Source organism: Coregonus clupeaformis, chromosome 37, assembly GCF_020615455.1.
Source record: "Coregonus clupeaformis isolate EN_2021a chromosome 37, ASM2061545v1, whole genome shotgun sequence".
Classification (NCBI taxonomy): domain Eukaryota; kingdom Metazoa; phylum Chordata; class Actinopteri; order Salmoniformes; family Salmonidae; genus Coregonus; species Coregonus clupeaformis.
The window spans coordinates 4,043,068-4,115,156 of record NC_059228.1 but is presented as its reverse complement, the minus strand read 5'-3'; the positions used below and the strand labels follow the sequence as shown (position 1 = coordinate 4,115,156).

At 43.1% G+C, this 72,089-nt stretch overlaps 2 protein-coding genes across 2 annotated transcripts in view; both read right to left on the bottom strand.

Moving 5' to 3' along the window:
- Nucleotides 1–4,989, bottom strand: part of drgx (dorsal root ganglia homeobox) — a 6,517-nt gene extending 1,528 nt beyond the window's left edge. Inside the window, exons 1-6 of the mRNA XM_041866704.2 lie at nucleotides 4,715–4,989; nucleotides 4,104–4,227; nucleotides 3,166–3,269; nucleotides 2,638–2,739; nucleotides 664–839; nucleotides 120–232 (exon numbers count right to left, since the gene is read on the bottom strand). Of these exons, the coding sequence (XP_041722638.1) occupies nucleotides 120–232; nucleotides 664–839; nucleotides 2,638–2,739; nucleotides 3,166–3,269; nucleotides 4,104–4,161 (553 nt within the window). The 5' untranslated portion in view covers nucleotides 4,162–4,227; nucleotides 4,715–4,989. The remainder of the gene's footprint in view (nucleotides 1–119; nucleotides 233–663; nucleotides 840–2,637; nucleotides 2,740–3,165; nucleotides 3,270–4,103; nucleotides 4,228–4,714) is intronic.
- Nucleotides 4,990–16,593: 11,604 nt separating this feature from the next.
- ercc6 (excision repair cross-complementation group 6) lies at nucleotides 16,594–69,403 on the bottom strand. The gene is made up of 24 exons (XM_045211495.1): nucleotides 68,262–69,403; nucleotides 67,346–67,560; nucleotides 67,031–67,259; nucleotides 66,705–66,825; nucleotides 66,346–66,460; nucleotides 60,343–60,512; nucleotides 60,158–60,265; nucleotides 59,532–59,977; nucleotides 46,127–46,258; nucleotides 45,405–45,563; nucleotides 41,157–41,292; nucleotides 37,882–38,055; nucleotides 37,477–37,653; nucleotides 36,166–36,282; nucleotides 33,171–33,266; nucleotides 30,074–30,292; nucleotides 29,796–29,906; nucleotides 29,265–29,384; nucleotides 28,959–29,053; nucleotides 22,041–22,186; nucleotides 21,265–21,945; nucleotides 20,728–20,896; nucleotides 19,873–19,951; nucleotides 16,594–17,686 (listed from the first exon to the last, which is right to left on the bottom strand). Exons 2-24 carry the CDS (start codon nucleotides 67,548–67,550, stop codon nucleotides 17,249–17,251), a joined length of 4,443 nt encoding a protein of 1,480 aa, XP_045067430.1. The 5' UTR covers nucleotides 67,551–67,560; nucleotides 68,262–69,403; the 3' UTR covers nucleotides 16,594–17,248.
- Between the last annotated feature and the right edge of the window lie 2,686 nt (nucleotides 69,404–72,089).

The following is a 72,089-nucleotide window of genomic DNA, read 5'->3' as shown; positions in this document are numbered from 1 at the left end:
GGTCAGGTTCAGGAAATTGTTTTACAGTAGAGTATGTCTATTATCACCACCACCATCACCATCCTCCTCCTCTCCTCTAACCATTGAGTGTGTTAGTTGTGTTAACTGTGTTAATTTACCCTTCATTGTGGCAACGTGTGACAGAGCCTGGGCATAGGTGGCTGAGTTCAGGAGGGTTCCTGGTAGACAGGAGGGGAAGAACGGACCACCAGGACCCACCGCTCGGTTTATACTGGGGGAAGAGAGAGGAGGGAGGTTAGTTTAAAATGACTCCGAGAGGAGATAAGAGGTTATGGTTATCCTGCAACTGAGGGAAAGTGAAGAGGAGTGAAGAGGAGAGAGGAGGGGAAGATGAGTGGGTTAGCATTTGTGGTGACTCAATCACATGTGGAAGGTCTGAAGTAAACAACAAGCAAATAGTGGCTGGTCTGAGATTTCAGCATTACAGACAGCTGTACACTCAGAATCCTGTGATCTGCTGTTCAGCACCACATAACAGTGGACAGCGACCATGAGGTGCAGCTGTAATGTTACTGGCCACTGGGAAAACCCAATGTAATGGGAGAAGAGGCCTAACTCTGGAGGAGAAGGCTCCCCACAAACTCTATGCTAGACTATACAGCCATCCCTGTCCCACCTATGTCCCTGTCCCTGTTCTCTTACCTCTGCTGCATCTCCAAAGGTTCCTTCTGTTTCCTGCTCTGGTCCACAGGAGACTGGGAGTTCAGACTCCTGGACGGAGGAGTGCCTCCCTCGTTCATCGGCTCCTTCCCTCCGTCAAGGTCTGTACTCCCTCTCTCTGTCTTTCTCCACTTGGCCCTGCGATTCTGGAACCACACCTAAACAGGAGGAGAGGAAGTAAAAAAAAATGCAATGTTGCTCCATGCAATCTCTCTCCCTTGTACAATTGAATGTAGTCCAATGAATACCTGCTTTTGTATGTTGACATGTTACAAACCCAGACCAGCATATTTGTATTTATGCACACAGGAGCAGAAGGTAAGATTCAGTTGGTCAGAAAACGGACAGATTTCATTAACCATGTCTCATCACCGAAATATGGACATGGTCTATTGTGTCTTGCTATTAAATGTATCAAAAGGATGTCATTATTTTGGTTCATGATAATATAAAGATAACATATCACTGTGTGTGTATGTGTGTGTGTATGTGTGTGTGTGTGTGTGTGTGTGTGTGTGTGTGTGTGTGTGTGTGTGTGTGTGTGTGTGTGTGTGTGTGTGTGTGTGTGTCAGACCGAAGCACTCTGCCTGAGTGACTTTGCACTGCCACTTCTCCCAAACTTCACCCACCCATAGTCTCCAGCCTGCCACATACTGCCAACTTCTATATCCTAATTGAATGAAGGTCATTGCCTATAACAACATTTAATTGAGCAATTTTTCATTCTCATATTTTAATGACTTCCCACTGACAGTCAGGGCGCTTTAGAGAGAGAGCTGTGATGAAGTCGTTTATTCCCCTATTTAGTGATTGTTTGACAACATCAGATTCGATTAAGACTGCACTCGTACACGCATTAATCATGATGTGTGTGAATGGAATGGGGTGGAGCGGGTGTGCGAATCAGAACGACTGCATGCGCCCTGCACGCGGGACAGAACAGTCACCATTGTGCAAAAGCCTAGGTACAATGATGTCAACAGCCAAACAAAACGAATCCCATTCAGGCAATGTACAAAAAAAGGATAACCGTTTAGTTTAGTGACAGGACAACAATATGGCGGCTTGTTGTGATTGTGAGGCAGGCTATCTCACCCCTGCACCTTACAGCTAAAGAGTCGTGATCCCGTCCCTCTGAATGGCTGGTAATTGCTACATTAATCTCCATTTGGCACCTGCTTTAAGGAGGAGGAAACCCATTGACACAATACAATAAAGACGGGCCAACAACACTACAACAGAAAGGACATTTATTTTCTAATAATAATGTAAGTTTAATATCCCTGCATGCTGCGGCAGATTCATGTTCAGATTTAATAATAGCAATGCTGTAATCGGATTAGAACGGAATAATTTGTTTACAATCCCTAATTTACAGCTCGGGATTCCATTATCCCGCGCGCCGTCGGCTTTAAGCAATAGTAAGATGACCCAGGGGAAGCAAAGCCTAACTATTATATTTCCTACAATTAGATCTGCGCTCACAACAAAACCCAAAAGCAAATCTGGAATGCAGGAAATTACATACAGGACACACTGAATTGAATTACAACTGACCAAGTTTATAACCACACATATGTGGAGGGCAAAAAATAAATATTAACAATGTAAAGATGTGTGTGTGTGTGTGAGCGCATATTTAATGGTCTTAACATTTTTATCTACTGCCCTCTTTAAAAGCATCCCTTATGCTTTTTTTTTTATGAGCTGCGGAAACGGACGCACATGTATGATGTATATTTTGTACCTTTGTTTTGAGATGCGGACAAATTAGTGAAGAACATTATCACTGTTTAATTATGAATGACCGATTAATCAACCTGATCTAATATTCACCATTATGTTGATGTTATTAAAGAGCATCGGGAGAATGACAGAGTGCCTTAATTTACCCTCTCTGGTCAAACGTGCTCAGAGCCCGCTGCTTCATTCCTGTGTGCGTGCGTGCGTGCTCACCTGGACACGCGCCTCTGTCAGGTTGATCTTCATGGCCAGTTCCTCGCGCGTGAACACATCCGGGTAGTGAGTCTGCGCGAAAACAGCCTCCAAAGCTTCCAACTGAGAATAAGATCAATATTACATTAAGAGTTTTAAAGTTATACGACTTTATTATTCATAACACCACACAAAATTTTATTTTTATGTTGGTGTTGGTTTTTGAACGAAATATACAAAATCTACAAGGTACATGTTTTGGTAAGTACCCTAGCCTACTTTCAGAAGCGATAGGCCTATATATACTGTAGGTCTATGAATAGCCTCACTAGGCAACAAAATGCTATTAACTAGAATAAGTGCAAGTAATAAGGAAGTGATAGGCTAAATTTTATTATTATGTTGGAAATAATAAGCATCATCATAATAATCGTTATCAACAACATTATGGAAATATTAGGCCTACATTTGTTATTGGATTACATTCGTTATAACCAATGTACAGAGTGATATTTCTAAGCAGTCCAGAGTTTTATAATTGATTGCTACCTGTTGTAGAGTAAATGTTGTTCTATTTCTACGTTGTTTTCTCCGCAGAAAGCCGTCATCAAAATCACCTGCTGACGCATGGTTGGCAAACCCGTTGGTGTTCACTGAAAACATAATAATCGAAGAAATGTTTCAATAAAAATACTTGGTGATATAAATACATTGAATACATTTGTTTGTTTTCACTCAAAAACGGACATGGAAACACTTTGCAACATATTTTTACAGCAAAAACATCAAAACTAAGGGATCAAGCAGGAGTTTATTTTTTAGGATGTCAGTAAAAAGGATGGCCCATTGAAACGGACTATAATCTACTTGTATTCCACTTATTGGAGCCATGAAACATTGATGTCCCGGTCTGAGGCATGACACCCAACATCTGTGGCCGCAGACGGGACACCACACCCGCCTCAGCCTCGGGGCTAACCACACACACACACACACACACACACATTTCAAACAGTTCATAAAACAAACAAAAATACGCTATTAAAACAAGCTTCTTCAAAAATAAGTATGATCTTTAAAGACAAACAAAAACTCGCGACAACCGTTTAAAAAATGTATGGAACATGCAGTAATACATATATACAGTATCACAGCTATATCAAGGGAACAGTTTTATAGTACTTTACACGAAATTATGAACACACACAAATGCACACATACTTTATTTACCACAATGAAATAAAGTGGATACAAATATGTTATTCAGATGTTTACAGTTTTCATGAGTCATAACCCTTAAACCACTCTTCTTACAGCCTATTCAGAGGTAGGGTCAGGCTGCACATATTTATACTCGATTGCAAGGATATAGAAGTTATAGGCTGATGTAGCCTACACTTAGTATTTCCAAATCAAAACAACACATTCTAGCCCATCTATGGAGAAGCGGTCCCAAAAGTTGCAGCATTAGGCTATGGTCTACTTACGCGTATTAGTCCGACAGCATTCTCCATCCAGCTGAGGGGGACAGTGAAAGTAAAACATGATGGTTTTCTGGGCTTTGTTTATCTATGGATATGTGTGGACGAAAGCCCGATGTCACGGAGAAATCTGAAAATAAATCAAATAATTTCAGTCGCAAATCAGAGAATAACGAGTCAAGATGTGTCCAAACTGTCTGCATCAATATTTGACATTAGTGGAACGGGCCAAAATCCAACCATTGTAAGCCTAATCAGTGTAATTATTACAATGTTTATATCAATGACAAAATAGGAAAAGACAAAAACTCCCTGCTCTTCCCTCCCAAATAAAAAAACAATAAAAGTAATTTGCGCAACAAACCAAATTACTAGGCTATAAAACACTGGAATAAAACATGAAATAGCATGAAATGTGCTCACACCAAAGTTATTAGCGGAGATTAATCCTCATCAAAATAGTCCACAGGGCAGCACTCACCAAATGAGTTAAAGCGACAAATCAGAAATAATGCCCAGATCTCTTGCAAAAAAAAGTCATAAATGATAGTAAATGATATGAAACACGTAGCCTATCTAAGATAGAACATGGTAGATATTCCGGCTGTCTGTCATACCTGCTGAGTATTTGTCTTGCGCTGGTCCAGGGGCGAGGAGGAGAGGATGCTGAGGGCGCGAAGAGTTTCCTGTATGTTTGAGGTACCGGCAAATCCACTGTCACAGTCACACTCGCTCTCTCTCTGTCCCACTATCTATCTCTACAACCTCTCTTTCTCTTTCTCACTCTCTCTCTTACTCACTCCCCTCTTTCCCCCACAGCATCCCTATCGGAGTTTATCTTCTCTGCCTTTCTCTCTCTGGGAGTGTCCAGATGTCTACAGCGAGTTGAGGCTTTCAGCTCTTGCTGCCTTTAGAATCTCACGCTTAATTGGTTCTAATCGGATTACCGCGGCTTTGTCTTCTCACTGTGAGTGGGACCTCTCTCTCGCTCTCTCTGTGTGTGTCTCCGTATGTGTGTGTGTGTGAGAGAAACATCAACTCTCCCAGGTATCTGAGAATTCAAATATTTTCCCCGGCAGATTATTCTGCTGTTATGTCAGTGGTTAGTCCCTGGCCATAAAAACACACACGCACACACATTCTTTATTTGGTTGCTTCTATATTAAAAATCTAAGATGACTTCTGTTGGGTTTGAGATTGACTGCCAGGCCGTTAATTGCTCTTTAGGTGGGTTACCGGGTCCACTTTACAACGGGCTGCGCATATCATAACATTTACAATGGCCAGAATTTTGATTTTCTTCACAGCAAGGGGTCCCACAATTTTATATCGCTTCCACGGATAAACGATATACCATGGGACCCTTTCAATTAGTTTTAAAGCGAATCTGGGACATCACAGCGCAGACGCTGGAGTCTCCATGGAGAGGCGAAATGAGGCTCCATACTGCACCTGACATTTGAAAGAGGAGGGTGGGATTGGAAGAGGAGGGTGGGATTGGATCAACGCACATAAGGTGGAGAAGCCGGTCTAATGGCAGGTAATTGGGTCTGTAATATCATTACAGTCGGGTAATGGCCAGTTACGGCCCGTGCGCTATTAAGAGCGTCCCCTGTGTGCAGCATTTGTGATATTAAAAGGGGGAATAATAATGATATTTTGGTTATTAAATGCATGTAATTAATTTTTGCACTGCTGAAAATAAAGTTATTACGACTTCCGACTAGAGGCAAGGAGAAAATTGAAATAAAGTATTAAACTCTTAGATTTTTTTTTCTAAGAGTATAGAGAGAAACAATCTGTGTGTGTGTGAGTGCGTGTGTCAGTAAGGACCCTCTTTATCATGTGAAGTCTGTCAGCGTAAAACTGCAGCTTTCTCTGTCACCTCACTTAGGACTCAGACACACCAATAGCGTTTTCTGGTAGGCTATTTAGCACCTCTGAACATAATTTTGGAACTGAGTGCCAACCGATTCTACATGTAGAATCGCGTGAAAAATGTGATCTAGGCCTACAGCAAGCAGGTGGTCCCTAAAACACAACGCCATAGACCATTGGCAGAATGCTAGATCACATTCATTGTGGTGTGCAAGTCTTAAAGGGATACTGCAAGTTCCTGCCCAGACGAACTCCTGGATACCATTTTTCTGTCTCTGCCTGCAGTATGAAGGTACTTCTGGGAGCCAATGCTAACTTGCGTTAGGGCAATGACTGGAAGACTGTTGTTTTCAACTTGTTCTAGAACCCAGGAAAAAAAAAGTAGCCTATCAGAAAATAATTTGCTAACTACATATGAACTTATGCTCATGAATGGAACATATTTAAAATCAGATAATGGTAATTAGCATAATTAACTGACATTCAATAACAACAGACAAACCTGGAGGATTTTGTGATACATTTTTATTTACATGGGGGCCTCACCCTGAAAAAAATCCAACTATGTAGCTCTCACCAGTGTTGCCAACTTAGCGACTGTCGCTATATTTAGCAAGTTTTCAGACCCCTCTAGCGACACATTTTCAAAAAAGCGACTAGCGACAAATCGAGCAACTTTTTCTGGTGTTATTGGAGACTTTTGGAGACTCTGACGTGAAAGCACATATCGCTCTTACTCTTCTCAATGAGCAGCGAGTGCTGCCGTGGGCCCCACCCCCGTCCCAAAGCACTCACAGGCGGTGTGTCCCAGTCCTCGTGCAGCAGTCCCTCCCAGCTGCAGTCAGCGCAGGAGATGTTCACCCCTCCGCGTCCAGACTGGAGATGAATCGCGCATGCGGGAAGCCGCCGCTGGCTGATCCCGCCCTGGCTTACATTCAGGGCGGGATGTAAATGTAGGGTGTTTTTTACTCACTTTTTGTCTCTCCCACGACGTTATTCCTCTCTCCTACAGCATCCATCACAATTACATGCACATCGCCAATTAAGCAAATTAGGTGATGACGTCATTTAGCGACTGGATTCGAACTTGCAACCTTTGGAATCAGAAGCAGATGCCATCCCAGTCAATAATGCCCTAGCAAAACCCGAAACCTACTTGAAGGTAACACTGTTGCACGCTAGTGGCCGGTTTCCCCGTCATTTCCTGACATCCTCAGACATGGATGGACGTGAAACACTGACTTGTGTCACGGGTGACCTGGCTGAAAAACGTTGGCCAACAGTTGATGAGGAAAGGCTGAAGATAAAGAACAGGCTTGTCCAGCTTGCAGTAGCTGAACTGGACCAGATTGAGAGCGAAAAGGAGGAGCGCAACACTAAAAAGGTCACTAGTTGGGCATTGACCGTTTCCACTGACTGGGCTGTGCACGCAGGGGTGACGTTATATTGGGAGACTGATGGAGAGGTGAAGATGAACGAAAACCTGCGCTAGTTCTACGCTGAGGTGAGGACGTTTACAGGTGACGAGTACTCCATCAGCAGCTACGTGGGGCAGCCTTTGGCCTCGTGCCTTCTCACACCGCTGAGATTTGCGGTAATTCCTTGGCAACGCACAGTCTGGAGTGTATTAATGCTTACCTACTGACACAACCCGAAACCCCACACGATTAGGTCTCTCTCTCTCTATAGCCAATAATACACTGAAGAAAAATATAAACGCAACAATTTCAAACATTTTACTGAGTTAGTTCATATAAGGAAATCAGTATCTGGTGTGACCACCATTTGCCTCATGCAGCGCGACACATCTTTGCATAGAGTTGATCAGCTTGTTGATTGTTGATGAATGGCACGACAATGGGACTCAGGATCTCGTCACGGTATCGCTTTGTATTCAAATTGCCATCGATACAATGCAATTGTGTTCGTTGTCCGTAGCTTATGCCTGCCCATACCATAACCCCACCGCCACCATGGGGCACTCAGTTCACAACGTTGACATTGCAAACCGCTCGCCCACACAACGCCATACTCGCTGTCTGCCATCTGCCCGGTACAGTTGAAACCGGGATTCATCCATGAAGAGCACAGTTCTCCAGCGTGCCAGTGGACATCAAAGGTGAGCATTTGCCCCCTGAAGTCGGTTACGACGCCGAACTGCAGTCAGGTCAAGACCCTGGTGAGGACGACAAGCACGCACTTGAGCTTCCCTGAGACGGTTTCTGACAGTTTGGGCAGAAAATCTTCGGTTGTGCAAACCCACAGTTTTATCAGCTGTCCGGGTGGCTGGTCTCAGACGATCGGCAGGTGAAGAAGCCAGATGTGGAGGTCCTGGGCTGGCGTGGTAACACGTGGTCTGCGGTTGTGAGGCCGGTTGGACGTACTGCCAAATTCTCTAAAATGAAGTTTGAGGCAGCTTATGGTAGGGAAATGAACATTCAATTATCTGGCAACAGCTCTGGTGGACATTCCTGCAGTCAGCATGCCAATTGCACGCTCCTTCAAAACTTGACACATCTGTGGCATTGTGTTGTGTAACAAATGTTGTGTTGTGTGCACAGTTTAGAGGGACCTTTTATTGTAACCATCACAAGGTGTACTTGTGTAATTATCATGCTGTTTAATCAGCGTCTTAATATGCCACACCTGTCAGGTGGATGGATTATCTTGGCAAAGGAGAAATGCTCACTAACAGGGATGTAATCAAATTTGTGCACAAAATTTGAGAGAAATGAGCTATTTGTCCGTATTAAACATTTCTGGGATCTTTTATTTCAGCTCATGAAACATGGGACCAACACTTTACATGTTCCATTTATATTTTTGTTCAGTATAGTTGCAGAAGTCTATTTATTGTTTTGGAATTGGGCCATAGGTTTTTGCCGTGCTTAGTTTGGTACACAAGGAAATACATGCTCCAAAATAAAATCCTAAAGTAAAGTAGAATAGTGCATGCTTTTAATTATTTGAGCTCAAAAGGACTAAAGCAGTCAATCTGATTCCATTTTGGACAAATCAATATATTTTCCCCATGTATGCAGACACGAAAAAATCTGTGTGTAATGTTTCTACCGTTGATAGTCAAATGCACTGTTCATAATAACTAAAATGGGTTAATAGTGGTTGGGTAAAATCGTTGCTCAGAGGTTGTAAAAGGCAGGTGCTCACGTGTAGTAGAAAGGGGATGAACTGATTTGAAAGAAAAGCAATTTTGAAAGATAACCTTGAAGCTAAATTATAAATCAATATTTTCTACAGAGTATAAATAAGTGGTTGGCATTATAAAATTCGAAAATAAGGATCTCCATAGAATTAGAGAAACAAAAAAAATACACTATACACTTTAGATTTTATGGAAGATTTATTCCATCATTATGAAATGCAGTCATGTTATTGTGTCTATAAAAGTTGGCATCTACACATTTCTATCTACACAACTGACAGGTATAGCAACCTGGACTCGGATGTAGACCAAACATAGTAAATGTAAATCCGGGACACAGCAATTGGTATGATATGTTACGTTTCGTATGGTATGTATTAATATGTGGTTGTCCATCATCCATTTCATATGGTATGTTACGAATTGCAATTCGTATATGTTACGAATTGCAATTCATATATGTTACGAATTGCAATTCATATATGTTACGAATTGCAATTTGTACAATATGTTACTAATTAGCAAAACATTTAGCAAAATAATATAGCTAGGTGGCTAACGTTAGCTAGGCTAAGGGTTAGGGGTTAAGATTATGAGTTAGTTCAAAGGGTTAAGGTTAGCTAACATGCTAAGTAGTTGCAAAGTAGCTTAAAAGTAGTAAGTAGTTGCAAAGTTGCTAATTAGCTAAAATGCTAAAGTTGTCCGTGATTTTAGAACATGCAACCTTTGGGTTGCTAGATGTTCGTGTTACACGCTCACCCAACTTTAGTTTTTGCCTTAATTAACCTTCTGTTTTATGTAACCATACCAAACATATCATATTAATCTGCTTCTACCGGATTTATTTTACTATGTTACGTCTAATCTATGAGACCATGTTGGGTATAGAGCACAGGCGGCCGGTGGCACCTTAATTGGGGAGGACGGGCTCATACAAATGGCTGGAACCATTCCACTCACTCCATTCCAGCCATTATTATGAGCAGTCCTCCCCTTAGCAGCCTCCTGTGGTATTGAGGTAGATCAGGTTTGATTTAGTCAGCTATTACGATGTCGTAATATTTCTCCACAATCTCCCCTTGGCTTTAGAAAATCAAGTTGTTCAATAGCCTTAAAAAATAGGAAAAATCAAGTCCTTACATCTTCGGTCGATACGAGAGAAGATAGTATAGGAGAGCATTTCAATTGACCCCCCCCCTTGACACTCCAAGAAAAATATGATACTCCAAGAAAATGTATGAATGAACGCATTAACTTTTGTTTCAATATTAATTGTTCCAAGAGCAGCGCAAATATTAATTTAGGAATATTGCAAAATCCAACCTCAACATAGCAATGTATAATACCATAAAGATCCATTGTAATACTAATATACACTGAGTGTACAAAACAGTTGGAACACCTACTCTATCCATGACAGACTGACGAGGTGAATCCAGGTGAAAGCTATGATCCCTTATTGATGTCACCTGTTAAATCCACATAAAATCAATGTAGATGAAGGAAAGGAGACAGGTTAAAGAAGAATTTCAAGCCGAGACTATTGAGACATAGATTGTGTGTGCGCCATTCAGAGGGTGAATGGGCAAGACAAAAGATTGAAGTGCTTTTGAACGGGGTATGTTAGTAGGTGCCAGGCGAACCGGTTTGAGGAGCCCTGTGGAATGCTTTTGACATCTTGTAGAGTCCATGTCCAGACAAATTGATGCTGTTCTGAGGGCAAAAAGGTGTGTAACTCAATAGTAGGAAGGTGTTTTGTATTTTGTACACTCAGTGTCTATTGTAGTTCTCCCTAGAGTCAATCCCTGACTACTATTCTGCAAGCAGCACTAAGGATGATGTCACTTTCCTATGGTAATGAAGAAACCAAAATAAAAGCACGCATTTCAAAACATTGCAAGGTGGATGGATACTCATTCAAAAAATAATACATTTGAATCAATGTCGATTTTTAGTGCTTCAAATGCAAGAAGGAATTTATGGAATATTTGTTAAATATGTTTTTTAAAACATTATTTTAAGACTACTTGAAAAATACAATGTTCAGACTGGTATGTTGACAATATTGGGCTTAGTGAAAAAATGATTATTTGTGCCAATATAAAAGTGGGGTGGGGAGTACTCAGTAGGGTCTGTAGAATCTATATATGGTGTCATTTCATGGGCACTGAATAATACAGTGTTGCCGGCCTTTTACTACGCCCATTCCATAGGCTACAACGCACATCGGCACAGTCTTTTTTCCCTCTATAAGCCAATATGTAATTTATAGGCCTACAGTGTATTGTGTTGGGACTACTGGAATGGGTGGAGTAAAAGTGCTGGCTGGGTATGTAGACATCAGTCCCCCAAGAAATAAAATCATATTTAGATTCTACAGCTCATATTGAGTAATCCCAACCCCACTTTTACAGTGGCATTACATTTTTTCTCTATAAGCCAATATGTAACTCATATGCAGTGTATTGCATTGCAGTGAATGGAGTGGGTGGAGTAAGGAGTCACCAGCACTCTGTATTAAACCCGTTGCCCAGCACAATAGACCAATTTAAGTTTTGTAGACTATCGAGTAATCCAATTACATATATTTGTATATATATATTTTTTGTGTATTTCTTTACATATAGCTTTCAACATACCAGTGTTGGTGTAAACTATCTAAAGAAATGCTGGTATAAATACACTACATGACCAAAAGTATGTGGACACCTGCTCGTCGAACATCTCATTTCAAAATCATGGGCATTAATATGGAGTTGGTCCCGCCTTTGCTGCTATAACAGCCTCCACTCTTCTGGGAAGGCTTTCCACTAGATGTTGGAATATTGCGGCGGGGACTTGCTTCCATTCAGCCACAAGGGCATTTGTGAGGTCGGGCACTGATGTTGGGCGATTAGGCCTGGCTCGCAGTCGGCGTTACAATTCATCCCAAAGGTGTTCAATGGGGTTGAGGTCAGGGCTCTGTGCAGGCCAGTCAAGGTCTTCCACACCGATCTTGACAATCCATTTCTGTATGGACCTCGCTTTGTGCACAGGGGTATTGTCATGCTGAAACTGGACTTCCCCAAACTGTTGCCACAAAGTTAGAAGCACAGAATCGTCTATAATGTCATTGTATGCTGTAGCGTTAAAATGTCCCTTCACTGGAACTAAGGGGCCTAGCCCGAACCATGATAAACAGCCCCAGACCATTATTCCTCCTCCAGCAAACTTTACAGTTGGCACTATGCATTGGGGCAGGTAGCGTTCTCCTGGCATCCGCCAAATCCAGATTCGTCTATCGGACTATAAGATAAAACACATTTCCACTGCTCCAGAGTCAATGGTGGTGAGCTTTACACCACTCCAGCCGACGCTTGGCATTGCGCATGGTAATCTTAGGCTTGTATGCGGCTGCTCGGCCATGGAAACCCATTTCATGAAGCTCCCGACAAACAGTTATTGTGCTGACGCTGCTTCCAGAGGCAGTTTGGAACTCACTAGTGCATGTTGCAACTGAGGACAGACGATTTTTACACGCTACGCCCTTCAGCACTCGGCGGTCCCGTTCTGTGAGCTTGTGTGGCCTACCACTTCACGGCTGAGCCGTTGTTGCGCCTAGACATTTCCACTTCACAACAGCGCTTACAGTTGACCGGGGCAGCTCTAGCAGGGGAGACATTTGACAAACTGATTTGTTGGAACGGTGGCATCCTATGATGGCGCCACGTTGAAAGTCAAAGCTCTTTAGTAAGGCTACTGCCAATGCTTGTCTATGGAGATTGCATGGCGGTGTGCTCAATTTTATACACCTGTCAGGGGTGCCCACATACTTTGTGTCATACAATATTAACCCTCTATAGTCTAAGCCGTGTAAGCTGTTTTATGAAAAATGTAATTTAGTCTTAACTGCTATTAGCCAATACAAATGCATTGAATAACAGATTCACTACATGGAACAACAGATGGTCTAAAAAAAATCAAAATAAAGTTTTTTTCTTTAGTGTCTGTCCTAGATCTGAGAGATACAGTATAAGAAAGATCAGGAAACTATTTATGGGGGGGGTTGTTTTACATGTATTTGACCCCTTATCTTTTACACTAAACTAATCTCCAGATATACAGTACCAGTCAAAAGTTTGGACACACCTACTCATTCAAGGGTTTTTCTTTATTTTTACTATTTTCTACATTGTAGAATAATAGTGAAGACCTCAAAACTATGTAAAAAACATACAGAATCGTGTAGTAACCAAAAAAGTGTTAAACAAATCAAAATATACACTGCTCAAAAAAATAAAGGGAACACTTAAACAACACAATGTAACTCCAAGTCAATCACACTTCTGTGAAATCAAACTGTCCACTTAGGAAGCAACACTGATTGACAATACATTTCACATGCTGTTGTGCAAATGGAATAGACAACAGGTGGCAATTATAGGCAATTAGCAAGACACCCCCAATAAAGAAGTGGTTCTGCAGGTGGTGACCACAGACCACTTCTCAGTTCCTATGCTTCCTGGCTGATGTTTTGGTCACTTTTGAATGCTGGCTGTGCTTTCACTCTAGTGGTAGCATGAGACGGAGTCTACAACCCACACAAGTGGCTCAGGTAGTGCAGCTCATCCAGGATGGCACATCAATGCGAGCTGTGGCAAGAAGGTTTGCTGTGTCTGTCAGCGTAGTGTCCAGAGCATGGAGGCGCTACCAGGAGACAGGCCAGTACATCAGGAGACGTGGAGGAGGCCGTAGGAGGGCAACAACCCAGCAGCAGAACCGCTACCTCCACCTTTGCAAGGAGGAGGAGGAGGAGCACTGCCAGAACCCTGCAAAATGAACTCTAGCAGGCCACAAATGTGCATGTGTCTGCTCAAACGGTCAGAAACAGACTCCATGAGGGTGGTATGAGGGCCCGATGTCCACAGGTGGGGGTTGTGCTTACAGCCCAACACCGTGCAGGACGTTTGGCATTTGCCAGAGACACCAAGATTGGCAAATTCGCCACTGGCGCCCTGTGCTCTTCACAGATGAAAGCAGGTTCACACTGAGCACATGTGACAGACGTGACAGAGTCTGGAGACGCCGTGGAGAATGTTCTGCTGCCTGCAACATCCTCCAGCATGACCGGTTTGGCGGTGGGTCAGTCATGGTGTGGGGTGGCATTTCTTTGGGGGGGCCGCACAGCCCTCCATGTGCTCGCCAGAGGTAGCCTGACTGCCATTAGGTACCGAGATTATATCCTCAGACCCCTTGTGAGACCATATGCTGGTGCGGTTGGCCCTGGGTTCCTCCTAATGCAAGACAATGCTAGACCTCATGTGGCTGGAGTGTGTCAGCAGTTCCTGCAAGAGGAAGGCATTGATGCTATGGACTGGCCCGCCCGTTCCCCAGACCTGAATCCAATTGAGCACATCTGGGACATCATGTCTCGCTCCATCCACCAACGCCACGTTGCACCACAGACTGTCCAGGAGTTGGCGGATGCTTTAGTCCAGGTCTGGGAGGACATCCCTCAGGAGACCATCCGCCACCTCATCAGGAGCATGCCCAGGCGTTGTAGGGAGGTCATACAGGCATGTGGAGGCCACACACACTACTGAGCCTCATTTTGACTTGTTTTAAGGACATTACATCAAAGTTGGATCAACCTGTAGTGTGGTTTTCCACTTTAAATTTGAGGGTGACTCCAAATCCAGACCTCCATGGGTTGATAAATTTGATTTCCATTGATAATTTTTGTGTGATTTTGTTGTCAGCACATTCAACTATGTAAAGAAAAAAGTATTTAATAAAATTATTTCATATCTAGGATGTGTTGTTTAAGTGTTCCCTATATTTTTTGAGCAGTGTATTTTAGATTTTAGATTCTTCAAATAGCCACCGTTTGCCTTGATGACAGCTTTGCACACTCTTGACATTCTCTCAACCAGCTTCATGAGGTAGTCACCTAGAATGCATTTCAATTCTAAAAAAGTTAATTTGTGGAATTTCTTTCCTTCTTAAATAGTTTGAGTCAATCAGTTGTGTTGTGACAAGGTAGAGGGGTATACAGAAGATAGCCCTATTTGGTAAAAGACCAAGTCCATATTATGGCAAAAACAGCTCAAATAAGCAAAGAGAAACAACAGTCCATCATTACTTTAAGACATGAAGGTCAGTCAATACGGAACATTTAAAGACCTTTGAACGTTTCTTCAAGTACAGTCACAAAAACCATCAAGCGCTATGATGAAACTGGCTCTCATGAGGACCGCCAGAGGAATGGAAGAGCCAGTTACATCTGCAGCAGAGGATAAGTTCATTAGAGTAACCAGGCTCAGAAATTGCAGCCCAAATAAATGCTTCACAGAGTTCAAGTAACAGACACATATCAACATCAACTCTTCATAGGAGACAGTCTGAATCAGGCCTTCACAGTCAAATTGCTGCAAAGAAACCACTACTAAAGGACACCAATAAGAAGAGACTTGCTTGGACCAAGAAACACGAGCAACGGACATTAAACCGGTGGAAATTTGTCCTTTGGTCTGGAGTCCAAATTTGAGATTTTTGGTTCCAACCGCCGTGGCTTTGTGAGACGCGGTGTGGGTGAATGGATTATCTCCTTATATGTATTTCCCACCGTAAAGCATGGAGGAGGTGGGGGGGGGTGCTTTGCTGGTGACACTGACTGTGATTTATTTAGAATTCAAGGCACACTTAACCGGCATGGCTACCACAGCATTCTGCAGCGATACGCCATCCCATCTGATTTGCGCTTAGTGGGACTATCATTTGTTTTTCAGCAGGACAATGACCCAACACACCTCCAGGCTGTGTAAGGGCTATTTTACCAAGAAGGTCCTCTGTAGCTCAGCTGGTAGAGCACGGCGCTTGTAACGCCAAGGTAGTGGGTTCGATCCCCGGGACCACCCATACACAAAAATGTATGCACGCACGACTGTAAGTCGCTTTGGATAAAAAGCATCTGCTAAATGGCATATTATATTATTATTATTATAAGGAGAATGATGGAGTGCTGTATCAGTTGATCTGGCCTCCACAATCCCCCTACCTCAACCCAATCGAGATGGTTTGGGATGAGTTGGACCGCAGAGTTTAGGCAAAGCAGCCAACAAGTGCTCAGCATATATGGGAACTCCTTCAAGACTGTTGGCAAAGCATTCCAGGTGAAGCTGGTTGAGAGAATGCCAAGAGTGTGCAAAGCTGTCATCAAGGCAAACGGTGGCTATTTGAAGAATCTCAAATATAAAATATATTTTGATTTGTTTAACACTTTTCACTGGTACTGTATGTGTTCGTGACAGATATTAGTTTGTAGCCCAAACTGTTTGACTCTACAGAAAGAAGTTGGCAGATCAGCTGTACTGACTTCAGACGAGTCCCAAGACGCTTGTGTGGGTCGTAGAGCAAAACGGAGAACACCATCGTCATCTTTCCATAGAGGGGTCATAACAGTTTGAAGGCCGTTCGGACGCTACAGACATTTTAGTGAGAAGACCGATTTTCGGGATGTCTCATGGTCTGACAAACACCGCTCTAGCTCTGCACACCTTTCATGTGGAAGTGCAACATCGGTGGATGCGGTGGACTAAGACATCTTCTTAAATGTGGTTGCAATGCTGTGAAAAACAGTTGTACTGCACTAGAGTGCAAAAAATAAAGCGATATTCCCAAAGTTTAGCATGTCTTTGTAAGGGGACTCTTATTTTGAATTTAAAAAATCTGCGATCGCGCTGCCAGCATAATATCCTGCTGCCACGAGAACGGTAATCAATTTCTGTTACAACTTCAATTACATGTAAAATGTCTGAATTCAAGTAGATCCCAGGTACAAACAACTAAACAAACAAATAAACAAAAAATTTCTGGAATTCCACCAGTGGACATTAATAGCACCAACCCAACCCCCCCCAACCCAACAACTACTACAGTAACTCAGGTCCCCCTCTCCTCCCTCTCTGTTCTCTCCGCAAGGTGACATTTTTTTTTGTCTCAAGTTCCTCTCTTGCTCCATCAACACACACTTCTCCTCCTCTGCCTCACCCTCTTTACACTCCTTTTTCCTCTCTTCCTCACAGTACAGGTAGTCAGATGTGAGTCTCCTCTCCCCTTCTCCCTACTCCCATTATCTGTAGTCAGGTTTAAGTCTCCACGTCCCCTCCTGCCCCTCTGCCCTGTGGAAGTTACAGATGTTTCGGAGTAGTTCTCTGAAGACAGGGGTCTGGGTCTGGTTCAGTCTGGGGGTGAAGTGGTCCAGGACCTCCTTGGTGCTGGCTTGTCCATCCACAGCTCCCTGGAATGCCACAAAGTTCCTCAGCTCCACCAGGAGCTCATCGTGTTCCGTAGGGGGGGCAGGAGTGCCCGAGGTGGTATGCCCCCCCTCCTCCTCTTCCTCTTCCTCTCCTCCTCCATCCCCTTCTCTCTGGGGCAGGCTGAGGTGGTTCCTAGCTTTCATGCGGGCCAGCAGAGCGGAGGAAGATCCGCCCACCTCTACCCCTTCTCCACTGAAGTGACCCCCTGGGATGGGTTTCCTGGCAATGGTTTTCTTGATGATGGAAGCATCCTACACAGACAAAGCAGACACACTGGGTTACAACAGAGAACAGAATAATGAAGAACAGAGAATATCTGACTATATGTTTCAGCAGGGTCATGTCATTAGGCACCAAACAGAGGAAAACTGACCGAAACATGGAGAGACTACCTGGATGTGTCCAATAGGAAACACTAATTTCCATTTCCATTGAAACAGGTTATCTGCAGGTTCCATCAAGTTGAATTTAAGACTTTTTAAAATACCTTTTTAATGCCAATTGAAATGCAATTTAATACCAACTTTGAGGTCTGCGTGCGCCACAAACCTGCTTATATTCCCTATTTCTTCACACAGTCACTAATCGAAAACAAATAGTAGGCTAATCATCTTCTAATGGCATTCACAGTGCTTTAATAAAGAAGTGCAATAGACTACTGAGATGGTACTCAAATAACGTGTTTTATCTAAGCAGGAATGCATGATTCAAGATATTCTTATATGCACTGCAACCTAATCCAGTGATTGTAATGAATTTTAGTTTGACAACTAGGCCATTGTTCTATTTAGTGTTAAAATAGGACTCTATATTTTTTGTTCAATAGAGATGAATTTGCCTACACTAATATCACAGACAAATATTTGGTGCTAATTCACCAGCTGAGTAAGTGGAAACTCAAAACACATTAGCTAGAGGACTACCTCGAAATATAATTTTCACTGGAAGTAACCATGTTTTAATCTAACAGTAAAGTAATTATTAATGCCCTAAAAAACGTTGCTGTCATAGCCTAATACCCAATGAGGCCGATGTGCTCGCAATGGCCAATGCTCATTTTGTGTGCTCCGTCTCTCAAATCCATATCAATATCTTGGTTGTAAAATAGACAGCTGAGAAATAAAAAAATATACCTGCACAAAGCTGAGAACCTCCTCTCTTCAACAGTGACAACAAGTATTACGAGGGCCTAAAACTAACTTTTTTTGTATACCAGCCACTGTGGCAGGTAGATAAAAAAACCTAGCAGCAACTCCGATTTGTTACACAAAGAAACACACAAAAATTATGAGCATGCTTAGTAATGTTTATAAAACAATACATGTATTACTAGTAAGAAGTAATGTGGTATATTGCTCGATTTAATTTAATATTCTGTGACCTGAGTATTTTAACAAAAATATCACAGACAAAACATTTTAGCTGCCCCTTTAAGGTTACCTTGGTAACAGGGCCAATGGAGTCATCACATGTGCCTGTGAGAATGTCACTAGTAGAGGCCAACAATGTCTCTATTTGCTAGCAGTTGTAGCAAACTCAAACATTGAAAAGCAACCTAGCTTGTCAACAAAACAATGTAAATTGCCAAGAAACACGAGGACAAAGTCTCACTTTAGTAGACTTCAGAGTAAATTAGATCTACTTTTATGCCTGTGCCCATTGCTTCTAAAAACTAATCTGGTGAATTAGACATTCTTACCCACCTGCGTTTGTCAGGTGGCGGGTGTTATTACACAGGATAGCTGTGTTTTTCTTATAGCTAAAATCAGAACACATTTTTTTTCTACAGAAGTGCAGTGGGAAAGGCAGTAAAAAATGGCTCGCTCATCATCACTGCAGCAGGTCCCGGCGAAACAGGCACATGGGCAGGGCAGACACTTCCATTAGAGGAATGATGACGATAATGCACTATACTGTTTGACCAAATCATTTAATAGCTAAATAGTTAACAAGCTAGCTAATGAGTGAGCCAACTAGCTAAGCTACAAGCAATGTTTCGAATTGGCTATCTATTTTGTAGGCTACCTTACTCGCTGTGCTCTCTCATCTGGCAACAGTCTACTTGCAGTGGCACACACACAGAGTCGTAGGCTATACATGTGGAGCTCTCTAGCATCTTGAAAATGCGCCTTGGTAGGAGTAGGCTATAATTTGATGTGAATTTTTTATTTTGCCGTGGTGGCAACAATTAAGCAGCTGCACAACATAGGGGAAACACTGTAGTCATCTCAGGTTGCATTTTTTAAGACCATTGAAAACTGAATTTAAGACATTTTAAAGCCTTTAATTTAGATAAATGAATTTAAGACTTAAGACCTTTTAAGGACCTGCAGACACCCTGTGAATTTTTCTTATAACATTTTCCTTTGTGCGCCCTAATGAACACAATGAATACAAATATGTTTTCTACCTCTGTGGTGTTGAGGTGTGTAGTTACCTTGCATTTGTCCTGAGCTGGGGCAGCTGTAGAAGGAGGAGCAGACAGCAAAGGATTCTTCTTCTGACCAAACCTCTTCCTGTAGACACACAACCACACACACATTAAACTACACTACCCATAATCCTCCACTCAATGTGGAAGTCTACAGTGCTAGCCTGTGTGTGCTAGCCTGTGTATCAAATCAAATCAAATTTTATTGGCCACATGCGCCGAATACAACAGGTGCAGACATTACAGTGAAATGCTTACTTACAGCCCTTAACCAACAGTGCATTTATTTTTAAATAAAAAAGTAAAATAAAACAAAAAAAGTGTTGAGAAAAAAAGAGCAGAAGTAAAATAAAATAACAGTAGGGAGGTTATATACAGGGGGGTACCGGTGCTGAGTCAATGTGCGGGGGCACCGGCTAGTTGAGGTAGTTGAAGTAATATGTACATGTGGGTAGAGTTAAAGTGACTATGCATAAATAATTAACAGAGTAGCAGCAGCGTAAAAAGATGTGGTGGGGGGTGGAGGTGGGGGGGCAGTGCAAATAGTCCGGGTAGCCATGATTAGCTGTTCAGGAGTCTTATGGCCTGGGGGTAGAAGCTGTTGAGAAGCCTTTTGGACCTAGACTTGGCAATCCGGTACCGTTTGCCGTGCGGTAGCAGAGAGAACAGTCTATGACTAGGGTGGCTGGAGTCTTTGACAATTTTGAGGGCCTTCCTCTGACACCGCCTGGTATAGAGGTCCTGGATGGCAGGAAGCTTGGCCCCAGTGATGTACTGGGCCGTACGCACTACCCTCTGTATGTGCTAGGCTGTGTGCGAGTGTGTGTGTTAGCCTGCGTGTACGTGTGTGTGTGTGTGTACCTGGTTGGAGCTGGGGCAGGTCGGTTGTAGGGCAGTCTACAGTGTTGCCTGGAGACCTTCAGAGCTTTCAAAGCGTCTTTAGCTACTCTGTTAGCTTCAGCTTCCACCAGGACAAAGTCTGGGTTAGACGCCTCCATGATGGAGTCATGCTGCATCACACTGTGGATACCTGGAGAGGAGAGAGAGAAAATGGTTCAAGATGCACTGTGAGGCTTTACTTTCCCCTGTGATTATAGGACAAAATCACTAACACAATTGTGGTTAAACAACACAAAACAAACACACACAAAAACACTGTGGTTCATGCTAGTTCATCTTCTTCTACCGTTTAAACAAAGAGCTTCTCCCTCAGTCCACCAAAACTTAACCTGGCAACTAACGCCTCATGTGCAGAGGTACCCGATTTCTTGAAACACGTAAAGAAAAGTACGGTAACACTTTAAAATAACTTTCATGAATAAGAATTAAAGCGATATACAAACTACCAATACAAATATATTGAATTACTTGTAAACATGTATTAACATAAAAACATACCCGACTTCTTGAAGAGTTTGGCCAGTACATAGTCGTCGCTCTGTCTCTGGTCCTGTTTTTCCGGCTGCTCCTCGCGCTCCTCCTGTCCTTTGTAGCTCCTCTTCTTCACCAGGTAGGAGATGCGATGACCCTCGACCTTGGCCTGTTTCTGTTTCCCGTGTTTGTTTTTAGGTCCTTCTGCTGTCGAGTCACAGTGCTTCCTCTTCTCCCTGTGTTTGTAGGGACTGGAGCCGGGTCCTTGAGAGTCTCTGTGTTTGTGTGAACTGTGTTTTTTTTCTCTGTGCTTCTGTGTGCTGGGACTGGGGGAGTTAGTGTGTGAATGTTCTCTGTGTTTGTGGGGCAGATTGGAGTTTGTGTCTCTGTCGGGGTCTGTGTGTATATGAGCGTTGCTTCCCTCCTCCCTAGAGTGCTGTGTGTCACAGTCTGTCTTGGACTGGTCAATAGGAATATCTGGTCCCTCCCTTGCCTCGCCCTGGTTGGCTTCCTGGCTGTCCGTCAGCCTGTTGTTCCTATCGAGAGAGATGTTACTGCGAAGGGGGGTGGTCCTGTCTCCAGGCCGGGGCGATGGGGAAGGGATGGTTCCACCTCCAGTGGAGCTAACATTGTGATTGGTTACAGAGTGTATGTGGTTAGACCTTGGTCTGACTGGTTTCTTAGGAGCTTGGACATCAGAACCCGTACCTACACAACGAGGGGAAATAAAAACATCAGACACAAAACCAATAGGAACAGACAGTCGGAACCACTTGTGTGTGTGTGTTTGTGTGTGTGTGTACCTGCGAATATAGCGCTGGTCTCTGTGCCCTGCGTCCCGTCAGGGTTAGATAAGGTAAACAGCTCGTAGATGTCGTTGGACTTGAAGAAGCGTCGCTGTTTGGGGTCCTTCAGAATGCGGTTGGTCAGGAACTGTTTGAAGATTTGCCTGAAGGGAAAAACACCAGAGGTGAATATTAACACAGTCTCTCCTGATGGTGTTGGGAGGAGAATCTCAATAGTTCAGTTTATCATAGATGAAGAGCTACTTGAAACGTGGACGTAATCCTGTAGTCGGTCAGCTGTTTGTTCACCCGCAATTGCTAATAACTTATCCGCAATCGCCTGACTATACAGTGGGGAAAAAAAGTATTTAGTCAGCCACCAATTGTGCAAGTTCTCCCACTTAAAAAGATGAGAGAGGCCTGTAATTTTCATCATAGGTACACGTCAACTATGACAGACAAAATGAGATTTTTTTTCTCCAGAAAATCACATTGTAGGATTTTTAATGAATTTATTTGGTCAATAACAAAAGTTTCTCAATACTTTGTTATATACCCTTTGTTGGCAATGACACAGGTCAAACGTTTTCTGTAAGTCTTCACAAGGTTTTCACACACTGTTGCTGGTATTTTGGCCCATTCCTCCATGCAGATCTCCTCTAGAGCAGTGATGTTTTGGGGCTGTCGCTGGGCAACACGGACTTTCAACTCCCTCCAAAGATTTTCTATGGGGTTGAGATCTGGAGACTGGCTAGGCCACTCCAGGACCTTGAAATGCTTCTTACGAAGCCACTCCTTCATTGCCCGGGCAGTGTGTTTGGGATCATTGTCATGCTGAAAGACCCAGCCACGTTTCATCTTCAATGCCCTTGCTGATGGAAGGAGGTTTTCACTCAAAATCTCACGATACATGGCCCCATTCATTCTTTCCTTTACACGGATCAGTCGTCCTGGTCCCTTTGCAGAAAAACAGCCCCAAAGCATGATGTTTCCACCCCCCATGCTTCACAGTAGGTATGGTGTTCTTTGGATGCAACTCAGCATTCTTTGTCCTCCAAACACGACGAGTTGAGGTTTTACCAAAAAGTTCTATTTTGGTTTCATCTGACCATATGACATTCTCCCAATCCTCTTCTGGATCATCCAAATGCACTCTAGCAAACTTCAGACGGGCCTGGACATGTACTGGCTTAAGCAGGGGGACACGTCTGGCACTGCAGGATTTGAGTCCCTGGCAGCATAGTGTGTTACTGATGGTAGGATTTGTTACTTTGGTCCCAGCTCTCTGCAGGTCATTCACTAGGTCCCCCCGTGTGGTTCTGGGATTTCTGCTCACCGTTCTTGTGATCATTTTGACCCCACGGGGTGAGATCTTGCGTGGAGCCCCAGATCAAGGGAGATTATCAGTGGTCTTGTATGTCTTCCATTTCCTAATAATTGCTCCCACAGTTGATTTCTTCAAACCAAGCTGCTTACCTATTGCAGATTCATTCTTCCCAGCCTGGTGCAGGTCTACAATTTTGTTTCTGGTGTCCTTTGACAGCTCTTTGGTCTTGGCCATAGTGGAGTTTGGAGTGTGACTGTTTGAGGTTGTGGACAGGTGTCTTTTATACTGATAACAAGTTCAAACAGGTACCATTAATACAGGTAACGAGTGGATGACAGAGGAGCCTCTTTAAGAAGAAGTTACAGGTCTGTGAGAGCCAGAAATCTTGCTTGTTTGAAGGTGATCAAATACTTATTTTCCACCATAATTTGCAAATATATTCATTAAAAATCCTACAATGTGATTTTCTGGAGAAAAAAATTCTCAATTTGTCTGTCATAGTTGACGTGTACCTATGATGAAAATTACAGGCCTCTCTCATCTTTTTAAGTGGGAGAACTTGCACAATTGGTGGCTGACTAAATACTTTTTTCCCCCCACTGTATCTGACAAAGTAAAAATCTGAGGCCACCACCCGACCCTAACCCGCTAATATAGAAAATGCGCTCTAGGCTACAGTCATAGATGGCGTAACAATTTTTTTGACAGATTTAGATAGGTTTCTGCTTATAATTTCCGACTTTTTGGTAGGCTATTTGTTAGTCAACTTGTCTATAATTAGATACATGCAGCTTCTCTTCTGTCATTATGTTGCCCTAGTAGACTAAATAAACCCTTGCTCACCAGAACAATGTCATAAATCAATAGAATGAATGCTTCAATATAGCTGACATCGGTAAAGTTCTGTCATCTCTGCTTCTTTCACAGAGCAAAGAAATTTAGGGACTGGGGAGAAAATTTTAACTGGAAATATTTCATGTGCACATTTTTTTTTACATGATATCATTTTGACCAGTTGTAAGGAAATATAAAGCTGTGAAAACGACCCAACATGTTTCTGATAAGATTTCAGTTCGGCTTGGATGCATATTTTATGATGCTGATGAACATAGATACCATCTGTAGAGGTGCTAACTGGCATTTGCATTCTCTCAAGATGGGAAAGGAAAGAAAAACCTGTTCCCTAGTCAACATTTAGCCTACATTTGGTGTATCATTTTAATTCTGCAGGAGTTTATATTAAGGCTATGTGAGAGGTTATAGACCTACAGTCAGTGTTTCCATTTAACCCATCTGAATAGTAGGCTACAGTTCCCTTGACGTGCCATAGGCTTGTTTGAAGTCCCGTCTTGTGACTGTGGAATTTGTATAGCGCCTCACAGTCATCACACATAACATAGCTGCCTTTTTTACCACTTCACCAAATCTTTCCCAAACATTACTTTTCTGTCCCTCCCTTCTCTTTATTTTCAACCCTCCATTTCACAGGTTCTCTCTTATTGAATTAAACTCAGACATTATTCTTTCTGCCTAACTTTTCCCAGCAAGTGTCCTGTGCCACTAGGGGCGCTACTGTTATACGACAAACAAGCACGCTTATAAGTCACTCCCTTGGCCTCCCTTCACAAGACGTGCCTGTGACACGCTCAGTGGAGAAGTGGTCCGACGAAGCAGATGCTACATTACGGGACTGCTTTGCTAGTGCAGACTGAAATATGTTTCGGGACTCCGCCAACGTCGCCAAGTTTACCACCACCATCACCGGCTTCATCAGTAAATGCACCGATGACGTTGTCCCTACAGTAAAGGTCAGATGTTTCCCAACCAAAGGCCCTGGATTAACACTGAGACACATGCTAAACTAAAAGGACAGACACACCACACATAGGGCTATCGCAGCCAACGTAGCTAACCCTGAGGCTAAGGAAGTAGCCATAGTCACATACAAGAAGTCCCACTACAACCTCCGTAGAACCACCAAACATGCAAAGACAATACAGGAATAAGGTGGAATCCTACTGCACTGGCTCCAATGCTCAACGCAAGGATGAAAATGGATTATAAAGGACAACCCAGCTGTGAGCTGCCCTACAATGCCACTCTACCAGACCAACTTAAAGCCTTTTATGTACTCTTCAATGACAACACCACAGAGCTTTGCATAAAGGCTCCCGCTGTTTCGGATTACTCGCTCTCCGAGGCTGACGTGAGTAAGACCTTTAAACGTGTCAACGCTCATAAGGCCGCTGGGCAAGAAAGAATACCAGGGCGCATCCTCAGGGCATGCGCAGACCAGCTGGCAGGCATCTTTACGGCCATTTTCAACCTCTCCCTGTCCTAGTCTGTAATCTCCACATGCCTCAAATTGACCATCATCGTTCCTGTTCACAAGAAATCTAAGGTAACTTGCCACAATGACAACCGCCTTATAGCACTCACATCTGTAATCATCAAATAAAATACAATTTAATTTGGCACATGCGCCGAATACAACCGGTGTAGACCCTACAGTGAAATGCTTACTTACAATCTTTAACCAACAACGCAGTTTTAAGAAGAAGAAAAAAAGTGTTAAGTAAAAAATTTAAAATAATTAAAGAGCAGCAGTAAAATAACAGTAGGGAGGCTATATACAGGGGGTACCGTTACAGAGTCAATGTGCGGGGGCACCGGTTAGTCGAGGTAATTGAGGTAATATGTACATGTGGGTAGAGTTAAAGTGACTATGCATAGATAATAAACAGAGTAGCAGCAGCGTAAAAGAGGGGGGGGGGGGGGACAATGCAAATAGTCTGGGTAGCCATGATTAGCTGTTCAGGAGTCTTATGGCTTGGGGGTAGAAGCTGTTAAGAAGCCTTTTGGACCTAGACTTGGCGCTCCGGTACCGCTTGCCGTGCGGTAGCAGAGAGAACAGTCTATGACTAGGGTGGCTGGAGTCTTTGACAATTTGTAGGGCCTTCCTCTGACACCATCTGGTATAGAGGTCCTGGATGACAGGAAGCGTGGCCCCAGTGATGTACTGGGCCGTACGCACTACCCTCTGTAGTGCCTTGCGGTCGGATGCCGAGCAGTTGCCATACCAGGCGGTGATGCAACCAGTCAGGATGCTCTCGATGGTGCAGCTGTAGAACATTTTGAGGATCTGAGGACCCAAGCCAAATTTTTTCCGTCTCCTGAGGGGGAATAGGCTTTGTCGTGCCCTCTTCACGACTGTCTTGGTGTGTTTGGACCATGATAGTTTGTTGGTGATGTGGACACCAAGGAACTTGAAGCTCTCAACCTGTTCCACTACATCCCTGTTGATGAGAATGGGGGCGTGCTCAGTCCTCAATTTTTTCCTGTAGTCCACAATCATCTCCTTTGTCTTGATCACGTTGAGGGAGAGGTTGTTATCCTGGCACCACACGGCCAGGTCACTGACCTTCTCCCTATAGGCTGTCTCATCGTTGTCGGTGATCAGGCCTACCGCTGTTGTGTCATCGGCAAACTTAATGATGTGTTGGAGTCGTGCCTGGCCATGCAGTCATGGGTGAACAGGGAGTACCCTGAGGGTCCCCCGTGTTGAGGATCAGCGTGGCAGATGTGTTGTTACCTACCTAGTTTTTTTCTCCTCTGGTTGCACATTTAACATGCTGGTAGAAATTAAGTAGAACGGATTTAAGTTTCCCTGCATTAAAGTCCCCGGCCACTAGGAGCGCTGCCTCTGGATGAGCTTTTTCCTGTTTGCTTATGGCCTTATACAGCTCATTGAGTGCAATCTTAGCGCCAGCATCGGTTTGTGGTGGTAAATAGACAGCTACGAAAAATATAGTGTGGTAAATAGTGTGTTCTACAGCTTATCATGAGATACTGTACCTCAGGCGAGCAAAACCTTGAGACTTCCTTAGTATTAGATTTTATGCACCAACTGTTGTTTACAAATATACACAGACCGCCACCCTTGTCTTACCGGAGTCAGCCATTCTATCCTGCCGATGTAGCGTATATCCCGCCAGCTGTATGTTATCCATGTCGTCGTTCAGCCACGACTCAGTGAAACATAAGATATTACAGTTTTTAATGTCCCGTTGGTAGGATATTCTTGATCTTAGGTCGTCCATTTTGTTTTCAAATGATTGTACGTTGGCTAATAGGATTGATGGAAGAGGCAGATTACTCGCTCGCCGTCGGATCCTTACAAGGCACCCTCTACCTACGTCCACGATATCTCTGTCTCTTTCTCATGCGAATGACGGGGATTTGGGCCTTGTCAGGTGTCTGTAGAATATCCTTCGCGTCCAACTCGTTCAAGAAAAAATCTTTGTCCAATACGAGGTGAGTAATCGCTGTCCTGATATCCAGAAGCTCTTTTTGGTCATAAGAGACGGTGGCAGAAACATTATGTACAGAATAAATAACAAATAAAACGGCAGCCATCTCCTCCGGCGCCATCTTGGAAATGCTTAGAAAGGCTGGCCATGACACATCAACACCATCACCCCAGACACCCTGGAGCCACTCCAGTTTGCATACCGCCCCAACAGATCCACAGACGATGCCATCTCAATTGCACTCCACACTGCCCTTCCCACTTAGACATGAGGGGAAATACCTATGTGAGAATGCTGTTCATCGACTACAGCTTCGCGTTCAACACCATAGTCCCCTCCAAGATTGTCACCAAGCTCGGGACCCTGGGACTGAACACCTCCCTCTGCAACTGGATCCTGCCTTGACTGGCTGCATCACTGCCTGGTATGGCAACTGCTCCACCCTCGTCCGCAAGGCCCTACAGAGGGTGGTGCGGACAGCCCAGCACATCACTGTGGGCGAGCTCCCAGCCATTCAGGACATACACACCAAGCGGTGTCTGAGGAAGGCCCGAAAGATTGCCAAAGACTCCTGCCACCCCTGACATGTACTGTTCTCTCTGCTTCCACCTGGCAGGCGGTACCAGAGTATCAGGTCTCGGACCAACAGGCTCCAAGAGAGCGAGAGCCTCTACCCCCACCAAGGACTATATGCACTGACAATATGCACGCTCACAGGCCTCTACCCACACACGCCTACACTGACACTCACCACACACCAACCACTGATGCTATATTGTTTACTATTATTATGATTATTTATCCATCCTGTTACCAGTCACTTTCTCCTAATCCCTGCCTACATGTACATATTTACCTCAACTACTCCAGTATCCCTGCACATAAAATGTATTTCTCGTGTTTGATTTTTAGCTATACTATTTTGATATTGAATACAGCACTGTTGTGAAGGGCAGGTTAAGCATTTCACTGTACTTGTGCATGTGACAAATAAAACTTGAAACTAGAGAGCTTGCAACGTCAGGATCGCGGGTTTGTTGGGAAATCCATACGAAAATGTATGTATGCAATACTGTAAATTGTTTTGGATGAAAGCATCTGCTAAATGGCATATTATATCATAATAGTACCTGAGAAAGTAAATGTTATACTTCTTGATGCCTTTTGCAAAATGCAGCGAGCTCAGATCTATGCAAAGTCGGTATTTTAACCCCTCAGTAAGTGAGGACTGTACCTCGGTGAATGAGTAGTGGTATGAATATAGTGGTATGAATAAAGTGTCCCTCCTTCCCTTCCTACCTGTGGTAGATCTTCTCCTCGATGGTCCCAGCGGTCAGTAGTCTGTAGACAGTCACCTCCTTTTTCTGACCAATCCTCCAAGCTCGCTCTCGAGCCTAGACGACAACAACAACACAGGGACATGGGGTGAGAGTGTGATAAGAGTGTGTGTGTATGATCCTCCACATATGCTCTCGAGCCTAGGGGACAACACAATACCAGGTGATTAACGGTTAAGCAACGACTGACTAGTTACAGATATGTCTATGTACCATGGAGTCTGTCGACCCTATGGTCAGTGGTGTGTGTGTGTGTGTGTGTGTGTACCTGTGTATCAGTGCTAGGGTTCCAGTCGGGGTCATAGATGATGACTCTGTTAGCTCCGGTCAGGTTGACTCCCAGCCCCCCCACTCTTGTGGTCAACAAGAACACAAAGATAGACTTGTCCTGGAGAGAGGAGAGGAGGGGAGGAGAGGGAAAATATGATAGAATGGTGGTCAAAGCATATATATAACTATTTCTTATTACTATTTTTTCATCACTCATCAGAACATATCTGATCATGGGTCCATATGCGAAGACACCTAAAGGCACTGGGCAGCAGGCTGGACAATAGGCTGTTTTCACACTAGTAATCTAACCCCCAGGGTTGAGATTTTCACTGAAAGGTCTTTTCACACTACTGAGCCAAATCGAGCCAAGCCAAACCAAGCTGTACTGAGCAGGCCTGGTTACACATCAACCATAGTTGCTGGAAGCAGGCTGAAAAAGACAATGTGAAAAGAAAATATCTGAGCCAGCACAGTTTGGTTCAGGTAAGCAAGAAAGTGTGAAAAGGGTATAATTGTAGAGCCTTACTTCGTTGTATCGAGCGATGAGAGGCTGTCTGGAGGCGATGGTGGTGGTACCATCCATCTTCACATAGGTGTAGCCATTCTCCCTCACAAACACCTCCAATATCCCCAACATCTAGACAGCGAAAGAGTGACAGCGCGAGAGGGAGAGAGGAAGAAAGAGAGAGAGAGAGAGAGAGAGTTGTGGATTAGGCCTAACAACATCGTCCGATTAATTTTCCATGGAACCTGAGACCCACCCAGTCAGTGTCTCTGTCTCTCCCCCAACACACAAACACACACCTGTCTGGACTGTGTGAACAGCAGGACTCTGTGTTGCTGTTTAAACCAAAGTCGGAGCAGTGATTCCACCACCATCAGTTTGCCGGAGCGTTTCCAGAAGCCAAAGTGTTCCTCTTCAGTCAGTTGGTCCTCTGGTATACCCTTCAGGATCTTGGGACCTCCAGAGAACAGGTCCGGGTGGTTACACATCTTACGCAGCGCTATCAGGCCCGAGAACACCTGGAAATGAAGGATCAAAATAAATTAATAAATGCATTAATAAATAAAACAGTCACCGTGAACTAGGAGGACAGTGTTCCCCAAATGGAGGTTGTGGTAGAATTTTTTTATTTTTCAGTTGATATGTCACAAGATAGCTCACATAACTTCAGGTTGATCATAGCACAAACACATTTGGTAAACACCAATCAAATAATCCATCAAAGCATTGATTGATTTTTACAGCTACCTTGTTAGGTTCTACAAAAAGAAGCAAGCTAGAAAATATATACCTTTCAGTCAACAACATTAAGTATCACAATCATAGAAATATAATCAATTTCATTGTATTTCTATGATCACATTGATGTTGTCCCTTTAAACAAACCAATTTTCAGACGAATTATTTCCTTAAGGGTCCTAATGAATGGTCCTACATAACTCATTCCCTGCAGAAGACAAAGAGTGTGTGTTGTGTGTTTGCAGTGCACTAGCCAAGTGCTGCATTAGTAATGTGGGTTAATGGATTCAGAGACCACATCAAGGAGAGACTGACCACAGGGGGGGGGCACGCGTACATATAGAGCAGTGATGAAGAATGGTTGGTGTGTAAAAGCCTTTCCACGGGTCAGAGATACACTAAAGAACAACTGTAGAGCCCGATTCCTCTGACCAGGCATCAGTTATCATACCACTAACCTTACATATCCTAATGTGAATGACACTGTGAGATAACATACAGGTCCCTATAGAAAGCTTTATGCATGCATCATGTCTAGCAAAACCCATTGTAAATTCATTGATTGGCATACCTCAACATTATAGACCATCTCGGGTAGTACTCCAGTGTTAGTGTTAAATAATGAATAAGGCCCGTCTTATTCCTGGAAGAATAACCGGAACTAGATACTCGTCTTTCAGTGGGATGCCAGAATGTATATTTCCAATCCAGATCATAACTTGAGATGTATTAGCTTGCTCCACCATCCTGACCACTGCACTTTTGTTTTGTTTTCACAGTGAATCAGAATGTAAGCTCGCGAGATCAGGATGGTCGAACGAGGCTATATATTTATATAGGCCTTAAATGAAAATACATCAGCCAGTGGTTACAGGACAATAATCTGTATAGACAGACAATGGACTTGACTGTTCAAAGCTAAAAGGGCAATCAATCAAAATGTTGATAGAACCCATTCTCTGATCAATAACAAAAGAGCCTCAGTGCAGAAAGAGGAGGAGGAGAGTGAGCTAAGAGTTAGATGAGGAAATGGAGAGGAGGGAGTGAGACTCACCTGCATACAGTGAGGGAAAAAAGTATTTGATCCCCTGCTGATTTTGTACATTTGCCCACTGACAAAGACATGATCAGTCTATAATTTTAATGGTAGGTTTATTTGAACAGTGAGAGACAGAATAACAACAATAAAATCCAGAAAAATGCATGTAAAAAATGTTATAAATTGATTTGCATTTTAATGAGGGAAAAAGTATTTGACCCCCTCTCAATCAGAAAGATTTCTGGCTCCCAGGTGTCTTTTATACAGGTAACGAGCTGAGATTAGGAGCACACTCTTAAAGGGAGTGCTTCTAATCTCAGTTTGTTACCTGTATAAAAGACACCTGTCCACAGAAGCAATCAATCAATCAGATTCCAAACTCTCCACCATGGCCAAGACCAACAAGCTCTCCAAGGATGTCAGGGACAAGATTGTAGACCTACACAAGGCTGCAATGGGCTACAAGACCATCGCCAAGCAGCTTGGTGAGAAGGTAACAACAGTTGGTGCAATTATTCGCAAATGGAATTAACACAAAATAACTGTCAATCTCCCTCGGCCTGGGGCTCCATGCAAGATCTCACCTCGTGGAGTTGCAATGATCATGAGAACGGTGAGGAATCAGCCCAGAACTACACGGGAGGATCTTGTCAATGATCAAGGCAGCTGGGACCATAGTCACCAAGAAAACAATTGGTAACACACTACGCCGTGAAGGACTGAAATCCTGCAGCGCCCGCAAGGTCCCCCTGCTCAAGAAAGCACATATACAGGCCCGTCTGAAGTTTGCCAATGAACATCTGAATGATTCAGAGGAGAACTGTGTGAAAGTGTTGTGGTCAGATGAGACCAAAATCGAGCTCTTTGGCATCAACTCAACTCGCCGTGTTTGGAGGAGGAGGAATGCTGCCTATGACCCCAAGAACACCATCCCCACCGTCAAACATGGAGGTGGAAACATTATACTTTGGGGGGAATTGAAAATGGGTCGTGGATGGGTATTCCAGCATGACAATCACCCAAAACACACGGCCAATGCAACAAAGGAGTGGCTCAAGAAGCAGCACATTAAGGTCCTGGAGTGGCCTAGCCAGTCTCCAGACCTTAATCCCATAGAAAATTCTGTGGAGGGAGCTGAAGGTTCGAGTTGCCAAACGTCAGGCTCGAAACCTTAATGACTTGGAGAAGATCTGCAAAGAGGAGTGGGACAAAATCCCTCCTGAGATGTGTGCAAACCTGGTGGCCAACTACAAGACACGTCTGACCTCTGTGATTGCCAACAAGGGTTTTGCCACCAAGTACTAAGTCATGTTTTGCAGAGGGGTCAAATACTTATTTCTCTCATTAAAATACAAATCAATTGATAACATTTTTTACATGCATTTTTCTGGATTTTTTTGTTGTTATTCTGTCTCTCACTGTTCAAATAAACCTACCATTAAAATTATAGACTGATCATGTCTTTGTCAGTGGGCAAACATACAAAATCAGCAGGGTATCAAATACTTTTTTCCCTCACTGTATCTCCATTCAGTACAAAAGAGCCTCAGTGCAGAAAGAGGAGGAGGAGAGTGAGCTAAGAGGTAGATGAGAGGAAATGGAGAGGGAGTGAGACTCACCTGCATATCTCCATTCAGTATTTGGTAGACCTCTTTGGAGTCCAGAAAGCCCTGATACACCTCACGCTGTTCCTCTGTTAGCCTGCAAAACAAAACCTGGAGAAACAAACGCGCACGTATTAAGCCTTCACTTTAAAACCCCTTGATGAAACAAGTGAGTGAGCAGAAATCAAAGACAAGAGGTATCGGCCTAGGGGCTCTGTCCCGAGGGAGACAATTAATGAACTGATCAGAATAGTGTGTGTGTGTGTCAGGGTTTCAGTTGCGCCGGACATTTGACCGGCAGCATTTGAATTTAATGGACATTTGAGAAATTTACCAGACCCATATGCATTGGGTGCGGAACCTGATTAGGGCGTCCACTCACGGTGCTCAGAATGACAGAAATCCAATTGTGCGCCGCCCTATGGGACTCCAGGTCACGGCCGGTTGTGACACAGCCTGGGATCGAACCCCAGGCTGTAGTGACGCAGCAATACTGCGATGCAGTGTCTTAGACCGCTGCGCCACTCGGGAGGCCCATGGTTATTCATCTTAACAGAACATGCAACGGCGGGCATCCTTCTTACCGAATTCCGATGCGCACTTTGAAGATGTTGGAATAACTGCCACAATGTACTTTTCCTCAGCCAACAAGACGAGTAATGAACATCAAAATCACTAGCCTATGTCAATCTAATATCCCCCATAGTAGAAAAGTTTACCTATTGGTCAGCTTGTTGTTCTGTGCGAAAAATAAATAGCCTATTCCAAATAGACTTTGGGACAGTTCTGGGACGATAGATCCCAAATTCATATAACCAGTAAAATAAAATTGTAAAAAGCAATGAGTCTGATACAACAGATCAGAACGTTTAGTTTAAAACGTTGATAAACTATTATTTCTTCACATTATAAACACAGCAATGAGCACAAGGCAGTAGACTACATGTGAATGTTCGTTCCATAACGCAATTAGTGGAAAACCCATTGTCAAAAGCGCACCACACATGTGAGCGGATGAAAATATCCTTTAGAAATTTGAAAGAGGGGAGATCTAAAGATGCAACAACTAGCATGGGTTGCTAATATGACTAGGCTTGTGCCCTTGGCTTCTGGACAATAAAATAAAGTTGATTTGAAAACAAATAGAACATGAGAGAAATAGGCTACTGGTTTCAATGGCATATGGAAGTCTTCATAAAATAATTGATAACACGTTTCTATGGTCTGACTTTATTTTGAACCAAGGTAAGACATGCCTCATAATATGACGTAAAACGTTCAGGTTTCAAACAATTAAGTATGTTTTCAAAATGCATTCTGCCTCCAGCTCATTGCAAAGTGGTGTGTGACACGCTGAAGCCTGCCTACCGTTGCCTATATGCACTTGAATGGCGAATGGGAAGCGTGCTTCAATTACCAGTTGAGAAATAAAAATAGTAGCTCTTTTTAAATCGTGGCCATCAAAACTGCTTTTAACACGCGATTGCATTTAGACTTGTAACGCACTGATTGGGCTTCTAAAAGCACATATTTTCAGTCCAGCAGCATTGAATGAGCTGTTTGAGAAGCGGTCGCTCAGTCTGACAGATTTTCCGCACATAGGCTCTATATCTGTATTTTTCTCCCTGGACAATTGGCCAGCGGCAATTTTATTTATTAGCTAAAACATTTTTTTTTGTTTATAATACATCCGGCTAACGGAAACCCTGGTGTGTGTGTGTGTGTGTGATCCAACCAGATATGAGCCAGATATTAACTAGCCACCCTAATGAATACCTGCTCCTCTAGTCAGTGGAGAAACTAGTGAGGAGATACTAATGACACTAATTAATAGTGTGCACAGGTACTGTAGCACAGCCAGCACTATTCACAGGGAGCAAGTCAGGATAGAGAATAGGGCGGGTGGTGTTGTAATTAATTGGGAGAAACCCTGAGTAAAATAGAGACACGTATATAAAACCTTTGGTAAACCCCAAGATGTACCCATTAAAACTAGCAACGGTCGTCAAAATTGAAAAGGTACAAAACAGTTCTGATAAATGTAACAGCTGCATAATGAAGTAAGACACGCAACTCAACTTGAATTTTAAAAACCCATCAAATATTGACTGTGTTATAGCACATAAACAATTGTATAATGAGAAAAAGAAAATCAATGGATTCTAGACATTTTGTTGGGAATTCAGGTATTCAACTGAATGTCAAATATAAAAATGTTCTTATTTGAAACCACACATGCCAAGATTTTTAAACCATATATTGCACTTTGTTTTCATTATCATCTAATAAAACATTTTTTCTATCCGGCAAGGGGAACACTTACTGGAAAGAGACCGTTTTCTATTCTCTCCTCATGTAGTTGCCCATTTAGATATCAACTTTGATAAACAAAACCATGTTGTTCCATGGTCAAAACCATGTTGTTCCATGTCTACAATTTCTGATGGTACCCCCATCCTTTTGAGATACAGTACTGTTTCACACTTTTCCCCGATAGTGGAAAGTCCAGCAGAAATTGTGGTTTGCACAGGTATGAATATTGTCAGTTTCTATTTTGAAAGCAATCGGTGAAGTGACAATTAGTTGAAAAATGGATTATCCACTTCTCAAACACAGCCAAATAATGGTTAAGAGTGACGTATTCAGGTGGGCGTGGCTTGAGCCTTGCTATTAAAATGGCGCACAGGAACACGGACAGTCACCGCGAAAACAGCGCGACTGCGGGTTCAGTTACGGCGGGTGGACAGCGCAGATCTAGACGCATCACGCCCGGTACCACTCATAATGAGCAGATTCTACATACCTGTGGCTCTTTGAGGTTTGTTTGGCATTGTGCAGGAACAGGTCTGCTGTGTAATATTATATATCATATTCTTTATGCTATTATTCCCAATTCCTTTCCCCAAAAATGTAGAATTGTAAACTTGAAGACTATAGCATCTTTTGGTATCCGCTACAAGAGGGACAGAAGGGCGTAGAGATGGAGGGAGGGACAGAAAGAGATGCGCACCTGTTCATTCTTGTCAGGTAAAGAGAGGTTGGCCTTCACGTCAGCCTTCATCCGTCTGAGCAGGTAAGGGTTAATGGTATCCCTCAGAACACACGCACACTTATAAGCTGTCTGGACCTAGAAAAACACAAAGACACACACACACACCAATTAAAGACACACTCACAATTGTACACAGTCTGGACCTATAACAACCAAGACACACAACAAACAATTACAGTTGACAACAAGAACAAATGACAACAAAGACACCAGCACAATGGTTCAACAGCCCCTTGGGTAAACATACATGACACACACACGCCTTCTGAAGGGTCAGATGAACAAACAATTGACTACGACACCTATAATGCTATAATGGAACATTTGTCCTGGGGCATGTTTGTCGTTTAGCCCCTCTCCTCCCCTCCCCCCACCTCCCTCTATCTCAGCAGATTGGGCCATTAAACATTGATCAGAGTGCTTATGGTGGTCTCTAGAGGGGGACCTCTCTCTCTTTCATCAGCTGCCTATAGTGTGTGATCCAGTAAACGGCCTCAGCCCAGGGTCACGATTTAACCCTTTAACCGTTCGTTGACCATTAACCATTCATTCATCAGTCATCCACCTCACTGGGGGGTGAGATCAGAGGGACAGCCAGCAGTGGGCAAAAAGTGTTGTAGCTGCAGGGCAGAGGGGGAGGGAGGGAGGGAGAGAGAAAGAAAGATAGGACTATGGAAAGAAAGAGCGAGGGAGAGAGTTGAGGGAGGGGAGATGGAAGATAGAGACAGGTGGGTAGAGAGACAGACAGGAGAGAGACAGGGAACGGGGGGAGCTATAGAGAGAAAGAGTGCTTTGCCCGCTCTCATCATTTAATAACTTCAATAATTAGTCAAGGTTTTTTTTATTATCGACAGCGGAAACACGGATGGCCATCTAAAAGCAGCTAAATAATTAAATCCCGTCAATGTGTGTGTTACCTCTATAGCCAGTTAAATAATTAAATCCAGTCGGCGAGTTATTAACGACTGGACACTAATGACTGAGGATCATCGTTTAGCAGCTCACCACCTCTTTCTCTGTCCTTCCCTTCTCTCGCTCCCCTTTCGTCCATCCTCTACCTCCCTCTCTTTCCCCTCTATCCATCCCCTACCTCCTCCTTCCCCCTCTCTTCCATCCCCTCCATGTGAATACAAATGTGAATCAAATTCTGAAGTCAAATCCTGAGAAATGACCTTTTAACGATCCTAAGATCAACTCCCTGCTTCCGAAAATGACGAGAGCTTCTTTGATGCCAAATTGTGTGTGTGTGCGCGTGTATCTGTATGTTACCTGTACAGGTGAAGCGTTGCTGTAGCCCCCCATCGTGATGGGTACAGAAAACTGTTCCATAAAAATAGGCAGCGTGCCCAGTTTGCCAGGGAAGACAAAGTCAAATAGACTCCACAGCTCCTTCAGGTTGTTCTGCATAGGACTGCCAGATAGAATGAACCTATGAGGAGTACGGAACTAGAGATGGAGAAAGGGAGTGAAAGAGTGAGAGGTGAGGCGAGAGGTAGAGGGTGAGAGGGGGGGGTGAGTGAGAGAGCGAGCGAGAGAGAGAGAGCAGGTGAAGGGACGAAAAATATTGATTAGCAGCTTGGGTGGAACAAAACACTATAGGGCCTACATACTTATACTGTAGCTATCCAGAACCAGGGTTGTTGACCAACGGTTTATTGAGCTGTGTGAGCGTACCTGCTTGCAGGCAGTGGTAACTCCAGCGTGAGGGTTGCGGATCTTGTGTCCCTCGTCCAGTATAACGTAGTGCCAGCCGTCGTATCTCTGCAGGGTCTCCTGCATGATCCTCACGGCTGAATACGACGTTATCAAGACACCATGACATGCTGCCATCTCTGATATCAACTTCTCCTAGAGAGAGCGAGAGAGAGTCAGCCCCGCATCACTCTCCAGTGCCCAAATTACTCTCCGCCACACGGCCGCAAATTGCACCATTTTGTTTCTCTCCATTGCCCACACACTTTCCACATTTAGATAAAGCATTTCACCTTTCCATTGTGTTAACGATTTCGGACTTTATAGCATTCCCAGAAGGCATGGATTATTGAGACATTGTTAGTTGTACTGTAGAATTTGTGAATATTGTCTGGTGTAATAAATTCTATTAGTTTATTCAGCGTACATTTTCATTAACTGTATGTTAGTTATGTTCCAACATTCCCTCCATCTTGTGCCAATATCAGTTATTTTTAAGTCTTGGTTCCAGTAGTTTCTATTTTTTTCTAAGAGATTGTCAGTTGGATATGCTCTGCAAGGTTTGGTATATCTTACCTATCATATGAATAGTATTTTCTGACTCAAATAGGATTCCCTCAAGATTGCTCAAATGTTGAAAGAACTTAAAATCGAAATTTCTTGAAATTAAACTTAAGTTGCATGTATTTGAGAATATCTACATTGGTCAGACCAAAATTGCTTTTTAATTCTGTCATGGAATAAATGTATTTCCTATTACTTTTCTATGCCTTTAGTTTTCCATGTAGACCAATTTATCTGTGAATTCTGAAAAGCTATCCAAGGATTGTTCAATAGGGGTGTTTTTAGTGAGTGATATTGGTTATTGTAGAATACATTTCAATTTCTTCCATATTGTTATAGTGTTCTTAACTATGAAGTTGTTAATGTTCTTAGCTTTATCCTTAGAAAATAAGCACGTACACATATTCTGGGGATGAGCATCTTCTACAGTACCAGTCAAAAGTTTGGACACACCTACTCATTCAAGGGTTTTTCTTTATTTTAACTATATTGTAGAATAATAGTGAAGCCATCAAAACTATGAAATATTACATATGGAATCATGTAGTAACCAAAAAAGTGTTAAACAAATCAAAATATATATTAGATTCTTCAAAGTAGCCACCCTTTGGCCTTGATGACAGTTTGCATTCTCTCAACCAGCTTCATGAGGAGTCACCTGGAATGCTTTTCCAACAGTCTTGAAGGAGTTCCCACATATGCTGAGCACTTGTAGGCTGCTTTTCCTTCACTCTGCGGTCCAACTTATCCCAAACCATCTCAATTGGGTTGAGGTCGGGTGATTGTGGAGGCCAGGTCATCTGATGCAGCACTCCATCACTCTACTTCTTGGTCAAATAGCCCTTACACAGCCTGGAGATGTGTTTGGGTCATTGTCCTGTTTAAAAACAAAATGATAGTCCCACTAAGCCCAAACCAGATGGGATGGCGTATCGCTGCAGAATGCTGTGGTAGCCATGCTGGTTAAGTGTGCCTTTATTCTAAATAAAATCACAGACAGTGTCACCAGCAAAGCACCTCCACACCATAACACCTCCTCCTCCATGCTTCACGGTGGGAACAACACATGCAGAGATTATCCGTTCACCTACTCTGCGTCTCACAAAGACACGGCGGTTGGAACCAAAAATCTCAAATTTGGACTCATCAGACCAAAGGACAGATTTTCACAGGTCTAATGTCCATTGCTCGTGTTTCTTGGCCCAAGCAAGTCTCTTCTTATTGTTGGTGTCCTTTAATAGTGTTTTCTTTGCAGCAATTCAACCATGAAGGCCTGATTCACGCAGTGTCCTCTGAACAGCTGATGTTGAGATGTGTCTGTTACTTGAACTCTGTGAAGCATTTATTTGGGCTGCAATCTGAGGAGCAGTTAACTCTAATGAATTTATCCTCTGCAGCTGAGGTAACTCTGGGTCTTCCTTTCCTGTGGCGGCCCTCATGAGAGCCAGTTTCATCAGCGCTTGATGGTTTTTGCAACTGCACTTGAAGAAACATTCAAAGTTCTTGAAATGTTTCGGATTGACTGACGTTCATGTCTTAAAGTAATGATGGACTGTCGTTTCTCTTTGCTTATTTGAGCTGTTCTTGCCATAATATGGATTTGGTCTTTTACCAAATAGGGCTATCTTCTGTATACCCCCCCACCTTGTCACAACACAACTTATTGGCTCAAATGCATTAAGAAGGAAAGAAATTCCACAAATTAACAAGACACACCTGTTAATTGAAATGCATTCCAAGTGACTACCTCATGAAGCTGGTTGAGAGAATGCCAAGAGTGTGCAAAGCTGTCATCAAGGCAAAGGGTGGCTACTTTGAAGAATCTCAAATATAAAATATATTTTGATTTGTTTAACACTTTTTTGGTTACTACATGATTCCATATGTGTTATTTCATAGTTTTGTCTTCACTATTATTCTACCATGTAGAACATAGTAAAAATAAAGAAAACCCCTGGAATGAGTAGGTGTCCAAACTTTTGACTGGTACTGTATATGTACCCATTGTTCCTCTTTAGTGCATTTAACTACATGTCCCAAGTGAAAGCCCTGGGTGGTGAGTTGATACAATTCTAAGTCTGGAAGGTTAAAACCACCCTCAGACTCAGATGTTCCTTTTTATTTGCAATCATAAAGTCTTATGGCAGAGTTTACTTTTTTAAAGAATGTCTTCAGTGGGGTAAATTGGTATTACTGAGAATAAATATAAAAGTAGAAATGTATTGTGTAGAACAGATATGCTCGTCTTTCAGGTAGAATAGGGAATTGTGTCAGCTCTACTCATTACATTTATATCATTGAGAACATCACTGAACGTCACCTCACTGAACCCCGGTCCTCACGTCGCCAGCTGATGGTGACACATTATTTCTCAGTACCATAGAGACTGGTTAATTAAAAGTGGTCCTCATCACTATGAAGTTTGCACCTCATCACTATGAAAGGGGGAGGCATGAGGAGCCAACTCTGCATAAAACAGGTCTTTGGTGCCCCCCCCCAAAGGGAAACACCTTAAAAAATAAAAACTCCCATTAATCACCATGTCACACCCACACAACTTGCCGGGTGCGCTCTACAGTGTAAAGTAATTAATATCTACTAGTGTACCACTAATTAATTTACACCTCCCTCAGAGCTAAATCCTCCACACAATGCTGACAGGAGAAAAGATACAGCAGCAGTAAACCCCCTACCTTTGTTTGGGTGAAGGATCCCGTGTCGTGTAGGACAGCCACTCTGAATGGGGGCCACCAGGTGTGAAACTCACTGACCCACTGGTGCATGACAGTAGCTGGACACACTATCACTGTAGGACCCAGTCCTTGGTACCTGGAATACACACACACACACACGGTTAGGATCAGGTAAAGTTCAGGGTTTGTGTTTAAGTCAGGCTGCTGGCATGTTATGGTTCATTCACACCGTGTTAATACTGACAGAAAATAAGCGAATGATGTCACAAGGGACTGTAGGATGAGGAATGGGGTTTTAGGGGTGAAGGGTGCAGGGACATCAATTCCCTCACATTAAGTGTTACTAACGAGTTCAGTAAACTAGAACAGGGTGTAACAGATCCTTCTGAGTATGACAGTATGAATGGAGCGCTGATGTTAGGCCATTACGATGCTCCCAGAGCGTGTTTGTGCCTGCACACTGACTGAGATAAGTGGACAGAACACACTAAATGTCTGTGGAAGCATTAACGGAGACACACGGACACACACACTGCCATTAGGGCTGTGACAGTCTTGGAATTTGAGGTTACGGTAACTGGCCAGGCCAATGTACACTGTCACTGACATAACCGTTCAGGTTCGTACACTTGTTTACTTGGATATGCTTCTTAATAAATCCTATTTGAAACAAGCCATTAACACTTCTTTATTATCATCATGGCATTTCATTCTTATTATTCAGGTTATTACAAATTCAGAAATGCCAGGTTGGAGGATCTGTCACATTTTCGTATTGACACAACATTAAAACGGAGTCAAAAGAAAGATATGCCTACCCTGTCGGTTGGCTTTCCTGCAATAAAAAAAATAATGAAACACACATCCTATTTTGATGCACAAAACCATTCAAACGAAATTCGATGGGTTTTCTCCTACTTTTCCCGAAATAGTCTTATAATGTCACAAACCCTGCTGCTGCGGTCATTCGATGGCAGTGGCACAAAAATATGTTCTTCAAAGAGAGGACACCGTAATGAGAGAAGTAATGTAGCCTAAGCTACTGAAAATAGGCATCTTCCAAGATTAAATCATGACCGTAGCATTTGATTCTTATTAAAGAGATTGAGTCCAGACAGGCTACTTTAGGAAACTTTCTGAATGGAAATAGTATCAGCGAACTCACACGCACACCCCTGTAAAAGCACCCGTCAATCAAAGCCACCAGCATATGTCAGACACAAGAGCAAATATTTATCCTTTCCTTAAAATGTATTTAAAAAACCTAGGCCTACCATAGGCTTTTCGAAGGTAGGCTATTAGATAATGAATTGACAAGGAAAGCATGAAGGGGACAGCTATGCTATAGTATGAAGATGAAATTGACAACCATTAAAATATAAATAAATACACGCAACATGTCCATAGCCTATTTATCAGCGATGCTGATTATCGAGGGGGAGTGTGTTGGAAAGATTTTTCAAATACCGTGAGGAGCGATTATACACTAAACAAAAATATATATGGTCCTCTGCAGCTCAGCTGGTAGAGCACGGCGCTTGTAACGCCAAGGTAGTGGGTTCGATCCCCGGGACCACCCATACACAAAAAAAATGTATGCACGCATGACTGTAAGTCGCTTTGGATAAAAGCGTCTGCTAAATGGCATATTATTATTATTATTCCGCAGGTGAAGAAGCCGGATGTGGAGGGCTGGCGTGGTTACATTTGGTCTGCGGTTGTGAGGCCGGTTGGACGTACAGACAAATTCTCTAAAACTATGTGGGCTTATGGTAGAGAAATTAACATTAAATTCTCTGGCAACAGCTCTGGTGGACATTCCTTCAGTCAGCATGCCAATTGCACGCTCCCTCAAAACTTGAGACATCTGTGGCATTGTGTTGTGTGACAAAACTGCACATTTTAGAGTGGCCTTTTATTGTCCCCAGCACAGGGTGCACCTGTGTAAATGTCATGCTGTTTAATCAGCTTCTTGATATGCCACACCTGTCAGGTGTGTGGATTATCTTGGCAAAGGAGAAATGCTCACTAACAGGGTGGAAAACAAATTGTGTGCCCAACATTTTTGAGAAATAAGCTTTCTGTGCTTATTTTCTGGGATCTTTGATTTCAGCTCATGAAACATGGGACCAACCCTTTACATGTTGCGTTTATATTTTTGCTCAGTGTGAATGGATGTAAAAAGAAACGGACTTCGTTGACTTACTGTGAGAGGTAAAGAAAAAATGACTGAGAAGCCCAGCTTATTAGTGGAGGTGAGTGAAGAAAATCAGACATCCCCAAATGGGCACTTTCCTACATTTGCGAGAAGCAGACCATGTACTTCTATGTGTGCTCAGGCGCGCGCCCCCTGTCAACATTAACAGGAAAGAGAAACCAGACACATGCTCATTGCTCACATGGAGCATGTCAATTATGCTATGAAATAAACCAAAACGTGTTTTTCATAAGTGTAGCAGGTTGTGAACTCTGCAAACAACATTTGAGAACTGTAAATTACTAATTAATAAATGCATTAACAGAAATAATGACAGGGTTTAACGGTAAATCTGCTATTTTACAAATGGTAGGCTACCACATGGGCATTCATAAAAGTGCATTGCTATTCTACTTTGCGGGGATAAGCGGCGTCAACATTTTTTTTGTCTCGCATACGCCGGCATATCGACCAGGACCGGGCCTGATCAGCGTTGGAGAGGATTGGCACATTGTCCATTTCACACAACATTAGCGCATTATAGGCCTCAGAGCCAGAACAACCTTGTCAACTGCTGTTGAATAATTAATGAATAGTCAGAAACATCCTACCTTTTTTAAAGACAGATGCAAGCAATGAGAATGTGCATTGTATAAAAGAAAGTTGACACATCAAAACATTTTTTACTGAAGTGTCATAGCCTATAGCGCTCTACAGCTGCTCGAGCATCAAAGGACAGTTGGAAAGCGGAGGATGTAGAAACTTTAATAGACTAAGTTAGCAAAACAATTGCTTGTAATCATTAATAAACACTCCCGCTATTAGGTAAAGTTTATCTACATGACAATAAAGTTAATACACTTTTTTAAATCCTAAAATGAATGTAGGCCTATTTCAACAGTTTTGGCGGTTATTTTATTTCCATGACGGTCTTCATCAATAACCGTCAGTTACACGGTTATTAAATTATCGTCACAGCCATGAATCTCTGCTTGGTGGAAACCATTGATAGAGGCATAATTGAGTTTGCAAACAATCAATTTGTGGACGTTCACAGCAGACAGAGTATTGACCATCAGAGAGGTTCAATCCCTCCGGAGTGTGTGTGTGTGTGTGTGGAACCAGTGGGCCCTGCCTTCAATGTGCTTTAATGTGTTTCACGTTTAATTGGCCCCCTCTGCCCCTGTGACCACATCCACTAAGAATTACACACACGCGCGCACACACACAGACCCCGTGTCATGTCCGCATTTCCTTTGGTGTCTGCAGTAGAGAATGAGAGAAGTCTAATAATTGAAACATGTTTAATAATTCAGACTAAAACTCTCCAGCACAAATCACCCTAATGAAATATTCATTACTACACAGACTCCCAGTCTGAACGCACCGTAACGGCTAAAGTTTGTGTGTGTTCGTGCATGTGTCAGACCTGGGTCCAAATCATAGACTTAGTTAGAAGACACATCTTTTTAACTGTCCCATTATGGCGTCTGTGAGGGCATGGGCAGTGTGATTGAGGCCATCTCCATTATAAACTAGTTAATTTTCTTCTTCTCCTACTTCTATGAATTGGTAAACAAACTGAAAGGGTGCATACTGCCACCTGGAGTCTGTTGTTTGAACAGGTATAAAGCCAAGGTTGGCGATTTAACCCACCTGCAGTTATGGAATGTTTGCTCACAAGTATAATTCTTTGGCTGATCCCTGCTGATGAGCTGGATGGAATTGTGTGATCCTTCTTTAACCCATAGGAAGTCCCCACCCAGTTGACTACTTTAAAATGGTGGAAGTCCTCAATGGCAATGTCCATGCAAAAACGGGTTCTATCCAAGTAATGATCTCCATCTAGCTCTATGGTCCAAATACTTTATCTGTGCCTGATTGAGCTTGCCTGTTGCAACGGAACCAATAGAAAAGTCCCAAAAATGCAGACCCCACCCACCTGGCCCTCTAGGCAGGCTAAAGCAAATGCTCAAAGTATTTGAAAGATTTCAAATAATAACTGAACCCAGGTCAGGTGTACGTGTGTGCATGCGTGTGTCCATGTGTACCTGTAGTTGGAACCTCGTGTGCGTAGTTTGCTGTAGCTGAGGCCAGCCAGGAATGCGATGACTTGGATGGTTTTACCCAGACCCATCTCATCCCCCAGGATCCCCCCTGCCTGCTGGCAGTGTAGCTCCCACAGCCACCTCACACCTGTCTGCTGGTACCTGGAACACACCCCCACACACACACAGAGACAAAGACACAAATGCAAGCATACGCGCGCACACAGCTGTTAATATACACACACAAACATCCCTGTCGTTCAAAAATCCACCCCCCGCCCAAACACAAAGAGCGTAATGTGTGTAGTGGGAAATTAATAATTAGGTCATTAGGTCATTATCAGTAATGATTCCAGATAAAGAGACCGGAAGTGTAGACTGATCAGCTGTGAGCCACTTTACTCACTTTCTACTTGAGTACTTTTACTCAACTCAGACACTCAACTGAATACAGTCCGAAACGATCTGCCTGCTTTGAGTTCAATATGCTTCAATTATACTGACAATGACTTTCCGAAGTAATGATAAAAACCAATCTAAAACTGAATCATGTATTTTTATAAACTGGTCCACACACAAGTATGATCATACTTTATGTATATGATAATTTTCACTATATCAGAGTTCATATTCAACAGGTATCAAGTTAAACATCAAGTCAGGGAAGGGAGTGAAATGTACAAAATACAGTAACAATTGGGAAAAGCTGTTTCTTTGTTACTTACTTGAAGAGTTTATTCCAGAGGAATCCAGGCACCTTGAATCCTTCATCAAACTCAGCATCACTCTCGTCACTCTCCTCCTCTCCTCTCTCTCTTTTCTCCTCCCTCTCTCTCAGCCGCTGCCTCCTCCACCTCCTGTAAAAGAGAAAACAGTCATCACTACTCTCATCCTCTCCCCTCTTTTCTCCTCTCCCTTTCATCTTCCTCCTCCTACAGGGGAACAGGTGCTACTGTCAGAGAACAGTCACTACAGCCCCTCACCCCCCTCTACACACTCTTGTATTGAATCAGCAAAATCTCCCTCAGCCATCTCCCCAAGACCCGACAGCCCCATCTGGATCTCTCTCCCTACAACACTTTGGCCCATAACACAAAGTGTCTCAGAGTAGGAGTGCCGATCTAGGATCAGGTCCCACCTCTTATTCATTAAACTGATCGTAGATCAGCACTCCTACTATGAGACCCTTTATGAATAAGGGCCCAGACCCTTATGTGCATCTGAGCAGCAGAGATGTCCCTTGCTGACACAAGACCACTAGACACTTGCAGCCCAAACCTTGCTCTTTAAAACCCAAAGGGATGTGTGAGTAATTGGTGTTATCACCATCAGTTAGCAGAGGGAATTCTTAAGCCGTTTTAAGGAGGGCAATCTAAGGCAGTTTAATTTTTATATAGATTTGTTTTGTCTTTTATGGAAAGATAGAGGTTGTGTCAAAGGGCAGTAGGCCGGATTCAAACCTATGCCATAGACATGTGTGCCGGAGGCTGCGGGATTACCGCTAGACCAGCCAGGACACGTGTATTTTTAATAGACTAGCTGCATAGAGCGAGAGGGCAGTTAGTGGCAGAGTCGTCACACAGCAAATGAAGATTGATACAGACAATTAGTGGAGTGGGTTCCCTAGGAAAGGTGTAAGAGGGAGAGGACCAGAATCCATCTTCATTTGGTCCTGGTCCTGTCACTAAGGCTGGGAGACTGCTGCTCTATGCTGGCCTGCTGAGACCAGCCACACTAATTAAGTCAAGGCATTGGTTCAGTTTATTACTCTTTTCTCTCTACACACTTCCCTTCCTCGCTCTCTCTCTCCACTCCTCTCCTTTCTCACTCCCTTCCCGTCCCTCTCGCTCATCTTTTCCTCTCCCTCTTAACCTCTCTCTCTCCCCATCTCTCTCCCACAGCCCGAGTCATTCCACCTCAAAAAGCACAAGAAAGAGGATTGACACCCACCAATTTAGATTGTACTGAAATTGTTTCTGTAGAGTTAGAAACAGATAAGATAAGCATTCCTGAAACATTATTTTATTGAAATATTATTTGATCTGAGAAATTCAGCTATTTGATTGCACCCAAATTGTCAATTTTAATCTATAGGATTCATATAATCAATAAATCTGATTTGGACCATAATTCTTCCTAACAATGAGTAAGACATGAGGAATCTAATAAAATGGTCAAAAGCCACCTACGGACCACCCACAGCACACGCCAACAACCAGTATACAGTATAATTTCTCTATGTTTGACAAGTAGTACGGCGCTGCTGCTTGGAGTATTGCTTCTTCATCTTTTATAATGTATTCTCTGTGAATTTAGTGATGTTTTTTTTCCCCTGTTCAGAGAAATTAGCCAATGAAGTCGCTTGCATCAGCGTTTTCCACAAGTACCCGGTTCTAATTTCTTTGTCGAAGGAGCTCTATTTTTGGTAGCCTCTGGTACATACTAATGCTTTGATTCCATCTGAAATACACAGCGAAATTATTGAATACTTTATCGAGTTTACCTCCCAGATTGGAAACATTTGTTGTGGTATTGTGTAAGACATGACTTTACAATTTAAATGACTGAAAATGTATGAATTCAGTCTATTGTTTGGATATTGTCTAGGTCTGTATGATCAGGACTATTTTCTAAGTAAGAGAACATTAAACCTTTAACCCGTCTTCTCTTGAGATTAAAGTCTTATTTACAGTTTTACTGAAAGATATGAATTGCCACAATGATGTTTGTTCAAATTATGTATTTTATTAAAAACAGAATAATGAAGTAAATAGCCCACATTACCTTGAAAAATAAATTCAAGGTTAAATTGAAAAATAAAAAGGGTTATATACATCTTAAAAGGTCCAATGCAGCCGTTTTTATCTCATTATCATATCATTTCTGGGTAACAATTAAGTACCTTACTGTGATTGTTCTCAATTAAAATGGTTGAAAATAAACAAAAATAGCTTCTTAGCAAAGAGCAATTTCTCAAGCAAGAATTTTGCTAGGACTGTCTGGGAGTGGTCTGAGTGGGGAGGGGAAAACTGAAATCTAGCTGTTATTGGCAAAGAGGATTGGAACTCTTTGTTATTGGTCTATTAACTAATTTACCGGGCAGACCAAAACTCCATCCCACCAAAACAGGCTGAAAATTCAGGCGGCCTTTTCAAACAGCACTTACACTAAAAGGGCCATGCTAATTTTCACAATATTATTCCAACTTCATAGTGTGGAAATATATATCAAACACAGGAAAATCACGTTTCTGACTGCACCGGGCCTTCATGTATTATATCTTTCTGATTTTACATTGCCTAAATTAATGTAAAATGTTCATTAAGTAGGGCCCTATAAAATCAGTTATATTTTTTGCCTGATTCCATTTTGTTCTTTCCCAAATTCTGTTTAGATTTTTGGGTGTAGACACCTTTTAATTCAAGTGTGCACATAGCAAGAGGACTTGTTTAGCTGTGTTTTTGTAGCGTGCATGTGATGGTAGAGTTTGCTAAACAAATACCCACTGGATTGACGAAAATAATCATGATATCATTCTGCCAGGTAAGCATAGGCTAATTTGTAGTTAACATTGAATTGAGATTTTTTTTGGGAAAGCCTTTCCATCTACCAGAATAATGTTTTCATTAGGTATCAACGCTAACAGCTACACAAAGTGGTTGACGCACACACACACAGACAGGGGCATTCTCGTTGACTCTTCAGAAAAAGTTGCAGGAAATACGGCTCACTGATGCATTCTGTTCATGTCTTATGATAAACTTGGGCTAATGAATTAATTCAATACATTTAGTTGATTCCCTACTAAGGTCAGTAAATTTTTGAATATTGTTTGAATTCCTTTTTAATGCTTGGATTCTGTGAGGGCCCTAATGATCATATTTGGACCAGAATGAGGCTCTCAACTACTTATTGCTGCAGTGATGATTCACTATCTTCATCGAATGTTGTTTTCGTAATTGATCTGCAGATAATCGCCAAAAAGCTAGGCCTACGCAATTTAGGGAGCCAAATGAGCGGCTCTCTCACCGATGAGATTCAGTAAGCTGCACTGACTTTAGCGTCAATGTCTGGCAAGCCCCGACATACTAGGAAAGGAAACCTATTAAATTGTTTGGTTTACTTGTCCCGATGAGATATTATGTACATGGCAAATGGATATAGGAGATCAACTTTATTCGGTCAGTTCGGGACCTTTTATAAACTAGTCAACACTTGCTGTTCAGTTGTCAATTAAAGCACAGTAGGCTATGACTCCGCGTGGCTGGCTACGTGTAACACGCGAAAGGAAATGTTCCAGAAAACAATAATAATCGTTAGAAGATGCATATCGTTCATTCTATCAGGAGAGGGCTTGACGGACTAGCGAATTGAAACTTTAATAAAAAAGTAGAGTTGTTTATATGAAGGGGAAAAAGTAGTCTTTAACCGGCTGATTAGCCGCAGCCGGCGCTAATGGAAAACTCCTGCTTCCATTATTTATCCGAAATTAGTGTGAAAGTACAACGTTTCTGGTACTTTTATCAATTTTGCTGGTCTCTTGTGCTTATTAAATGGATAAAACATTTTCTTAGCAACTTTAGGTAGAAAACCAATATATTTTGCTCATGGTGAAAATAAATTGTGCGGTCAACCTCACAATTCAAGCCAGTCCTTTATGAAAGCCATTCAGTTTGTCCTTCTCTTAGGCTTAATTTGTGTCCAGGAAAAGGTCCCTCTGTGTGTGGTTTATTCCCTTTAAAGAAAGGTACGGATTAGTTAGACCTACAGCAGTTCCAATGGTTTCAATGTTATGATCTCTAATGGTCTTCAAATGATTAAAGTCCCAAACACACACTGTTCTGCAAGAGTAATGGTATTGGGCTGGGTTTAACGGTAAATGCCACTAATCACACTACATATAGAGATGTTTTCTAATAATTGTATTGAAAAACATACGACTGCTATGCAATGGTTTATAATTGTATTATTTTATTAGGGCTGTCACAACATTTTAGTCACTAGCAAATTTCTCCATGAAAGTTTTGGGCTTGTAGGAAAAGACTTCATATGAGAATTGCACCATACATATAGCCCTCTCAGACAGCTGCCATTTGGACTATTTCAGGAGAGTTGGGTTGAAGCATTAGGTTGCTAAGGACCAACTGAATTGCTTGACCACACAATTTATTTTCATCATGAGCAAAAACTATTGGTTTTCTACCCAAAGTTGCAAAGAAAATGTTGTGATCCATTTAATAAACACAAGAGACCAGCAAAATTGATTTTATAAAAGGTGTGCAGGCAGCAGCAGGAAAAGTGGCATCTAGTGGGCAAAACCTGGTACTTTCACACTCATTTATGGTAAATAATGCAAGCGACTTCAAATGGCTAATTTCTCTAAACAAGGGGGGAAAAAAACATCACCAGATTCACAGGAACTACATTACAAAGTATGAAGAATCAATACTGCAAACCACATCTTTAAACTACACTGAATAAAAAGATAAATGCAACATGTAAAGTGTTGGCCCCATGTTTCATGAGCTGAAATAACAGATCCCAGAAATGTAACATATGCACAAAAAGCTTATTTCTCTAAAATGTTGTGCACAAATTTGTTTACATCCATGTTAGTGAGCATTTCTCCTTTGCCAAGATAATCCATCCACCTGACAGGTGTGGCATATCAAGAAGCTGATTAAACAGCGTGGTCATTACACAGGTGTACCTTGTGCTGGGGACAACAAAAGGCCACTCTAAAACGCGCAGTTTTGTCACATAACACAATGCCACAGATGTCTCAAGTTTTGAGGGTGTGTGCAATTGGCATGCTGACTGCAGGACTGTCCACCAGAGCTGTTGCCAGAGAATGTAATGTTCATTTCCCTACCATAAGCCACATCCCAACGTTGTTTTAGAGAATTTGCCAGTACGTCCAACCGGCCTCACAACCGCAGACCACGTGTATGGCGTCGTGTGGGCGAGCGGTTTGCTGATGTCAACGTTGTGAACAGAGTGCCACATGGTGGCGGTGGGGTTATGGTATGGGCATGCATAAGCTACGGACAACAAACACAATTGCATTTTAATCGATGGCGATTTGAATGCACAGAGATACAAGGATCTGTACACAATTCCTGGAAGCTGAAAATGTCCCAGTTCTTCCATGGCGTGCATACTCACCAGACATGTCACCCATTGAGCATGTTTGGGATGCTCTGGATCGACGTGTACGACAGCGTGTTCCAGTTCCCGCCAATATCCAGCAACATCACACAGCCATTGAAGAGGAGTGGGACAACATTCCACAGACCACAATCAACAGCCTGATTAACTATATGCGAAGGAGATGTGTCGAGCTGCATTAGGCAAATGGTGGTCACACCAGATACTGACTGTTTTTCTGATCCATGCCCTACTTTTTTTTTTGTTACGGTATCTGTGACCAACAGATGCGTATCTGTATTCCCAGTCATGCGAAATCCATAGTTTAGGGCCTAATGAATTTATTTCAATTGACTGATTTCCTTATATGAACTGTAACTCAGTAAAATCTTTGAAATTGTTGCATGTTGTGTTCATATTTATGTTCAGTATAATTGTTAAACATAGAGAACTGATACTGTATACTGCTTGTTGGGGTGGGGGGTCCGTGGTTGGCTTTTTACCATTTTATTGGATTCCTCATGTCTTACCAGGTTTCGATACTGTGACCAAAAGTCGCATTTGCATCCGTTTGACTTGACAATGCGACAAACATTTATAATTGGTCGCAAGGGTGCCAGTGAATAATGTTTTACCTGGTCATGTTAGTTTTTGGTTCACAATTTGCTTTTTTTAATCATCATGAAACAGTAATGTGCAATTGACCAAAAATAAACCAACTTTCTGAACAGGCAACAACAGCACGGGAATGCCCATGGCAGTGGCTCGATGTTGAACCAACATGCAATAGACATTGAATTGACGTCTGTCCCCAGTGGGTTTGTTCGTTATATCGATTATTTATCATACGCGCGCTGCACACACATAGCCTATAGATACTCTGTTGGGCAGAGAAAGCGTGCTAGCTCTCAAACAGTTGGTTGTTGTGTTGTGCGAAGACCGACAGTGGTAGGGGTAGGACAGATGCTCCGAGTTGTAATATCTACCAGTAAATGCCGAGGCAAGAATGAGTATGCAAATCAGGTATTTAAAAAGTTCAAAGTCTCGGTTGAATATTTGTGATGCGCAATTCAATCATCATTGAATAGCCTACCATGAAAATCAGACATTACCTCTAGGCTCTTTGGTACTTGAAAAGTAAACAGTTATGGTAGCCAATTTAGAAGTTTTACTGCTCCAATATAATTATTCTGTGATTTAATTTCTGATCAGTTTTTATGAGAGATAGGCACTTTCATTTATTTTCCGCCGTTTCAAATGAAGGGTGTTGTGCTGGTCTGTTGCGGTAAAACCATATACGGTTATTATGAGCAAGACAACATCGAATGGTTTTCATTACAATGCGTTCCATTACAAAAGGGAACCGGGTTTTTGATCGCATTTCGTTTTAACACGATACAGTAACCCCTCAATAACTCTTCAATATCTCAAATGGTGAGACTGACTAGCTACCATATGGACAGACTTCATTAGTGTGTGTCGGGAGCATGCTGTCTATATAGTCAGGCAATGCCCACATTATTCCAACATATTTTAGAATGTAAAAAGTGTGAATGTCAATGCATATTTCCATTGGGTAGGCCTATTAAAAATATATATATTTTTAAATATATTTTGGGGCTATTATAGGATATTACAACAATTCAATAGAAAATTACAATGAAGTGCTTGAAAAAGTCATTTAAAGTCCTTGAATTTGACTTGCCAATGTCTGTATGAACCCTGCATAGGCTACTTGATCAGCCCGCAAATGAAAGATCAAATTATAGCGGTATTGTTAGAGAGAGGGGTAAAGACAAAGATTTGTTTGGGCGCTAGGCAAGTATTAACCCTGCAGAAAGGAAACGAGTAGGACAGATAGAGTACAGCTACCAGACACACACACACATCAGCAGAAGAGACTGCCTAGAGTGTAGCCTGTTGGCCAGATAGCCAGTGGAGAGAAAGGATAAGAGACACCATCTAAAACATACGTCAAAGGTACAGGAGTAACCCAACCAATAATACCTCATACAAGAATAATGGCAGAGGAATTCAAAGGCAACTTCATAGAAACAATTGACAAGAAAGAACCCAGTCATAACCCTTAGAGGATTTGCAATATTCTGTATTACCTCCCAGTGGAGGAGTGAGTGAGGTATGAATGGGTGTGTTCATAGACAAAACAAAGGACTTAAAATGTCAAAATGTAAATAGTCCCACACAAAATCAATACAGTTCAAACAACAACTCACGCAAACTCCCTTTAACTCAAATGTCACACCAAATACGACTGGCAGGGGAATAATAGTCCAGCGACACAAACATCAAAAGGAGCACATAGGGGAAAAAGAAAGTCTGCTTGCAATTGCACTGTCTGTCTGATACACCTGATGGTTTTGTTTTTCAAAGCTTCGCAACAATGTTGCTATTACTCCATGCGAACAATGTCAGGATCAGTCCCAAATGATTACAACCACGACCTAGAGCGGTGACCCCGCGATCGACTTAAACACTTCACAACTAAGCGCGCTGAAAATAAACGACACTTCTGCAGAGTTGCACACACTGTCAAACTGCCGCGCCAACCGAGAGCTCCCACACAGAGGCGGAAGAGCTATCTTTATCTTCTCCTTCCTGACTGCTCTTAAAGTGGCAGCGCACAGTGAAGGCTCCGTGCAGGATTTCGCCACAAAATCACCTGCTATTTAAATTATACACGCATCATTCGCTTTCCTGTCAGAGCCTGAGTGCGGTTTGCGTAGGGCCTATGTCTACCACTTTGTGTAACCGTTAGCGATGCGAATGATAGCATAACCGTTTTCGTCTAGATGGAAAGGCAATTAAAAGGTAACTAGAAAGCAGCCTATTCCTACCTGGCAGAATCATGATCATTTGAATCAATCCGGTGGCCATTTGTTTTGAAAACTCCATCACAAGCGCGCTACAGAAACACCGCTAGCCAAACACAACTGTCTGGCTGGTGCACACCTGAACTGAAGGGTACCTGGACAAACAAATTCTACATTTCTTAGCTTTTTCCAAGACCTAAAAAATGGTCCCCTGATGTGGTTTAAGCATTATTGTGGACTTAGAACATTCAATTGTGTTTTGAGAACAAAAACCTGAAAAAAACTGGGGGGAAAATCACAGTCCCTGTTGATTATTTGTATTTTTTTTGCTGTGGTATCGTTTTTTCCAATTCTGCCCTCTAGAGGATTTCGCAGAAAATAACACATGGCACTTAGACATCTGTAATAAATACATTTTATTTTAACACTCTTTTCTTTGCCATTACAGTAAATCTATCCAAATCAATGTAAGAACACAAGGCCATGCTAATTTAAAAATATGGCTCGTCATTATTAGCCTGGTTCTGTATGGAATGCAAGCACATTATAGGACACAGGCCAAGTCATTATCAATTATATATATATATATATATTTTTTTTTTTTATGGTCCGACCAAATCATGTGCTGGTGCCACCAACTGAAAAAGTTGGTAGTACCAGTGCCACCAGGTGGAAAAAGTTAGTGTAGAACCCTGCTTACTCATTGTTAGGAAGAATTATGGTCCAAATCGAATGTTCAGTACTATTTATTGAAGATTATATGTATCCTATAAGTTTAAATGGACAATTTGGGTGCAGATCAAATTACAACAAAATAATGCTTCAAGAATGCAAATCTTATTTGTTTCTAAATACAGAAACTATTTAAGAACAATCCGAGATGGTGGGTGTCATGGCTTGCTGAAATTACATGGAATGAGCCCCCTACCATCAGTACCCAGAGCAGTGATAAATAAATAAATAGGTCATTTAGCAGACGCTCTTATCCAGAGCGACTTACAGGAGCAATTAGGGTTAAGTGCCTTGCTCAAGGGCACATCGACAGATTTTTCCACCTAGTCGGCTTGGGGATTAGAACCAGCGACCTTTCGGTTACTGGCACAACACTCTTAACCACTAAGCTACCTGCCGCCCCAACAGTGATGTTGTATTATCATTACAACTGTGTAGCCGCGCAGAGAAAGGACACATGCCAACACTATTTAGTTAGTGTCTATAAATATTTAATCTTATTAGCACTGTGTTAATATGAATGTGTGCAGTAGGGTTGGGTGGTGTATGGGGAGACCTCTTCTACGATATGCTACTCCAAATACCGCGATATCCGATATAATCGTTTCGCACCGTTAATGACTAGATAACTACAGACTTATTTACGATATTATAGTCGTATTCTAATTAAGTAAACTTAGTATGGCAAAACAATAAGGCTTAGTCCCCTGTAGCTCAGTTGGTAGAGCATGGTGCTTGCAACGCCAGGGTTGTGGGTTCGTTTCCCACTGGGGGCCAGTATGAAAAATGCATGCACTCACTAAGTCGCTCTGGATAAGAGCGTCTGCTAAATGACTGAAATGTAAAATGAAATGTAGTTCATTCATTTAGACTTACTATTCAACATATTGATACAGCCTAACTCAGGGGTGTCAAACGTCCGGCCCGCGGGCCGGATCAGGCCCGCAAACGGGTTTAATCCGGCCCGCGAGATGATTTCGAAAAAAGAAAAAATATATAATAAAAAAAACAAATAATAATATTTTATTATTATTTATTTTTTTGGTAAAGTATAAAAATGCGCTGCAATTTTTCAATAAAATAAACTGCTGTTCCAATTGCGTCCACTGGATGGCGCAATAGCAATTGTGTTAAGCAAGCAAACTGTTTATACCGGGGCAGAGCAAGTAGGTCAAGCACGTGCAGCCAATGAGCTACTTTGTTTTGCCCGCGATATTTATTACGGCTTCTACTTTTAACATGATGTGCTGTGGCACCCTCATTGCCCCAATATGTCTCTGTCAAAAAAGAGAAAAGTGGACGCAGAGTGCAGAGTGTTCCAAGAAAAATGGTCATCTATTTATTCACGGAATTGAATGGGAAAGCTGTATGTTTGGTGTGTTCAGAGCATGTTGCAGTGCTGAAAGAATATAACCTTCGTCGCCACTATGTGAGTCTTCATGCCGACAAATATGACAACTTTCAAGGACAGCGGAGAAGAGAGAAGGTGAATGAACTGTTGGCGGGTCTGAAGAAACAGCAGTCTGTGTTTACTCACAGCCGAGACATCAGTGACGCTGCAGTGAAAGCTAGCTACCTCATTGCTAATGAAATCGCAGTGGCTTCAAAACCATTTAGTGAGGGTGAATTTGTAAAAACATGCATGATGAAGGCAGCGGAGATTGTGTGCCCTGAAAAGCGGCAGGCTTTTGCAAATATCAGCCTGACAAGAAACACAGTTGCAGACAGGATTTCCGATCTTTCAGTGGATTTGGACAGCCAGTTGAAGCAAAAAGTAAAGTCATTTATTGCGTTTTCGGTTGCAATTGATGAAAGCACGGACATTACAGATGTTGCACAACTGGCCATTTTCATCCACGGAGTTGATGACACATTGACCGTCACCGAGGAGTTCGTGGAGTTGGTGCCGATGACAGATACAACGACAGCAGCTGATATTTTTACCGCACTCGCCGGCACGCTGGACAGGGTCGGAGTGGACTGGTCCCGTGCTGTCAGCCTGGCTACAGATGGTGCGCCCTCAATGATCGAGAAAAAAGCAGGCGTTGTGACAAAGTTCAGAGAGAAAGTGCAATCTGCAAATGGAGGACGTGATTTTTGACTTTTCACTGTATTTTGGACCAGGAGGCTTTGTGTTGCAAGTCATTAAAGATGGATAACGTCATGAAGGTGGTCATCCAAACTGTTAATTTCATCCGATCCAGAAGCCTGAATCACCGTCAGTTTGACAGCCTTCTCAGAGAGAAAGACCACATCTATGGCCTGCCATACCACACTGAGGTAAGATGGTTAAGCCGAGGTGCTGTGCTGAGGCGTTTCTTTGATTTACGAGAAGAAATTGAACTGTTCATGGAAGAAAAGGGCAAACCAGTGTTAGAATTTCATTCCGCAGAATGGATGCAGGACCTTGCATTTATGGTGGATGTTACAGAGCACCTGAATAACTTGAACAAACAGCTGCAAGGGCGCAACAAAGTTGTCACGCAGTATTATGACAGCATACGTTCTTTCAAGTTGAAGCTGTCATTGTGGGAGACGCAACTTGCCGGTGGTGATGCAGCTCACTTCCCCTGTCTGAAAAATGTGTGCGCGACCCAACATGTGGCAGACATGAAGCGGTTCAAAGATAAAATAACGGGACTGTTACGGGAGTTTGAGCAACGCTTTCAGATTTATGTTTATATGTTTTTATGTTGATGTGCTATTGTTTTTAATTGATTTTATTTGTATATTTAACCTATTCTTGACTCTGTGGTTCTTGCACTTGTTTGGGGAACAGGATTTCATTATTTTTATCTACATTTCTGCCTGAGAAATGACACCCTGATATAGTTCTGTGATCTGTGATATACTTCTGTGAATCACTGAGGCATTGTGTGTTTGTGTGTTCTTTGTCCTCAGAACTTTCAAATAACTTGAGGTGTTTTATGATTAATAGTGATGTTGTGCTTTTGGACACTGTCCTCAGGCTCCAGCTTTATGTTTATATGTTTTTATGTTGATGTGCTATTGTTTTTAATTGATTTTATTTTATTTGTATATTTAACCTATTCTTGACTCTTTGGTTCTTGCACTTGTTTGGGGAACAGGATTTCATTATTTTTATCTACATTTCTGCCTGAGAAATGACACCCTGATATAGTTATGTGATCTGTGAAACAGTTCTGTTAATCACTGAGGCATTGTGTGTTTGTGTGTTCTTTTTCTTTAGAATTTTCAAATAAACTTGACGTGTTTTATGATTAATAGTGATGTTGTGCTTGTACTATTTTGGACACACTGTCCTCAGGCTCCAGCTTTATGTTGTATGTTGATCGTATTAAAACAAAGAAAACAATCTGAAGTTGTTGTTTTTAAGTTATATATATATATACCATGATTTTTCCGGTCCGGCCCTCTTGGGAATAGATTTTCCTCTATGTGGCCCCTGAGCTAAAATGAGTTTGACACCCCTGGCCTAACTGATAAAACTACACCGTTTTGATTTGAAAAGTTGAAATAGAGTATAGTCTTGCACATCATGACATATCGTCTTGCACGTCACAATATATCGTCATCTTGAACGTTACGATATATTGTCAATGTCAATTTTCACGATATTCGATTTAATCATATAAATCGGCCTAGTGTGCTGTAGTAGAATTAGTGTATTAGAGCAGACGCACGCACGCACACACACACACACACACACACACACACACACACACACACACACACACACACACACACACACACACACACACACACACACACACACACACACACACACACACACACACACACACACACACACACAGGAGGATAATTAGGAGGGAGAGAGTAGAATAGAGACAAAGTGCTTAGTCAAGAAACAGCTGCCAATCTCATCTGGGACTAGATATCCCCAAAACATTTCCCATCCTCACACCAGCAGGATATACTGACTACAGCATTAACAGTGCAACCCAGCAGTAGTAACCTATAAGTGAGTACACAACACGGCCTAGGCTCTATTCTGATGATTATACAGCCAGGTGAACCAAAGGTGTGTCTGTGTCTCTCCAAAACCTCCCTCCCAATTAGGCCTACATTACAATAACACTGATGTTAAAGGAGTAGCTAGTCAATAGTAGGTTAGTCCTGTCGTTTTAATTTCCCTTGAAATTCAATTCAATTGATTTAATTTAACCTATGCCCCTGGGGGCAATTAAGAGGTAAGGACTAACCTACTAGTGATTAGGCTACACCTTTAACATCAGTTTTTCCACTACTACCAATGTTACTTAGATGGGGCAATCTGCCCTGCCCAGCTCTTCTATGTTTGAATGTGTTTTCATAGGAATGTTCCAATGTTGGCAGCCTGGATGCTGATAAGGTACATTTACAGGTAGAAAGTGCGTGTTTACCATAAACTCTGTTTGTGAAGGTGTGTTTTTTTTACCGTATCCTCTGTTTGTAGAACTCCACATCTCCATCGTCTTTGTTCATCTTCTCTTTTCCCTTTTTCCCTGAACCCTCGTCTTCGTCTGAGCTGTCGGGGTAATACTCCTCCTCGTCACGCTCTCCCCTTTTCCCCTTCTTCCCCCCTTTTCCTTCACTCTTCTTCCTGTAGGGCTTCAACTCATAGTACTCCACCTCATCCTCCTCTCCCCAGCCCTCATCTCGGTCCTCCCTCTCTTCTCTCTCGGGGTCCATCAGATCATCACTGGGCAGGTACTCAGACCCCTCGCTGTCCGTCTCATCTCCCCCAGCTTGATGCTTCCTCCTCGGCTTGGGGATCAGCATGACCCTCTTAGCCTGGGCCTTAGGGTGGGCCTTCAGAGCGGTCCTCTGCAGCTTACGCATTCGCTTCTGGAGCTTCTTATCCACAGAGTTGGAGGGGAGAGCCTAGTAATGGTATGAATGATAAGCATAGTCATAATAATAATCATGAAATGCATTAAGATATAATAACGCTATTCACCATAAGTAGCCATAGAGTCACAGATTCTGGAATTGATGGTACCTACATCTCCACACACACATACACACACACACACACACACACACACACACAACATCACCCACCGCTCCGTTGGTCTTTTTTCCTCCCTCGCCCACAGCAGTCTTCTTCTTCTGCTTCAGGGGTGCAGGTCTCTTCCTGTCCACCGCCATCTTAGCTTGGTCCGCCAGGTACTGAAGAATAACAATAATAAACCCATCAATCAACCCATCAACCAATCAACCAATCAATGAAAAAAGTATCCACCTACAGCGTCGAAGCCAGAGTTTTCAGACAGCATGAACTTGCGTGGTTCCTTCTTCTCCTCCTTCCGAGGGACCCTCGTTCCAAACGGCGTCATGTGACCCGTCCGGATTAGCTCCTCCCACTCCGTCTCCTGGGCCGGCATTAGCATACTGCCCAGAGTAGATGGGCCGGGCTCTGTTAGAACAAAATAGGTTCGATATTGATATTTTAATAAACGTTTACATACTGTTTTACCCACTTGATATGTATATACTGTATTCTAGTCATGGCTCATCCTATATAACTACTGCTGTACACATTTTCTATTCATATACTGTACATACACACCATTATAGATACACTGAACAAAAATATAAACACTAATTTATGGTAAATAATGCAAGCGATTTCAATGGCTGATTTCTCTAAACAGGCGGGAAAAAAAACATTACCAGATTCACATGAAATACATTAAAGGATGAAGAAGCAATACTGCAAACCACATCTTTAAACTACACTGAACAAAAATATAAATGCAACAGCGCAGGTAGCTTAGTGGTTAAGAGCTTTGTGCCAGTAACCGAAAGGTCGCTGGTTCTAATCCCCATAGCCGACTAGGTGAAAAATCTGTCTGTGCCCTTGAGCAAGGCACTTAACCCTAATTGCTCCTGTAAGTCGCTCTGGATAAGAGTGTCTGCTAAATAACTAAAATGTAAATGTAATGTAAAGTAAAGTGTTGGTCCCATGTTTCATGAGCTGAAATAAAAAAATCCCAGAAATGTTCCATACGCACAAAAAGCTTATTTCTCCCAAATGTGTTTACATCCCTGTTAGTGAGCATTTATCCTTTACCAAGATCATCCATCCACCTGAAAGGTGTGGCATATCAAGAAACTGATTAAACAGCATGATCATTACACAGGGAGGGAAAAGTAACAAAATGTGGAAAAAGGGGTCCGAATACTTTCCGAACGCACTGTGTGATATATACAGTTCATTCTGAAAGTATTGAGACACCTTAATTTTTCCACATTTTGTTACAGCCTTATTCTAAAATGGATTGTTTGGGGAGTGTCTCCCATTCTTCTCAGCAGATCCTCAGGTTGGATGGGGAGCACAGGTATTTGCAGGTCTCTCCAGAGATGTTTGATCGGGTTCAAGACCGGACTCTGGCTGGGACACTCAAGGACATTCAGAGACTAGTCCTGAAGCCATCCTGCGTTGTCTTGGCTGTGTACTTAGGGTCGTTGTCCTGTTGGAAAATGACCCTTCGCCCCAGTCTGAGGTCCTGAGCAGGTTTTCATCAAGGATCTCTCTGTACTTTGCTCTGTTCATCTGTCCCTCGATCCTGACTAGACTCCCAGTCCCTTAAAAACATCCCCACGGTATGATGCTGCCACCACGCTTCACTGTAGGGATGGTGCCAGGTTTCCTCCAGACGTGACGCTTGGCATTCAGGCCAAAGACTTCAATCTTGGTTTCATCAGACCAGAGAATCTTGTTTCTCATGGTCAGAGAGTCCTTTAAGTGCCTTTTGGCAAACTCCAAGCGGGTGGTCATGTGCCTTTTACTGAGGAGTGGCTTCCGTCTCGCCACTCTACCATAAAGGCCTGATTGGTGGAGTGCTGCAGAGATGGTTGTCCTTCTGGAAGGTTCTCCCATCTCCACAGAGGAACTCTGGAGCTCTGTCAGAGTGACCGTCGGGTTCTTGGTCACCTCCCTGACCAAGGCACTTCTCCCCCGATTGCTCAGTCTGGCTGGGCGGCCAGCTCTCAGAAGAGTCTTGGTGGTTCCAAAAAGGACACATTTCCACTGGTCTAATGTCCATTGCTCGTGTTTCTTGGCCCAAGCAAGTCTCTTCTTCTTATTGGTGTCCTTTAGTAGTGGTTTCTTTAAAGCAATTCGACCATGAAGGCCTGATTCACACAGTCTCTTCTGAACAGCTGATGTTGAGATGTGTCTGTTACTTGAACTTATCCTCTGCAGCAGAGTTAACTCTGGGTCTTCCATTCCTGTTGCGGTCCTCATGAGAGCCAATTTCATCATAGCGCTTGATGGTTTTTGCGACTGCACTTGAAGAAGCTTTAAAAGTTCTTGAAATGTTCCGTATTGACTGACCTTCATGTCTTAAAGTAATGATTGACTGTTGTTTCTCTTTGCTTATTTGAGCTGTTCTTGCCATAATATGGACTTGGTATTTTACCAAATAGGGCCATCTTCTGTATACCCCCCTACCTTGTCACAACACAACTGATTGGCTCAAACTATTTAAGAAGGAAATAAATTCCACAAACTAACTTTTAAGAAGGCACACCTGTTAATTGAAATGCATTCCAGGTGACTACCTCGTGAAGCTGGTTGAGAGAATGCCAAGTGTGTGCAAAGCTGTCATCAAGGCAAAGGGTGGCTATTTGAAGAATCTCAAATATAAAATATATTTTTGTTTAACACTTTTTTTGTTACTACATGATGTGTTATTTCATAGTTTTGATGTCTTCACTATTATTTCTACAATGTAGAAAATAGTAAAAATAAAGAAAAACCCTTGAATAAGTGATGTCTTATTTTCTTACTTCTTGGATTATGTCTGTATTGTTTTGTATTGCTAGGTATTACTGCACTGTTGGAGCTAGAAACACAAGCATTTCACTGCACCTGCAATAACACATGCAAATCTGTGTGCGACCAACAGATTTTGATTTGTGTGTGTGTATATGTTTGAGATAAGGCCCAAAGTGAATGAGCCGGCCTTTGTTAGAACATACAATAGTAACTGGCCTGCTACACCGGATGCTTACATTTTGCAGAGCGCGAGATGCTCCTATTCATTTCAATGAAACCTGGGCGTAAACTCGCCGGCTCCATGAGAGGCTTGTGATGCTCAAGTGTAAAATTACACTCTCGTTCTATTTTCAAGATTCTGACACGTAGCTCACGCCAGAGAACAAAGTGGCTTGCACTCTGTCGACGCTGACAAAAAGTTCCGCTTCCAGTTCTCTCGACTCCCCAGTTTAACTTCTATGTAGGATACACACACACTCATGACCTGTCCCATTGTAGAGATGTTCCTCAACCCTAACGACTGAGTACTCCCACACTTTGTTGACGTGTTTCCGAGTGCAATGCATGCAGTCTAACGAGTGCACTGGTAGAGAGCAAAACGGGCCCATTAAGTTTGCCTCAAGCAACTTGTGATGCCACGAGAGGCTACCGCTTCCAGCGGGGTTGCCCAAGTAGTGCAAGGAGTCCAGGTTCAACCAAAACAAGGATTTTTATTCAAGGTCGTCGGCAACTAACGAAATTATAACACAATTCTCTTCTCTTCCAAACCCACTCTCCAGACCGTGTCTCTTCCCTTCCAAAACAACCCCCCTATCAGCCCCTGATTGGTTTCAGCGCGGCGAAGATTGGCCACAGAGGGTTGGAGTTCCCGACCATACCAGCAGATGGAGCCATAGCTGTCTGGGTTTGCAGCCACCTCAGGGGGATGTATCGTCCCTCCAGGACACAGCCTCTGTTCATCATCACATCCCCTCCTCGGGACCGACGTCCTCGTCGGGGTAAAGGCAGCGAAGAAGGCATCACGCCGGGAGAGGGCGTCCGCATTGCCGTGGTGCTTGCCAGCCTGCTCTCTCTTCAACTCCTCCACCTCTAGGACCAGGGACTCAGCCTCCTGTTGTCTCTCCTTGAGTTTCTTACTGAACGCATCAGCCTTGGTTTTAGCAGAGTTTAGCTTCTGTTGAGCAGCTTTCAGTTCCTTCTCTCTCTCTGCCTCCGCATTCTTCATCTTGTTCTCCAACACCTTGTACTTCTCCTCTGCCTTCTTCTGACCTCTCTACTCCTGCGCAGGGTCTCCTCACACTCCTCGATGGTCCGCGCTCTCCAGCTCCTCCTGTTGCTTAGGGAAGGAGCTCTGTTGGAGTTTAGCCTGGAGGATATCTAACTCTTCTGTCTTCATGTCTAACTGTTGCTTTAACAAACGATACCTCTCAGCGGTCCCCTTCAGACCAGACAGTTCTTTGTCCAGATTCTGTAGCTCCGTCTCTGTGTCGGTCTGGGCACCTGCCATCCCTATCAGAGCCCGGGCGGGAGTGAGTAACTCGGAGGATTGCACCGGAGCCTTCCCAGGATGAGTCTTGCCTCTCCGTTTCCGAGGTACTCGGGTTATCCTCTCCTGAGACTCTCTCCAGAGTGGGTAAAGGCTGGGCAGTCCGCGTCCAATTAGGACAGGGACGGGGAGGGAATCAACCACCCCGCCGTAGTGTGGTTCCCGTGCGTCATTGTAAGTTCAGTAATGGGGTATTCTCTGGTGTCCCCATGGACACAGGAAACTGGGAGGACTTTCCCCGGGGGTCAGACACGTTGGGCCCACCAAATCCTTACGCACCAGGGTGGCCCGGCTACCAGAATCCAGTAAGGCCTCCACATCATGGTGATTCACAGTTACCGGGCAGGTGGGGGGTCGATCGGGGCCGCCCACGACTCCCAAGAGCGAGGCAAAAGGTTGCGGTGGTCTGAGCTGGAGGACTCCGCAGTGGGCATAGGTTCATCGGCTGGTTTCCCACACTGCCAGGAGATATGTCCCATCTCCCCACACCGGTAACACTGTCGAAGTTTCCCCCTCCTGGTGTACTCTTCTTGGACCCGCCTGGTTTCTGGCTCCCCCTGGAGCCGGGATAAGTCCTGACGTGGCTGGGTTCGAGACCTTGGGGTCCTTTGGACGGGTTCTTCCCATTTGTGGTGGGGCCGCACTCCTGGGGTCTTTTCGGGAAGCAATCAGCATCTCCGCTGTGGCCTGGTACTTTTCCACAGCTTCCACGGTCAGATCAGCCGTGGTCAAGGCCTGTTGACTGATGAACCGTTTTGCCTCATAAGGCAGGGCGCGTAGGTAACGATCCACCACAACGGCCTCCACCACCGCCGCTGCTGTATTCCTCCGCGGATCCAGCCATTTCCTTGCGATTCGGACAGTTCATGCATCTGCGCCGCGGAGGTTGGTCTGGTTGGAAGGTCCAACCGTGAAAGCGCTGGGCCATACCAAATTTTGTGAGTCCATATCTGCTGAGGATCTCAGACTTCAGGGCATCATAGTCAGTAACCTGGTCAGGGCCCAGGTCCCGGACAGCATTCAGCGCTTCCCCGGTTAGAAAGGGGGCTAACAGACCAACCCACTGTTGCTTGGGCCAGGCTTCCTAGTGGCCGTGGCCTCAAATGCATGCAGGTATGCCTCAATGTCCTCGGTAGCTCCCATCTTAGATATAAAGTCACTTGCCTTTATTGGGCGGGTATTTTGGACCACCCTCTGTCTCTGCAACTGCAATTCCTCTGCCTTCAGAAGGTTGGCTTTCTTTTGCTCCTCCAAGAGAGCCACGCTTGCTTGCATCTGGGCGTGCTGGCCAGCAACAAGGGCTTTCAATATGTCCTCCATTTCAGTCGTGGGGAGCTCACGGCCAACTTGGAAAACTGGGTGATCAAACCTTCGGTATCCTCCTCTGCCATGCACTATTAACGCTTGAGCGTGCCCGTATTCTCCACCATCTGTGATGCCACGAGAGGCTACCGCTTCCAGCGGGGTTGCCCAAGTAGTGCAAGGAGTCCAGGTTCAACCAAAACAAGGATTTTTATTCAAGGTCGTCGGCAACTAACGAAATTATAACACAATTCTCTTCTCTTCCAAACCCACTCTCCAGACCGTGTCTCTTCCCTTCCAAAACAACCCCCCCCTATCAGCCCCTGATTGGTTTCAGCTGCGTGGGAAGATTGGCCACAGAGGGTTGGAGTTCCCGACCATACCAGCAGATGGAGCCATAGCTGTCTGGGTTTGCAGCCACCTCAGGGGGATGTACCGTCCCTCCAGGACACAGCCTCTCGTGACATCACAAACTTAAAAGATATTGCAACAACAACATTTTTTTTATTTTTTTATTTAGGGATTACCGGAACCCCCAGATTTAGAGACCATAGAGTGCGGAGAATTTGCAGAGAATGGGACAGGGCAAAAAGATCCCTCTAGTGAGAATTAACTCACCTTCGTCCCCTTCGTCCTCCAGCAGTATCTCAGCCTCTATCTTCTGTGTGTCCTCTCCCCCCAGGATGGCCTGTAGTCTCCTCTGCTTTGCTCTGATCTTCTTCAACTGCTTCTCCTGCAGAGAGACATCATCTTCATTGTGAATATCATCATCACCAACAACAAAATCTTCATCATAACTAGCACCATCATCACTTATACAGGACAGGGGGAGCATCAAATAAAGTGTCAGAAAGTGCTGGCCACAAGAGGTTCTGCAACAAGCGGACACTAGTAACTTAACAAGAGCTAATCCACTGATGAGCAGTGGATCATGGCTAGCATAGCACAGCAGCATTCCTTACAGCAGTTCTTCTCACCTTGTTCTCCTTCTGCCGTCTGACAGACTCAATCTTCCTGTTAATGTCTTTACTGGAGTCAGCGTAGGGAGTCAGCTGCTCTATGATCTTATTAATGTGCTTCAGAGCTGCCATACACGACCTGGAACACACACAAACATGCATGCACACATACATACATAAGTACAGCTGTACAGAACTGACACAGGTGCAGCCTGACCGATACCTTCTCCAACTACAACTATACCCCAGCACCTCTCCTGTACTCTACTGCTCTACCAACCCAGTTCTAACCCTTAGACCTAGCTAGATTCCCCTTCACCCAGCCTGGCCATACCCCTCCATACCTCACATCGTCCAGTACAGACTGGTACTCCGTCCCTGCCTCAGCCTTGGCTGCAGCCTGGCTGGCCTCCTGTATGGCCTGGTCCACCTGCTGCAAGACCCCCTGCTCCAACACATCCTGGTCGTACACAGCGACGCCCAGACCCTGCAGCTCTTCAGCCCCGGAGCTGGCACTCACAGCCTGGATACGCTGGCGGTCAATGTGTAGCAGGGCTCCAGACTTCTTACTGCCTAAGAACAGAGTACAGACACAAACATGGTCACTGTCACTAAGAACAACAGAGGGGTTTATGAACCCAGACTATCCGTATTCTTACCACTGCTGCCCTCCCCAGATCCAGTGCTATCTGGGCAGGCCATGGCAGGCTGCTCAGTGTCCCCCTGGCTGGTCCCAGTGATGGAGATTGAGCGTCCAGCGGTTCCTCTGTTGGCCCCATCCTCGTCCATTCCTCCCGAGGTGAGAGCAGCACTCGCCGGGCTGGAGAGGGGAGGAACCTGGTCCTCACTACCTTCTACTGGCATCCTGTTACATCTTGAGACAGAAAGATGAAACCATCTGATTCAACTGCAGTGCAAACACACAGATAAACACGGGGAAAGAGATGTCAACAGATATTGCAGTGTAACATATAGCCATAGCTACAGATTAAAGAGCTACCTATCTATCTATCTATTTTGAAGACTAGTTCAGCTCTAAGTTACACACTTACCAGTAGCTAGTAGAACTAACATTAGCTAGCTAACTAAATGGAATGTCATGATTTGATTTGACCAGAGTCCATTTAGCTCTCTCTAGATGCTGTAGTTATACCACTAGCTAACATTAGCTAGATTACAGATTAATAATTTGAACGTTAGCTAACTAGCTAGCTGTGTAACGTTTGCTAGCTAGTATCACTAACGTTAGCAGTTCAATCTTGTTTTATTGAGAAACTACAAGTCAGAACCTTACTAGCTAGCATTCCCGAGCTAGTAGCTATCGAATTAGCTAGATAGTTGTGTCGGACACGTTGTCGACAGCCAATTCATTGTCGACAGATAAGAGTCTAGTATCAACAAAGATTATGATGGTTAACGTTAGCTAGCTAGCTGGCTTCTTTAAGTCTCTATCAAAAAACGAGGCTGAGATAACGTCTCAAAGTTCGCCCATTTAACCACATACATTACATTTACATAGTGAGATACAAAAAGTAATGTTAACGTTAATGTCTTTAGCCTAGCTATGATACTTACAAAACGCGAAATTACACAACATTAGTGATGGGTCATGCGCACAAGCATCGGCTCTGAGAGCCGGCTCTTTGTAGTGAATCAGAAGAGCCGGCTCGCATCGAGTGAGAGCCGGCTCCCAGTTTTTTGCCCATTCGCTGCTTAGGTTTCACTTTCACAGAGGTCTGTTATGATTGGCCAGCATGGCGACCAGCATGCGGCATTCACGTGAGAATTAAGGATGTGTAAACAGAGAGGGGGCGGGGCAGACACACCACTTGACTCCACTGCAAGTGAAGAGAGAGACAGAGCGGACTGAGGAGCGTGTGTGCGTCTTGCATTGTCGTGTCGTTTAACTATGAGTGACACTAGAAAGCGAAGCAGCATCTGGCTGCAGTTTAAAGATATTGGGAACAAGAAAGCAGAGTGCCTTCACTGCAAAACGAAGGTCACTATAAGAGCAGGTTCCACCACAAACCTGCATAGACATACAAGAACTGTCCATCCTACAGTGCAGTTAGAGGAGAGAGGGCAAGCCAGCTCACCATCTACTGATCCTGGTGTGTCTCATACCAGAACAACAGCTGCTGTAACGTCTACTGCCATCCCCATGCGTGCAAGTATAACCTCTCCTACTGCAACTGATGTGATGGAGGGGAGACTATGTATTGTTGCCACATCAGTTCCTTCTGAGAGAATCTTCTCCAAAACAGGGCAGATACTCACGGAGAGGCGAAATCGTATCAGGCCTATCAGCCCATCCAAGCTGAGGCATCTGATCTTCCTGAATGCCAACCTGCCCTGAGGACTAATGCTGTTTGCTGGAGTTTGGTTCTGGTTTTGATTCTGTTCTGTGGATTTGTTTGAAGTTTATTGTTAATTTGTGCAATAAAAAAGTTTAATTGAAATAAACAAATGTAAGAGTGGTTTTGTCACAGAATAAATGCACAGAATTAGGCATTATAAGGTCTCTCATAAAAACACTGAAAGCAAAAGGGGTTTTCAACACATAAACCATGATTTTTTTTCAAAGTTAAGGTAAAATATAGGCTACAAAAGATCCTAAATAAAGAGCCGTTCGGGAGTCGAAAGAGCCGGCTCTTCTTTGGGAGCCGAGTCAAAAGAGCCGGCTCTCAGAAAAGAGCCGAACTTCCCATCATTACACAACATAGCTAGCTGGCTACTCCTATTGTGATGGTTTCCACTAGATAGCACAGCCACAAAGTCAAAATTGGCTATATCGTACAAATGTATGAAAACAAAAAAAAAATCTTTTTTAAATCTTAATTTAAGGTAAGGTTTAAAATCACATTTTAAGAAGATACATTTTTTTCTTTCTTTTTTAAAATTCTTCTTCTTCTTCTTCTTCTTCTTCTTCTTCTTCTTCAATGAGGTTTAACGGCGGTTGGCATCCAATACATTGTGCATTACCGCCACCTACTCTTCTTTTTCTTCTTCTTCTTCTATGGTATATTGGCGATTACACCATTTAATGTGCATCCAGCCACCTGCTATGCGGGATGGAAACAGGATTCCCCAAAAAAACTGAACTACCAAAAAAACAACCCAAAATCAAAACAACTTTTCTGTCAAAAAACAAACAAAAAACAGATCTGAACCCTACACAGGCTCAAGGGGAACATGGGAGGGCGGGTCTTCCAGCACCAGTACCCCTTTGCAAGTCTTCCGATGTAAAATCCTTGAGTCCCAAAAACTTTTCTGCTACAGCCACAATAATGTATAGTTTATTCAACTTCTTTGAGACTTGTGCTGTACAGTTTATAACTGTGGCAAGGAACGCAACAAAATCCACCTTTTTAACACACAGGGTATCTTTTGTCTGGAAGCAAACATTTACTACAGGCTGTGGTGCATCCACTACCATCTCTTCACTGGCATCACTTGTTTTCTCAATTCTTTTGATCATCTCCGCATAGGAGATTCGATTGACCGCTCTAACTTTTGCCACCTCAATCTCCTTCACCCTTACAGGGCACTCCAGGAACTCAGGATCATAATCCTCACCACAATTGCAACACCGGTTCTTCAGTATACTCTGTTCGTCTGCACACACTTGAAACATGGCCAAATCCTTTACAATTTTTACACTGCAGTGGTTTGGGGACGAAACTCTTATGGCGTATCTTACATAACCAAGCTTCACATGCGTAGGTAGATGCTATTTATCAAAAAACAACAGGACCAACTTTCTTCTTTTTTTACATTCACCCTGTGGGTCAGACACCGGGCACCAACCACACCAGAAATTCTCTTCAGGTATTCAACCTGAACATCCGTCGTCACCCCTGAGATGACTCCTTTGACAGGTGGTCTACTCCGAAGTTCAAAACACAAAACTTCTGTTGTCCGGATTCTTTTGAGGCTCACTGAAATCTTCCTCTGTTCTTCAGAACTACAATTAATCAAAAGAAGACCACTCCTGGTCACTCTGACAGACTTTTCCCAGCGCATGATTCACCACTTTCGACACCTCAAACGGGTTTCCCACATATGCATCCTTACTCAACAAACGCATCCCAACAAGAAGCGATTCATTATCATTCACACATGTATCCTCCACTCCAATTTTAGACAATTTCCTTTTTGTTCCAGTTTTTGATATTACTGTTGTCCATTCAGAACATTCATCTTCACCAAATTTACTCAACGCGCTGCTTAATTCGAACTCATCAACCACTTCCGCCATCTTCCTCTCATGACCTCCCGCCACCTACTCGACTGGAGTATAACTCCCTTATATTTTGCTTAAATAAATAAAATAAAAAACATTTTACAAATTCTACAAATACCCTACCATCTATCCCTACACTAAAAACCCACCACCCTACTCCACTACTTAAATCTATTTAGTCCTACCTCAGGCCAACAGCCTGAAAGGATGGAACACCATCACGTAACACAGTGCCCTATAACTCTCCTGACGTCAAGTCTCGCACAGAAAAAGCCATATCTCAGACTGGCCAATAAAAATAAAAGATTAAAATGGGCAGTCTGAGATATGGCTTTTTCTTTGCAACTAGAAGGTCAGCATCCCGGAGTCGCCTCCACACTGTTGACGTTGAGACTGGTGTTTTGCGGATACTATTTAATGAAGCTGCCAGTTGAGGACCTGTGAGGCACCTGTTTCTCAAAATAGACACTCTAATGTATTTGTCCTCTTGCTCAGTTGTGCACCGGGGCCTCCCACTCCTCTTTCTATTCTGGTTAGAGCCAGTTTGCGCTGTTTTGTGAAGGGAGTAGTCCACAGCGTTGTACGAGATATTCAGTTTCTTGGCAATTTCTCGCATGGAATAGCCTTCATTTCTCAGAACAAGAATAGACTGACGAGTTTCAGAAGAAAGTTATTTGTTTCTGGCCATTTTGAGCCTGTAATCGAACCCACAATTGCTGATTCTCCAGATACTCAACTAGTCTCAAGAAGGCCAGTTTTAGCGCTTCTTTAATCAGCACAACAGTTTTCAGCTGTGCTAACATAATTGCAAAAGGGTTTTCTAATGATCAATTAGCCTTTTAAAATGATAAACTTGGATTAGCACACACAAAGTGCCATTGGAACACAGGACTGATGGTTGCTGATAATGGGCCTCTGTACGCCTATGTAGATATTCCATTAAAAATCTGCCATTTCCAACTACAATAGCCATTTACAACATTAACAATGTCTACACTGTATTTCTGATCAATTTGATGTTATTTTAATGGACAAAAAAATTGATTTTCTTTTGAAAACAAGGACATTTCTAAGTGACCCAAACTTTTGAACGGTAGTATATATATATATATATATATATATACACTGCTCAAAAAAATAAAGGGAACACTTAAACAACA

Coding starts and splice junctions, on each gene's coding strand:
- ercc6 (XM_045211495.1), bottom strand. CDS start 67,550: ATGCCAGTAGAAGGTAGTGAGGACCAGGTTCCTCCCCTCTCCAGCCCG. Junction 67,260..67,345: donor ATCTGGGGAGGGCAGCAGTG/GTAAGAATACGG, acceptor CTCTGTTCTTAG/GCAGTAAGAAGTCTGGAGCC. Junction 45,564..46,126: donor CTCTGGAATAAACTCTTCAA/GTAAGTAACAAA, acceptor GGTGTGTTCCAG/GTACCAGCAGACAGGTGTGA.